Here is a 72,089-nt window from a genome sequence, read left to right as displayed (position 1 = left end):
AAAAAGTAATCCAATGTCATAAAATTCATGCAAATAGATTCTTTTTATTGCAAAGACCATCTCTTTTTAAGTCCATAATTCTATAGTGTCCTATATGCACAGACGTATAATTGACAGCAAGAGAATAGTTCTCAGTGTGTGTTTTTGTGCTATGACCTATTGAAAAGGAATGCTTAAAACACAGTTCCATTGACCAGTCTGCATGCCATTTACAGTATGGCATTATGTCCCTCTGATAGCACTAAAAACTATTAGCAATGAATGGGGAAACACTCCACCACAGCTAGGGAACCAATATTATTAGTTCATCCTCTGACAGCTCAGTAATGATCAGCCTATGACTGCTTCCTAGTTGTCTGTGGGTGCCATCTTTAAATGCAATTCATGGGGGTTAAGCTGCATTTAGAAATGAATAAATAATGTGTTTTTATTATTGTGATTGAATTTAAACTCTATATATTAGGGCAGTGCTTTGCATAGTTTTCCATGCTGTGGGACAGTTATCCACTGTTTTACATGTTTGAGGGACGGATTACTATTACACAGGGATATCGTATACAGATGGCTAGGAGTAACCTAATCATGCTTGATGCTATAAAAATATTTCCATATCTACCCCACGGGTCTCCAGTCTGACATTTACTAAATCATGTGAAGAGCACTGCCTCAATGCACAAACTAGGAAGTGCTCCCCACTTTCTGATGGTAATATGGTGCAACAAGTTGGAAAGACAGCAGCCATGAAATGGGAGAGGACTGGTCTTTATATTAGTGTTTTTTTTAATATTTAATCTTTGGTTTAAGGTTTTATTTGGGTCCCCATTACCTAGCAACCAGACAGTGATTTGAAGAGCAGGATGAAACATGAATAGGAAAGGAACAGTATAGAAGTAAGTGAGGCAGTCAACCAAATTGCCTTCAATTTATTTTTATTTTTTTTAAAAAGTCAAAAAAATTTGTATCATATAGGGTTATACAGTATATCTATAAAGCACTGAGAGAAAATAGCTCAGCGTGAAGCACAATGACACAAAATGTCAACATTTATCCAGAAAAATTTGTGCATTCAAAACATTTCCTTTCAATAAAAACGATCATATAAAAGGGGACTACAGATCAAGCAGCATGGTCATTTTCTATACTTTGTACTCCACCTGAATTGGCTTTTTAAGCAAAACTAAATCCCTTAAATAACGTATACACATTTTTTTTTCTGTTGTTTCATTGTACAGCTGTCATATTTGGTATCCTAAAACCCAGAACAAACGTCAAGGATCCGGTATTGGCTCACGCTTTTACCCTCATAAATAAAAGTTGTCTCCATCTGGCCAATTGTCATCACAAAATGTGAGGGTGCTGGGAGTTGCATCACACACAAAACACAGTCTTTAAACAGTGAAACATCAATATCCATAGTTTATAATAGGTACTTTATCATCCAAACTGGTTGAATTGTACACTTTACAAATTACAGTTAGTCCCAAATATTTACTCACTTCTTCCTTTTTTCTGTTCCTTAAACAGAAGAACAGAGCTTAACCCATTGGTACCAGCTTTTCCCAAATGCTTTCTCCTGGGTCCCTTCCTCTTGGGCATTAGGCTTTAAGCACAACCGGCTCCTTTCTAAAACTTGAACTTTCTGTTTTTTCTGTTTTGATACCCACAGGGGTCCTTACCCCTTTTCACTACTGGGTGGGGCACAGGCTGCCCTTACTAGTTGTTCCCTAGAATGCGCTATGACACAAGCTGTACCTGTCCTGGCTAAAATTGACAGCTGACCAACCTTGTGTGTTCCTTTTGGTGATTCCTTCCTTAGTTGTTCCCATTAGCCAAAGAGGACCGCAATTGCGATTTTTTTTTATACTCCTCCTCTTCCCCAGAATTTTTATAGGGAAGCCCCTCAATCCAGTAGCGTTCCTAGAGGGGGACGGGCCCTGGTGCGTGACGCGCAGCCGGGCCCCGCCCCCTCCGTACTGCCTAATTTTAGTGGCGCGCTGCACTGCCAGGGGGATTTCAGAGGCGTGCCGCACTGCCGGGGGCCCTGGGGGGTGCGGGCCCTGGCCCGCTCGCACCGCCTGCTCCCCCGGTAGTTCCGCCACTGCCTCAATCAATATAACTGATTAGGGCTGTTTCATCGTGGAAGTTGCACAGCAACCATATCTACTTTTACTAAATGGGAAAAGGTTTTAATCCTCCTTTGAGGCAATTTCTGCAATTTAATTAAGACCTGTCAGAAACAGGGGATAAGAAAAGCAATGGGCATATAATACATACAGTTTAATTGTCCCTTTAACTTTTATTGATTTGTTTTTGTTTAAAGATGCACAGAGTAGATTGCAAAAAATACTTTAGGTAATGGGACTGCACTAGGAAAATTCATAATGGAGAAAGCACCTTAGGGTGGCCATAGATGTAGAGATCCGCTCGTTTGGCGATGTAGTCAAATGAGCGGATCTCTCCCCGATATGCCCACATTGAGGTGGGCGATAGGCTGATCCGATTGTGGGGCCTAGTGCCCCACAATCGGATCATAATGTATCCGATACGGGTGGACCACATAAACGCACAGATGCCAGATATCGATTGGGGAAGCCTGTTGGATGGCCCAACACATCGGCCCGTGTTTGGGGGCCTTAAGAGTCCTTGTAGATAATAGATAAGCCAGTCAGCAGCTGCAAGGGCAAGATTTTGAGCTGTATTAAAAGGAGCATAAATTTGCTGGAGGAGGTGGCTATTCTTCTGCTTTACATATCACTGGTAAGTCCCCATCTAGAATTTACCATGCAATTTTGGAGTCCAGTTCTCAATCGGGATATTAGTGGATTACAGAGGGTCCAGAGGAGGGCAACTAAGCCGGTAAAAGGTACGTAAAGTCTCTGTTATGAAAAGCTGGGGGTTCTTATGTTGGGAAAGAGGTGCTCTGTTTCTCTCTCTCTCTCTATAAAAAAAAATTATATATATATATATATAACAATCACTTTGATAGTTTATTTACCAGTAGGTCCTTCCAGCACACACAAGGGCACCCATTCAAATTAGAAGAAAGGAGGTTCCATATAAATATTCAGAATGGGTTTTTTACAGTGAGAGCTGTGAAGATGTGGAATTCTCTCCCTGAATCAGCAGTACAGGCTGATACATTAGATAGCTGTAATAAGGGATTGGATGTTTTTTTAGCAAGTGAGGGAATACAGGGCTATATAAGATAGTTCATAGTTCAAGTTGATCCAGGGACTTGTCCGATTGCCATCTTGGAGTCAAGAAGGAATTTTTCCCCCTCTGAGGCAAATTAGAGTTACTGTAGGTAGATGCTAGTTCATTAGTCAGCTATTATAACATTTCTATTTACTCCCCTATGGATAGATTCAGAAACAAACAGCAAATGCAGCCTCCAGAAAGTGCCACCACAAATAATGCTATTTCTAAACTTATTGCACAGCGTAACTTTAAAGGGGACATCCACCCACAAACGTTCTTTGCAAATTAAAAAAGAAAAAATCAACTTTCAAATATACAGTACTTTAAAAAATGTTATGGTTTCAAGAGTCAAAACCTGTAGTGGAAAGAATATAAAGAATATAAACAGCCAGCGATACCGCTTTCAGTAGCAGCTGCAATTAGCAAATAACTTTAAAACCAAATCAAATTTATATAATGTATAATGCAAAGTATTTTAGAATTACATTTTCTTTCAATATGTGTGAAAGAGTGGTAATTTTCTAGGCTTTTTTGCCACACGTCAGCTGTTATTAAATGACAAACCCTGTGATATCCCAAGAAACACAAAATGCTGGAGGATGGTGAAAGCTGAAGTTCAACAGGTGGACAAACCACACCTTTTCGATTTTGGCCATGCAAAATTTATCCTGACAATATATTTTATTTCTTTCTAAGAATTGGCAGTAAACGTATAGCCACTGTAGTCAGGAAAAAATAATCGTTTCAGAAACCTTGACATATAGTCCTTGCAAAAATGATAAGGAATCTATTCGTAACACTGGCAAATTGATCGACAAACACTAAAACTTTGAATGGACAGGTTAGAGTTATCAATACCATATTTGGAGACTGCATCAAAGCATACATTTAGAATGATCAGTAATAAATAATGTACTGCTTTAAATATACATTATAAATCTAATTTAATAGGAAAGGCGGGCACCCAAAATGGCGACTGTGTAACAAGTCAGTTGCTGCATCGCATGCACCTAATACGGATTTTTGCTGCTCCTAACCCTTCCTATGACAATTTATCAGCCACCGTCACGCCACCCTCAAGTGTTAACTAACTACGCACAGGCTACAACTTTACTGTGATTATTGAAATAAATGGGATGACATTATCTCATGCCCACATATCCACACCAATGAGAAATCATTTGCTTCGGACAGCAAGCTTACTAAGTATTATTGTGTTACTGGTGTTAGGGTTAAAGAAAATGAATGAATATAAACCTGCGTAGTGGTTGAAGACACCATATTGGTTTCATACTGCCGACACAAGCCCTAATATACTGCATTAGATATTACAGGTGAAATATTTAGCAGTTTCCAAGCTTTCTGTTGCTGGAGTAAAAATTCAGTGCGCAATGCAATAAAAATATTTCCCATAAGCCAACAGTATAACGCCACCCCTCCCAGATAAGGATTTATGTAGCATGCAGTTCTTTTGTTGAACACATGAAAAGGTAGCAAGAAATATGGTTGCTAGTAATCATATATTATAGCAATGCATGCTTTGCGACTCATGCTAAACATGCTTTAATAAAAAAACAGTGGCCCAATCCCACAGAAGAGGGGGTTATAGAGCAGCCTTCTTTGCTTTCTAGGAACATCTTACAGGCATCAATCCATGACAGCCAACAAATATAAGCAGTGTTCAGCTACCTCACTAGAGGCTCAACAGCTGTCTATAATGAATTTAAACAGGACTGACAGTTTACCTTAGCACATACGCAGTATTTTCCATGCTGACTCCTGTTCATTCCGCAGCTACGGCTGCAGTAAACAGCAGTGTTTCAGGAAAGTGAAAACACTACTAGACTTGTTCAAGCTGCTGTAGTTTGGGTGTCATGATGCCTTTGTTTGGAATCATTTAAGCCTTTACTTGCCTGCCATAAAAGCTGGTGAGACTGTTCTCCTCTGTTCAGTGTCGCAGTGTGTTTATTGGAGTCTCAGCTTCTACAGTGAAAGAAAAAAATCATTTATTGCATCTCTTCGAGAGACATTGTAGCACACCCCAGGACATATTTTGATGCCGATTTGTAAAAAAAACAAGTCTGCTTCAAAGTCACATACAGGAGATTTAGAAGGCTGATTTACTGAACGTGGAGCAAGCAGCATCTTCCTACCTCTCTTCACTGACTATCTACCACTCCCTCTATGTGACAAGGGAGCTGCTGCAGAGGATTGTCAGCAGTGGATTGGCTTGCTCAGAAACACCTCTGCCTTTTCATTGGCTCACTCTAGAGACACCATTCTCCTGTTCAAAACAAACCAGAAAAACAATGAAGCAAAATGAAGATAACATATATTAAGTATATACACATGCTATCCAGTAGGATGTTACCCTTTTGTATAACACACAGGGCATGACTATTTGCTGATAATGGAATGCTGACCTGAATTTCTACATGTTAAAATATAACACTGCATAGCAATAAACCTAAGTTACTCAGTATCCAAGCCTGCTTGCCATAAACAAGTACAGAGGTTTCAAGTCTTTCCAGTTACTAATTCAACTTTTATAATACAAAATAACTTGATATCACTACTTTTCTTTTTACTTGCGACTGGTCCAGCGCAAGTTTCTGCAGAAAAAAATAACGTTTGTTTTTGATCCCAGAGCACAAACACAAAACATAAAGTTTTATTTGGGGGTGTCCATATTAAAGGGGCGGTTTACCTTTAAGTTAACGTTTAGTATGTTATAGAATGGCCAGTTCTAAGCTTTCAAATGGGTGGATCATTGACCCTATCTAAAAACAAATGTTTACTCATCTTTCTATTCAAGCCCTCTGCTATTCATATTCCAGTGCCTTATTCCCTTACAGAACATTTGATTACTGATGTGATTGTAATAATCACATAATAATCACATAATATCCAAAACTATAGTGATAGTTCATCTAATATAGATATTGGTATGTATAGCTTCAGTGGTTGTCTGTAGGTATGTGTGCTGGGTTTCATTTTGAGGGATTGAACTTGATGGACTTTGGTCTTTTTTCAACCCACCATAACTACATAACTATGTACTGTATGTGGGGTTCAGTGATCCCCATTTGAAAACTGGAAAAAGTCAGAAGAATTAAAAAATTATAAAAAAAAAGAAATAATGAAGGTCAATTGAAAGGTAAATTCTATAACATACTAAAAGTTTATGTGAAGGTGCAAAGACATTAGCATGTGATTCTTTTGGTGCAAGTCTGCTTTGCTTATTGATGAAACCCAAAACTCTGAAACATGTTCAGGCAGGGGTGATAAAAGGCAGGGGTGCCCAAAAGGTAGATTGGGATCTACCAGTAGACCTTTAGCTGGTGACCAGTAGATCTCAAGACTGTCAAGAATCAGCTTGTCTAAATCATATTCAGATATTTATTATGTTAAGGTAACATAAGAAATAGTTGTTTGTTAAAAATTATATATTTTCTCATAAATCAATATTTAAGTAATATTTTCCATGGAACAGAATGCTAACTATGCTTTTATGGATTTAGATCATAATGGGACAACATCAGTGAAAAAACACCTTGCATTAGTAAAGTATGCTTTAAGGTACCTCAATGCCAATAGACGCATGGTTCAGCAGAAAAGGCAGGATAGACACAACAGCACAGAAGTGTAAGTGTCATACATATAAGAGCAACATTTGCTCCAATTTTAACTTGAGGCAACATTCATAAATGACTCTTCCTGGAGGGAAGCTGACTATTGCTACTTTGTTTCAAGAGTCAGAGCCAGAGAAAAGAAATGGATGAACAATTACCATAACATTTATAAAACTGGAAGTATCTAATTAATGCACACTGGAAAGTTGCTTAGAATTACATTCTCATTTATTACGCCAAAAAAAAAAAACATATCAATATACAACACATTAAACATTAATGGAAAGGTGTACTACCACTATCAATAAAGGACTGGGTTCAAGAAACAGGTATTAATTCCATTCAGTTGTCACTAAGGTTATTCTCCTTACGACATACATGACTTCAGCTCATAGCTTGTTTGACCACCACGGGTCTCTCACAGAGAACTTTTGGGATGAAAACAGTCTCAGCAATGTCCTACACATTTGAACAGTGTCGGACTGGGACACCAGGGGCCCACCCAAGAAACCTTAGACCAGGGGCCCACCGATTAATCTTAGACGCTTAGTACTATTATTCTTCCTCTCCTCATTCAACCTCTATTCTCCTAGACTCTTTTCTTTACATACTATACTCTATCTTTCCATCTATTTAGCCTCTTTGTTCTCATAGAAATAGGGAATGACCATGAAATAGGCCAAATGTTTAGAAGCAGGAGGGTCCACTGACACCTGGGCCCACCGGGACTTTTCCTGGTATCCCAGTGGGCCAGTCCGACACTGCATTTGAACGATTAGAACTACATACAGGGTTGGCCATGATGAGGGACTGGACACTGAGCAATAATTGCAGTCTGACAATTCCAGCTGCACAGCCAACACTGTAGGGGTTATTTACTAAAACTCAAATTCATCTCATATTTTTATTAAAACCAAGCTTGACCAGACTCCCATCCACAATTTTATATCATTTATCAATAAAATAACTCAAAAAAGTCGGGTCGGGAAAAAACTCGGTAAAAATAAGCGAAAACCCAAATTGTACAAATTTTTCAGATTTACCAACTGAATCGCTCATTTCTTTATAAGACGAAATCCAGTGCAAACCACAATATCGTCACACTTCTACATGACCTTGGCAGGTTTGAGATGGTAGATTTTCGGATTTAGACTATTTGCAGCTTCTGAGTATAATAAATCTTGAAAAATTTGAATTTTTGCCAAAAATCCCTGACCAGAAAAGAAATGTGGTTTAGTAAATAAACCCCTGTATGTAGAGACCCTAACTAATGGAGCAGGATATGCAAGAGCAGGACTACAATTTTTTTTTCGGTTCCAACACCTGTGCGGTAACCTCCACTCTGGGCCGTTTAAGGCATTGGTGGGCCCTGGGCAAAGAGCCAAATGGTGGCCAAAATGTTTTGAAACTACTATACTATAATGAGGATATTAACCTCAGATGTGCCACTATAATCCATGAGTAACCCTAGATGTGCCAGTATAATATCAGCAAAATTACGCCAAACGTGCTAATACAATTACTACAGAAAATAATCAATATATTAACCCCAGCTGTGCCAGTATACTGTCAGTATAGAAAAGGCCAATAAGCAATCGATCAATCCCAGACATACCAGTAAGATCACTGAAATGGCCAATGAACACTCCAATCACTCTATACATGCTAGTAAGATAAGTGGATAGATTGAAAGCATTATCTTACACTTGCACAAACAGAAAACCAGTAGCAAAGCTGCTTGCTGTGCTCTTTCTCTGTCTGCCTGCTCAATATCTTGCTAAAAAATCCAAGATGGCCATTCATTCCACAGTGAAACACACAGCCCTTCATGAAGAACAGAAGAGCAGCAGAGGTAAGGAGGGCAGCAGGAACAGTGTTGGTAAGGGGAGTAAGGGAAACAAATGATTACAGTGGGCCCCCAAACCAGTGGGCCCTGGATAGATGCCCTTGGTCCTATGATTAAAGTAGCCCTGCTTTCACTAGCTGCTTCATTATTTTGAGCACTTAGATTGTAAGCTTGACAGGGCAGGGGCCACTTCGCCCTTCTCTCAACTCTTACGATACTGTCACACTAGGACATTTGTCATTTGTGGCAAATCTGCTCTACCACGGGCAGCAGATCTTATGAAATGCCTTCCCTAAATGCCTAATATTTAGTTGCAACTATCTGAAGTTTAGGCAATGGGAATGCATTTTTAGATTTGCTGCCTATTCTTTTAATGTATTGTTACAGTACTGTACAGTGCTATGTAAATAAAAAAATGCATACATGAAGCTTTTCTTAAAACTATGTCATCCTGCTATAAATTGTTTTATAAAAACCCAAATCGTACCATCATCCAGCTCAGATTACAATGACAAGAAACATCTTCAGGGACATCTGTCATTGACTTATATAATTTAAATTTTTATAATTTTGTGTTTTTTTAATTATTTAGTTTTTTGTTTAGCAGCTGCTAGGGTCCTGTTTACAATAGCGACCAGGCAATGGTTTAAATGCGATACTGGAATATAAATAGGATAGGGACTGAATAGAAAGATAAGTAATAAAAAGTAACAATAATACAATTGTAAGCTCGCAGAGCAATACTTTTTGGCTGTCTGGGTCAGTGTGTCTCCCATTTAAAAGCTGGAAAAAGTGAAGGGCAAATAATTTGAAAACTATAAAAAATTAATAATGAAGACCAATTACAATGTTGCTAAGAACAGGGTATTCTATAACATACTTGAAGATAATATAAAGGTGAACCACTCATTTAACATTTTAATGAATTTGGAGCATGGAATTTCAGCAGACAAATCAGTACAATTTTAATTTGGTGTAAGTTTTTTGAAATTAAAGGGTGTCAAACATGAGCTTCCAAGACTTGCCCAAACTGAAATTCAGCTATTCTATATTGATTTCTAAAGGAATTTTAGAGGTGTATTTATCAAAGGGTGAACATTTACTAACTGATAATTATAAATAAGCAGAGACGAAAGGTGAAATTTCAGTGGTTGACCATGGCAAGCGCTAGTTTCACTCTTTGATAAATACAACCCATTGACTTCCCGAAAGCCGCCTCAGAGCAGCATAAGGGCAAGAATGGCCCCCTGCTTAGCACATGCACACATACTGGATTCTGGCATCATCCCAGAGAGAATCAAGCATAGGACTGGCAACACAGGGCAGGTGGTAAAACAAGTGAAAGCAGGTTCTTATATAAAGTATGACTGCAAAAGTAAATTATAGGCACTTTATTGATTGGGCTTTAAAGGATAGTGGCATTAATCTACTTCATTGATACAATTGTAGAACTGAGGGTAGGACTACATGGACATTTTCGGCGCAATCTGACGCGTTGTATTCCGACAGTCGTGTCGCGTCGGATCAACGCTGTGACTTCATCCGAAATTTCGATCGCTCAACTTATTTCTGCCAGCCGATTTGTCGCAGCGCGTTGGATCGCGCCAAAAACGTCCATGTACTCCTACCCTGATTTATAAAAAAACAAGATTTTTGTGTTTCTTTAAGTAATACTTAAGTAAGGACTGATAATGAACAATGCTAACAAAGTTGATGAATAAAGCCATGCTTTGAGCAGGGGCGATCCTGGCCCCTCCACCACCTGAGGCAGCTAGGGTGTTGCTGTCGCCCCTCCCCGGTGCGCTCACCTTTTTGGTCCGGGGGGGGTCCACGAGGGCGGCGGAGAGGGCCAGTACGCTAGCGCAGTGAGCATAATTGCGCTTTCTTTGCTAGAACAGCGAATTTTCAGTTTGAAAACCGGAAACTCTGCACTTAGGGTACCAGGAGCGGCATTTTTGCCGCCCCTGGTACCTAGTGGGGCTTTGCCGCCTGAGGCGAGTTACTGGCTTTGAGGTAGCAGAGTGAAACACAATGATAAGGTGCAATGCTCCACAGCAGGTTGTCACTCCATAGCACCAGACTGGATAAGAAAAAGTTGTGGGTTAAATGGAAAAAAAAATCAAGCAAATGCAGAGGTAATGAAGGCTTAGTGAGGCTTGAAAACATCAGGTAAGATCGTGCTATAGAAACTAAAAAAACGGCATAAGAGACAAAATAAATAAGTAAATATTTGTTGGAAAGAGGAGTTAAAAGTAAGCAAGAGGGTGGGGATTTATCTGAGTGACAGCTTCCCTGGCCACTCAGCACAAACACGAGCAGCACAGCCGCCAGGTGGAGGAGGAGGGCGGGGACTGCACGGGCAGCGTGTCCCTGCTGTCAGGAAGTAGTCTGTCAGAACAACCAAACCTGTCCGTGCATTAGTGACCCAAACATTCTACAAAGTAATATTCGAAAGCAGTCGTGCTGCGTGTCGCTAAACTGTATAACTATTCCAGGGACATAGACTACTGAAAATTGCATGCAGTCATTTCTACATTTTAAAGATGAATGCAGTAGAATATGTTGTTGCAGCTCGCTTCTGTGCTTCCAGTTTACAAATGGATGCTCGGGTTGTACGAGTGGCAGGTACTGTACGTCACATGACCAGTGCAGCGGGGACAGGAAGAGGAGAGAAACAGCGCAGGGGATGATGGCTATGTGAGTGTATCTAGTCAGTGAGCCTGGCTCTGAGTGGGGCTCAGGTCCGGACTGAGAATTAAAATAGGCCCTGCCATTTTAGGTACACAGAGGCCCAATCAGCCCACACAGAGGCCCAAACAGCCCCCACCAGCCCACTAAATACTGACTTTCTATTGGACCTTATAGCAGCCCCTCTGGCATTTGCCAGAACCCACAGATTACCAGTCCGGGCCTGGTGGGGCTCATTTATTAACGCAGCGCAGCGCTAAAAAGAGCGCAGTGGCCTGACATTTGCCCAGCGCATGCGAGTATTTAATAATGTAGCGCACGATACCTTAACAGTGCGATTTGTGCGCTAATGTAGACACAGACAGGTGCGACGTGTGAAACTGCGTATCAGCTGTCGCAATGCTTATAATAAATTGTGCGCACAGGAAGATACTGCAAAGGTAAGGATTAGTTGTGCTCATGTATGAATGCGCTGCTTTAATTAGTTGCGTCACATATTGCGCATATTGCGTTCACTTAGACGCATCTGCATTTGTTTCTGTGCTAATATTTGTTTGGTTGCAAAGGTGTTTAGCCTACCTGATACCCTTAAAGGAACCTTGGTCAATACAAACATGTTGGGTGGAAGGCGTGGTTAATATGCACTTTACAGGGGTTGTTCATCTTTGAGTTAACTTTGAGTTAACAAACATCCCCACCAACAGCAGCACCATTGTATTTGCCAGAACCCAGTTTAGCAGTGTGGCTCTGCACACATATATAAAATTCTCTTTTAAGCAACATGAAACGCAAAAATGTGAATATACTAGCGCAGCTGGGCAGGAATGCGCATTTTGAAGAGCGTTACTATTACGCCACGAAGAGGCAGTCGTAAAAATTGTGGTGCTGTTGCCCGGGTGCAGTTTTGCACATATACAGACGCAAATCTGCGACGGCCGCAGTGCAAGTGCATTGTAGCCACGCCCACAGCCACGCCCCTAACAACCACGGCATCGTTTGCGACATAAATGCCTAATCTTTTGCGCAATGCGCATAAACAAAACCATTGCAAAAGCTCTGTGTTATGCGCAGTATCACGCAAATATATTAGCGATCACGCTCATGATGGCGCAGACAATCTTTTGCGTCCACTTATGCGCTGCTTTAATAAATGAGCCCCAGTGTGTCTGACAGCTTCTCTGTGTCTGTACAGCGCCCCAGGCAACCAGGCTGGCCACATCGCACTCCGCCCCCTGCAGTGCGCAAAAGAAGAACGCGAGTGCGCATCTGTGCGCAAAAGAAGAACGCGAGTGCGCATCCGTTCGCAAAGGAGGACGCGCATGCGCATGATTTTTAAGTTTTGGACTGGGGTAGGCGCTCCCCCCAATCTTTGCGTCTTAGTCACGTGCCTCTTCTGCCCAGCCCTAGTTACTGGTTGTGTGTGTCTGTATTATTTGTGAGTGGGTTGTCTTAGACTGTGTTCCATTCTGTGTTTGTGGCTCTAGCATAGTCTGGAAATAACAGTCCACATAAAGGTGTCTGTGCATTCATGCCTTATACATATTGTTTTGTACATTTTCTTTCCTTGGACTAAATGCTTCCTGTACAGGAATATGATATTTTATCAGACGGTAAACATAGGGCTCGCGGATTCTCACCTGAGGGAAAATCCACAGCTCTATAGTGTATGATTTTATGGGAACATATTTAAAAATGATTCAATCTTATTCATAATTAACAGGTCCCTGAAATGCCTATAAAAGGGCTGTGAAATTTCCCCTTGCAGAGCTGTGGTGAGTGTTTTTTCGTAAATACGGCCCTACCTTTATGTTCTGAGGGATGTCACCCTGGTAAGTACTTTGAAGTAAAATCAGTGTTGCTTTGCATTCACCCTACCATGTATTTAGGGGTATAATACATAGAATGGGGGCAGCACTGTAAGTATGCTATCCTGTAATTCATTCACTTGATACTGTATCCTGATAACAAATCATGAATATTGCAAGTATTAAGCCCCCCCCCAAATCACTTTCCACCTATGAAAAAAAACAGTGCCTACTGATTCAAACAATGGAAAATTATGTTAGAATTTGAAAATGTAAAATGTCCTATCCCTCGCAACTTTACATTTGGTCTTCATTATATATTATTTATAATTTGACTTATTTGCTCTTCTACCTCTTCCAAGCTTTTAAATGGAGGTCACTGACCCCAGTAGGCAAAACAGTATTGCTCTCCGAGGCTACACTTTTATTGTTACTTTTTATTACTTATCTTTCTATTCAGTCTCCTTCTATACTTATTTTAATGTGTTATTCAAACCACTGGCTGGTAGCTGGATCCTAGCAACCAGTTAACCAAAAGCTAAATAAATAAAAAATAAAATTTCGCTAATGAACTTGCGCTATGGCGAAGGGACATAACTACACTAATTCACTAACTTGCGGATTTTACTGAAGGTTACCTCTTGCGCCAGACTTTCCTTCACCACCTCAGACCAGGCGAAGTGCAATAGAGTAGATAGGGCTTGCTTCAAAAAATGTTGACATTTTTTCTAAGACCCAAAAACGCTGACGTCTTTTACTTTTTTAAGGGTGATAGGCTCAAAAAGATTTTTTGGGGGTGCCCTCCTTCCCCCCTACATTTCCTAACATATGGCACATAAACTATACAGTGGGCACATGTATAGGGCAAAATAACAACTCTATTTTATTTTATAAAGCTTTCCCAGGCTTGTGTAGTGTAATGTATTTGCTGCTACATATAAGTCTACTATACTTTAACTTGGCGCTGTATGCAAATTAGGCATCGCTAGCGTAACTTCACTTTGCTAGACGAATTAACGCTAGCACAAATTCACTACCTTTCGCCTCCCTGAGCGCAACTTCGGATTTTAGTGAATTAGCGGCGCCCTGGCAAAGTGCGGTGAAGGTGTCGCTAGCGCATTTTCTGCGTTAGTGAATTTGCCCCATAAAGTCAAATGAATTCAAACAATTCACATTTGAAAGATGATTTCATTTTTCTCAATAATAAAAAGACTAACTTGTAATTGTACAGAAATAATTAATTATTATTGGAGGCAAAACAATTTAATGTTTAAATCATTTTAACTAATTTCAATTCACCTTTAGGTTAACTTTTAGTATATTATAGAATGGCTAATTCTAAGCAATTGGTCTTCATTATTTATTTTTAAAAATTTCTGAATTATTTGCCTTTTTATTCTGACTCTTTCCAACTTTCAAATGGGGAGTCACTGAACCCATCTAAAAAATAAATACTATTTACAAATGTATTGTTATCGCTACTTTTGATTACCGTACTTACCTTTCTGGTCAGGCCCTCTTCTATTCACATTCCAATCTCTTATTTAAATTAGTGCATGGTTACTAGGGCACTTTGGACCCTAGCAACCAGATTTCTATAACTACAACCGGAGAGCTGCTGAATAAAAAAGCTAAATAACTCAAAAATCACAAATAAAAAAATAAAAAGCAATTGCAAATTGTCTCAGATTATTTACCTCATACTAAAAGTTCATTTAAGGGTGAACACCCCTTTAAGGTTTGGTGATCTATATTAAGAAAATACAACTTATCTGGAAAACCCCAGGCCCCCGAGCATTCTGGATAACAGGTCTTGTACCTGTATTGCTTTAAAGCAATTCATGTTATTACAGGTCTGCAACTTCAGTTGATACTCATCCCTCTAAGACGAGCAACTGCTTCAGTTGCCGTAGCACAGTTACTCCTGCAGTGTTGCTGGAATTCTGGGAAAAACACTGTGTTGTTGGGAAAAAAATGCCGATTGCACAAATGAGCCTCAGTATGTATCATTGAAACAATGCTGCAGTAATAATCTGGCCAAGTCTTCATTTCCCACATATATGTCCTTATTTACAGGTAATTTCTGTTAACAGGAATTGTGGTTATTCGAGTCTTGGATGAAAGGGAAATTCTACATTGTTTTACTTGTACATGTAGTCAAACTCAGCAGTGCAGAGAATTAGCTTTCAGTAGCAATTACATTTCCAAATTACTTTAAAGTAGTTATATAGCATTTGTAATTAATATGCAAAGGTATTAAGAAAGTTAAGTTTAATTTGCTTTCATTATGCTAAATAGTTTGGTTTATACCCCATTTAATGGAATGCAAACTTTGTCCAAATGTTTCTCATCATCATCATGGCTCCAATTATTGTAACTATGAGTAACTTTCCTATTTCTTTTGTTTTTAATTTTCCACGTAATATTCCCATTAATGATCTCAGCTCCAAGCCCTTTCAGCCCATAATCCACCACTGGAGATATCTTTTCTGTTTTCTGCTTGTAGCCTATTGACAAGTAAGAAGTTAACTGCGTCATTTTCTTTGGGCCTCTCCCTGTATGCAGATTCAGTCAATAATAAACAGATTTTAATGCCAACTGCGTAAGAAATTATGAATGGAAATTTCCTAGCGTGCCAGGGAATAAATGGAGGGTAAGAGAGACCTCTCCTGGTGAAATGTTGCATTTCATGAGTACAATTCTAAGAGCAGATAAAATATATGTTTCACTGAGGCATAACATCATTGACTTGCACTCTCAGAAAACCAATGCGATTTCATTAAAAAAAATCTGAAGCAACTTCTGGGTGTGTGTGCTTTTGGATTTTATTTTCTAGTCAATGGTTCAGTTTGACTACTATCATAGAGGGAATAAGTTCTAACTCAATTCACAGTTCTAACACACTTCAGCATTAAACATAAGATACCATTTTACTGATCATGATACAATGGCTGCAGGTAATGTTATGCCATGTTCATGTTTATTTATAATAACCTAATAATAAATTAAGTATCATGACTTTTGTGGAAAGTACTCATCAGTTTATTATACTAGAATATCTTGGGAAAGGGATCTAAAATAAATCCTATGCTCTATTAATGGAAGATACTGTTTATCAATTACAGCAGTACGTGACATCAAACTCTTAATATTTTACCATGGTAGCATCAAATCATAACTAACCAGTACTCAAGATACTTAGCCAGTCTTCATAGCAGGTTATATGTTTTGTAGGGTAGAGCATTTATTCATTGCTGCTATTTATTTATTTGGTTGTAACGGATATTTTTTTTAAAAAATTTCTTTGTACAGGTATGGGGCCTGTTATCCAGAAACCCGTTATCCAGAAAGGTCAGAATTACGGAAAGGCCATCTCCCATAGACTCCATTTTATTCAGATTTTTAAAAATTATTTATTTTTACTGTATTTTTTCTGAAACAGTACAGGTATAGGAGCTGTTATACCTGGAAACCCATTTTCCAGAAAGCTCTGAATTACGGAAAGGCCGTCTCCCATAGACTCAATTTTATCCAAATAATCCAAATTTTTAAAAAACGTTTTCCTTTTTCTCTGTAATGATAAAACAGTAGTTTGTACTTGATCCAAACTAAGATATAATTAATCCTATTGGGTTTATTTAATGTTCACATGATTTCTAGTAGACCTAAGGTATGAAGATTCAAATTACAGAAAGATCCGTTATCCGGAAAACCCCAGTTTCCAAGCATTCTGGATAACAGGTGTCATACCTGTACCATATAATTGAAGCAAACTGGGAACCAGCCTATTGGGTTTATATGATGTTTACATGATTTTCTAGTTAATGTATGAAGATCCAAATTACTGAAAGATCCGTTATCCACAAAAACCCCAGGTCCCGAGCTGTAATAACAGTACCTTCAACTTATAGACAAAATGATACGATTGGTTTTATTTCATGTTTCAATGATTTTTCAGGAAATTTAAGGTATGTTAATCTAGATTACAGAAAGATCCTGTATCTGGAAAATCCCAGGTCTCAAGCATTCCAGAATATAGATCCTATACCTTATAGATAAATATGCTTTTGTTCCTTGAAACTGTGGATGTGCCCCCTGTGTTTTCTTGGGGCTTTGAGAAGCCATGTGTATGTTAAGACATTGCCTTATTCGTATTGTGTAACTTTATAATATGCATTATAATACACAAAAGCCATGAATATCTTGTAAATTATATCCTTATAAATGGTGAGTTCTGATGTCATCAGTTATAAACGGTGAGTTCTGATGTCATTTTAGTCACATGACTCATTGAAATTTGTGTATTATAATAAATAAAGTACCCCCAGTTGTAAAATATGAGGATATTATAAGTTACCTCGGAGTTCCATGACCTGTATAAAAACACTCGGCCTTCGGCCTCGTGTTTTTATATGGTCATGAAACTCCTCTGTAACTTATAATATCCTTATATTTTACAAGAGGGGGTACTTTATTCACTATATATTATATTGTTTATCCCTTTCTGTTCTCTGGGTGTGACTCTTAAAACAGGAATTGACTCTCCTCTTGTAGTGATGTGTGGACCTGCGGGTGAGAGGACAGCCAATAACTTTTCTAGCAGGATATGGACGGTAGGCAAGTCTTGAAAAAGGTCCCCAGATAAAACTGAAACTCAGATTAAGATGCTGTATCACTGTGTGAAAAAAAAAATATATATATATATGTACATCTTCCTTGAAAAAGATCCCAATAGGGATCGAAATGTTGGAATAAGATACCATGTAACAATAAAAATTACATTTTTTCACTAAAAGGGAGTGCTGGTTTGGAAACTATTTATATATGTATATATTTATATATAAACAAAAAAGAAACCACACCAAACAGGACTTCAGGCTCGAGCACTAGAGCCGAAACGTTGAAAATAAATTTTTGATTTTTTGACACTATGGGGCCCATTTACTTAGCTCGAGTAAAGGAATAGAGGAAAAAAACTTCGAATTTCTAATGTTTTTTTTGGCTACTTCTACCATCGAATGGGCTACTTCGACCTTCGACTTCGATTCGAACTAAAAATCGTTCGACCATTCGATAGTCGAAGTACTGTCTGTTTAAGAAAAAACTTCGACCCCCTAGTTCGCCACCTAAAAGCTACCGAAGTCAATGTTAGCCTATGAGGAAGGGCCCCATAGGCTTTGGTAGTTTTTTTGGGTCGAAGAAAAATCTTTCGATCGAACGATTAAAATCCTTCGAATCGAACAATGCGAAGGATTTAATCGTTCGATCGAACTATTTGCGCTAAATCCTTCGACTTCGATATTTGAAGTCGAAGGATTTAACTTAACTTTGATGGTCGAATATCGAGGGTTAATTAACCCTCGATATTCGACCCTATGTAAATCTGCCCCTTTATGAAGTCCTGTTTGGTGCGGTTTCTTTTTTTGTTAATATAATATTATTTCCCTCAAACCTGCACACGGGCATTGGAGATTAATTTGCAGAGTAATGGACATATCTTTTCACTAAACCAAAGGAAAAGAAGATGGGTATGTGTATATGTATATATATATATATATATATATATATATATATATATATATATATATATATATATATATATATATATATATATATATATACACATACATATATATATATATATATATATATATATATATATATATATATATATATATATATATATATATATATATATATATATATATATATACACATACCTATCTTCTTTTCCTTTGGTTTAGTGAAAAGATATGTCCATTACTGCCTAGTTGCTAGGGGTAATTGGTCCCTAGCCACCCGATGTTTGCTGAAATTCCAGAGTTGCTAAACAACAACAGAATATCACTGTCTACATCATACTACAATTTAATTTCATTGTAGTATTTAATTTAATTGTAGTAAGAAAGACAGAAGGCATATGTAACAAAAGTTTATTTATAAATGTTTAAGGTTGCTGCTTCAAAAACAAAAATTGTTCTTTTCATTGCATACACCTCGGTTTCTAGTTTTGTATTTTTTCAAAGAGATGCTATGAATTTTGTCCATGTTTTAACAGCCTCATTTAATATTTTGTGTACAAGTTCTGTGCAGTTTTCCATTGCTAATCTGATTTTGCTAATATTGCACTATATTATACTTTTGTTGCTGCAGGACTTTTTGTGAGTGGGACTGTGTGCTACCGGAGAGCATATGAACCCATATAAAAACAAAAGTGCTGCAAAGCCAGTACTGAAGATTCTATGATGCGTAACACTTAAAAGGTTAAATTTACAGTGGTGGGGTTTCCTCTTCCTTGGTTTAACTCATAAGCTTAGACTTGGGTTATAAAGGTTATATTGATTCACACAGACTGAGCGACCACTGTGGCAGGTTGCTATAAGATAGGATAACTGTTGCTTTTGCATAAGTAATAAAGAAATACTGCTACATAAGTAACAAAAAATAAGCCCACATAGTTAAACTCAAAACATACAAAGCAAAAGCTTTATTTAGACATTTGGATAATGTTTCCCCTAAAGAAAACTCTTTACCATTTGCAAATAAAGGGAGTTATTTATTGTAGCAGAAAAGATCCAACTTTAGTCAGATCTGCATATCAGCCCCCACTGTAGTCTTACAGTAAAAGTAAGTATGTTCATGCCTACAATGTAAGTCGTTATACATTAAGGGGGTTATTTATGAAAATCCAAATTTATCTCATTATTTTCTGAAATATACTCCGACCAAATCCGTTCCCATTATTTATCAATACATTTTTCTGAAAAATTCCAGTTCAGGAAAAATGAAAAAATCGTCAAAATCGCCCAAAAATACAAATCATATGATTGCTTAGAATTTTTGCCCGAAAAAAACCCGAAATCTTTGGATTTTTGCACGAAACCCAGAGCTCAGGATATCTTCGGGACTTCTCCCATTGATTTATATACATCGGCAAGTCTGAGATGCCGGATTTTTGGATTCTGAGGCGGTATTTCATTCTAGCGGACTGTGGTGATCTCTAACTTCACTTTTTGACAAATATACCCCATTGTGTTGAAAATACATAACTTAATTTTTATTTACTGGCTTTGTCCTAGTAGTTTTCATGGTAGCACTATCTGAATTCAGAATAGCATTGAAAACTAAACTGTAATTTGCAGCCAGATTATTACAATACCTTACTGCATTTCCATTGCATCCAGTTAAATACTTCTCTAAAATAATTAGGAATTTCAGTGAACTAGGACAATTGTGTTCAGCCTGAAAATGTAGGGCCTGATATATCAGCTAAATTGAACCAGTGCAGTTTCACATAGCAGCCAATGAAATCTATTTCATTTTCTTATTTGTAGTAAGAAAAAACAAATTACTGACCAGGTTTCACAGGTACCTGCACTGGTGGAATGTAGCACCTATGTTAATAAAAAAATTTTAAGGTCATGTTCAGTTTTATAATTATTTTGACTAAACTGATTTTTCCCATAAGCTCAGATATGTTTTCCTCTGTCTTTTTAAAATATCCAATTCCATAAGCATATGGAAAATGTTGAATTTCAAAAAATGCAGGTTCCTTTCCATGAATTACATATTCACAAAATTTCCAGATTTCAATTTGTTGTTCGTGTCTTTGGTACAGATTTCTTTCTTTTAACGAAAGCCAAAGACGTGATAGGAAGCAAACATTGAAGATTTTTTTTTTCATTTTCTCTACATGTACATGTTCCAAGTTTACTTATTTGCTTTTCTCCCTCAGTTCATTAGGTTTTCCCTTGTTATACTTTTGTGTCTGTCATAGCCTGCTTCTTCGTTGAGTGCCCATTGGTTGTGGTTGGTGTGCTTGTCTGACCTGTTCCATTCTCCTTTTCCTGACTGTGGGCAGACACTGACACTAGGGTGTTTCCTTGGCTATCCGTTTCAGTATAATATGGGTCCTCGCCCTTGAGGGATAGAAAAAGGAGAACAGATATAATATGGATGACCTCACAACCCAAAAGTAAAATTTGTAAATTGCCATGTTATCAATTGCACAAACTTACCAGTCTCTGTCTGCCAGGGGTCCAGCTTTCCCGGTTGGAGAGATAGTAGCCAATTAGAATAATAAAGGCTATCAAAACACCAACAGTAACCAGGGCAATCATTGTCTTCTTCGTTTTTGTTTGATGATCAGAAATCTGCTCCCACTTATACACAAAGTCTTTCTGCAAAAATAAAAGCCCATAATAAAATATCTCCCTGCAGGATCATCATAGTTAGAATACAGCCATTAGTACACCGATCTTAATACTTCAATACAGTAATTTAGTACTTTATCCCTTCACATCTTTTGGTATCCCACTTTCTGACATGTTTTGATGCACTGTGATATGTCTGATTAGTCTGTGTTTTCCCTATTTTATGATCACCTCCTCTGAAATAGAAAAACTGTGGGAAAATTGTATTAATAGGCTTCACAGGATGACTAATACGATGTGATGCAAGTTTAAATACATCGCTGAAAAAACCCCAACAGATTATTGATTCATTTAAAGGGGACCTGTCACCTTAAAAAATAATCCAAATCCTATTTTATCACGTTAGCCAAGCAAAATAAACTTTGATTACACTATATAAATTATTTGAATTTCTTCGGTCTGGGAATTCATAATAATAGCAAGCAGGCAGGAGCCATTTCATGGACACTGTTATTAAGGCAAGCCTGCATCATCATGTAGGGAGTACAGTGACATCTAGTAAGTGCTGGGGATGGGGGCATTTTTAGTTTTTTAAAACTCATTTTAAAAAAGGAGGTGTGCTGTTTAATTGCCTAATTCGATGCTCAAAAGGAGAGACAAAAAGCGGAGTACATGACGTCGCACAATCTCAAGGCAACCTTATATTAACAAATGTGTCTTCCAGCTTGATCAGCTCCATCAACTATTCGACTTAATTGAAAGTATTGTGATTTATGTGAACATCTCCTCTGTATTCATTGAATAAATGATTGATTAAAAGTGAAAATCTTGTCAATTCATGGTGATTGAAATCATTAAAGTGCATAGTGCTTATTTGTGAACATAGAAATGTGCTTAAACCCACACCTTGGACTCCAATAAAGAAACCTGATAAAATGTAACTTTTATTTGCTTACTAAAATTCATGGACTGAAAGAGGGAAATTGATAAGACCACTAAAAACAGTTAAAAGAAAGGGTGGAAATTCGATCTAGTATATGAGTGAATAGGGGTAGCAGTGTAATTAATTCATTAGTGTGTTGTCCTCAAGCGCAGTATGAGCCAGTAAAGTTGTATATATAGTATATAGTTAAAACGCTTGGACCTTCTGTTAGGAAGGTAGATTGATCAGCCACTGTCCAGTATGGTGTGCACGGAGAATTAACTAACACTGTGTCCTCTCAGAGGCACCTATAACATTTGCCCTATTAGACACTGCAAAGGCAACATCTTAAACTGACACGTCGGCTGAACAATGCACGTATAGGATCTGAACCTCCACGTAATAAATTGTACCCTCCGTTCTCCCCCTTCTAGTTCTCTATCTCACTGCGGGCTGTCGACAAGCGGCAAAGCTACAGTGCCTGACTGTTTAATTGTCCTTCTGAAATCTGGCATCATAATACATATTAAATTAATATTTTAGATATTTCCTGGGTAAGGGTCTGTAAAACAAAAAGAAACAATAGAACTCCTATACCCTCCTTTTGTTGAAAGGGTTTTTATGAATTACAAATGAATGTAATGCTACCCCACAGTGGAAAAAACTGTAACTTTAATATATAGTAGTTTATATAAATAAGCTGCATATGGCCTGCATTTGTTTGAGAGAAAACCATTATCCACAATGCAGAGTGTTTTTAAATTATTCTACCATTTCCACCTAATAAATTACAGTACATTATTACTTAACACTATCCACAAGTTGCACTGAATATGTATCCCTCATTTACTAACACAAACAATCTTGCTTTCACTAGTTTTAATACCAGTAGTTTAACTACCGGGGGAGCAGGGGTAAATAAAACCACGATAAAGTAACTGCACATCTAGAGGGGGGACCCGGTGCACATCCTGCACCCGGGCCCGGAAGAGAGTAGTTACGTTACTGTTTAGTACTTATGTGGAGATTGATGGAGGTAAAAATTAATTAATGGCTCACTCTACACTGCTGGTATGGAATATTTTCTCATATAAAACATGTTTGTTGCTGCCAAGAAAGATTTTATTTCCAGGTGCTAGACATTAACAAATGTAAGTTTTAAATGTAAATAAAATAATTATACAAATGTCTTTTTCTGCCAGTTGTTTGTGGCATATGCCTAATATTACTAGTTTGAGTTTTTGTAACGTTTTATAAAGTTCATAAAAAATGTTGTGGCCTTTCACCACGTTTATTTAAGTTTACATTTGGCCTGTGTTAGGGCCACATGGTGACCAGCAAGAATGTTCCATAAATGTCTTAGCTCTTTGCCCATTGATGTAAAAAAGATTCACACACACACATCATTGGGATATTGCTGGCTACTTTTTTCAATCACTTTTGTGCCCAAGGATGTACTCTGTAACACAAACCAAAAGCTGAATTGTTTAAGAAGTTAACAGATCTCACAGCTGCTAAACTGTAAAAATTGCAAATAGCTAACAGATTTTCCTGGGATGGCTACAACCAACAGATTTTTTTCTGTTTTTCTTGCGTAGCGCTGCTGTTTTTCTAGAAGATAGATCCATGGGGTTTTTGCATTTCAGCCAAAATGTTGGGTGTATTCACTATCAATACCAAAAAAAATGAATTGGGAAATGCAGTAAATATTTTGAAACTTATAGGGCAGACCAATGACTGCTTTAATTCAATATATTGAATTAAATAAACATTTCTACTTGGGGATAAAGGTTTAGATATTTGCAACTGTCTTCTGGGTGCGAGACCCACAATTCCATTGATTTTGTTTAGCTCTCTATCCTTTCATCCATTTTTACATTATTCCCCCTCATCCACCAATACATTTATCCATAAGGAGGAGCAAGACCTATGTAGAGATTTAAAAAATGGCGGAGATGTCTTTCCAGAAGGACAATAAAACCTTTAATTTGGGTGTAATTCTGGAAAGCATTTTAAAAATGAAAGAGGGAGAACTATATCACCAATGGTCCCAAGTTGGTGTAAGCCTGTCAGGGGGAGAGTTGTAGGGGGCCAGAGGGTAAGGGGGGCCTGGCCACGCCACACTTACTTGATTAGTCGGGCCCCCCATCTTTCTGAGAGCTGCTGATTTCGGGAAGGCATGGACGTTTAAGGCGCCCTGGCCACCAATTTTTTTTTCTCGTGTGGGGCCCTAGCCACCAATATTTTTTAATGGGGAGGCCCTGGCCACAAATGTTTTTAATATGGGGGGCCCTGACCACCAATATCTTTTTATTTTTTATTAACATGTGGGAACCCTAGCCACCAATATTTTTTTTTGTTGTGTTTTGTCGTATGGGGCCCTGCGATTTCTGATGGCGGTCCTGCCTGTTAGCATGGGTGCTTGGCTTGTTTGTTTTTTGTGCAAGGAATGACAGCCAAGTAAGCGGACCATCAAATGCATTCCTTGTGCTCATGATGAGAGTATACTTGAAGTATCATCTAGGAAGGTGGGGGGATAACAGACAAAATAAAAGTATATCAAAGAGAGTTTAGTGCCCATATATGTGCTAGTACCCCTTGTTGCAAAATATGAGGATATTAGGATATTATCTACTGTTTTTATTTTTCTGGCAGATTTAAATTCTCTGATTGAGGACTGTCTTTGATAACTAAAAAAAATGGTAATGTACAGATACAGATCAAAAACTAATTTACAAAATGTGTTTGTATCCTTGTGAATCACTTTTAAACATTAAAGATTTTTTAATAGAAGAATTAAGGTTGTGATTGGTTTAAGTGTTTCAGGATGCTGTTGGAAAGAAAAAAGGAAATCCCCATCAATCAATACTAAATTGGGTATAGTTATATTGTTAAAAGGCAGATTAAGGATTTAAAGATAATTATTCAAGCTGTTTGCTGAGAGCTTCTATAATAGTTATGATACTATAAATTATAATAATTAACAACTAAACGAAACTTATCACAAAATAACTTCAGCTTGTTCCTTGGCTATGTAAAGAATGGATATTGCATCGGAATTTTAAGCAAAATAGATTTGCCTCTATGTTTAAAACCTTATGTTCTAGCATTGTTTTTTCCCATATGAGCAGTAGCACTTACTGTGCTCCACAAGTGACATTATTTATTTGGTTTCTACTTAAAACACATTACAGAATAAAAAGTAAACAGACATTTTCTGGACTCCCTTGTCTTTGGGTGGCTTGTGAAAATGTCATGTTGTTTATGAAAAGAATGTTATGCTTTTTAAGCTTATACTACGTGCCAAATTTGGCCTCTTGTGTTGTTCATCTAAGTGTTCACATTCACACAGTAGGAAGGAAGTTATTCTTAGGATAAAATCCAGGAGGTAGCTAGGAGACCCATAATGGAAAACATTCTACAACAATGAAACATATTTTTTTATTTGGGGGAGAGGTTTTTTTTATTTCCTCTGACCTCTTTGCTGTTTTTGGTCAGAAATGTTGGCAACTTTTTCTGGATCAGATTCAAAATAATTTATAGATGTTTTTATTCAAGAAACAGAAGGAAAGGTTGCAGTGGCCTTCAAAACATATACACAACAACAGCTGTATACACAAGACAAAAGGTGTTTATTAAATGGTTCCTCATTGTTTTGAAGTGCTATCCCCATAATCCCAAAGTTACATCTATTGAAATTAACTTCATCCACCAGATGGTGATTCTGAATGCTGTATTGCTATGAAGCCTGTTTGTTCACTGTAAGACATAGTATTCCAGCATCTCAGGATAATATTAAGCAAAAAGTACCTTGAAGTGCCCCATAACTGGCATTCAATTTACCCATCCTTATGGTAGCACATGGCAATTCAGTTGAGGATTGCACTGTTCCTGATGTGAGTGCTATATACAGTACATACAGGGGGTAAAACAATTGTATGTATAAAAAAGGGATTCATATTTAGGAAGTAACCATATCTCTGCATAAACATGGGAAAGGCCACACTTTAATTATGGGCTGTAGGATTTGGGCCCCTTCTATAGTTCCATAGACGTCAATCAAAATAATTAGAGAATAGATGATTTTTAATGGTTTTTTTTATGTATAGAAAAAACTTTCGGTGCAACTGAGACGCAGTAAGGGGACATCTATTTAAAGTAATGGAATGGGGGTTGGGGATGTGTTTACCATGAGCAGAAAAAGTTTCTTTGTGTGGCTAAAATCACAAACAGATCTAATCAAGACCAAAAACAAAAGACTTCCAGTCTATGCCCAGCTTAATTGTTACCATCTGTTAAACTTTACAGGATGACAAGGAATAACTCCCGTTGTAAGATTTTCACATTACACACTACCAACATTTTTAACTAAAACTTTGTTGGACCTTGCACAGTACAAGACTCTATTCTGGCTACCAAAGAGCTTACACATTTATGAGCAATATACGACTCCTCCAGCTGCACTCTTTAGTTATACAAGAGGAGCATCAGAATTCATAATAAAGGCTGTCTATCTGTCATTTAACCACATATATCAATGCATTCAATTATTTTATATATGCAGGTTAACATGCCTCGTATATATTAAAGCAAAGAGAACAATACATCTAAAAAATGCCACAAAAAATTTGAATACATGAACTGCAAAGTCTCTATGGCTTGAAATTGGACAGAAATGGTTTACAGGCTAGGACCTTTTGACCTAGAGTATATAAAGTAAACAGTACACTAGATGATTCAAATGGTTATGGTACAGAGAAAAAAATAAAGCAAAAATGAGGCATGCTTATACTCAGCAGGCATGGCACGTCAGATGGAAATGGAAATTTTAGGCACAATTCACTTTTTTTTAAAATCAAGGTATAGAATGTAATAATAATCCATGTGATACTAACATTAATATCTATCATTGTCTATATCATTCCCAAAACCAACACAGTATGATATTGCATATGAGGACAATAAGTTCTCTTTTAATAATGATGCTATTGGAAAAACGATTTAAAAATGCTATTAATCCCATGCATACATGCATGGAACACATTGGGCATGTTTACTAACATTGGAGATAAATATCTGGAGAGATTTCTGGAGATGTTGCCCATAGCAACCAATCAGATCTTTGCTTTTGTTTTCTAACTTGGCTGTGGCTCTTTAAATCTAATTGCTGATTGGTTGCCATGGGCAACATCTCCAGAAATTTCTCCAGATATTTATCTCCAATGTTAGTAAACATGCCCCTAAGGGTCTGGCCATGGGCAGATTCGGGAAGATTAGTCGCAAAGTGTTTTGCGGCAACTAATCTCCCAGATCTGCCTTCCCCTGCCTTCCTCCAGCTAAAATATAAATCACCTGGGGGCAGGCACATAGAATGCTTTGTTTTCCGATGTCGCCCGTAATTGCCTCACAAGGAAACTTCGGCCAACTTCGTAAAATGAAGCGCTCCTTGTGCCTGCCTCCAGGCGATTTACATTTTAGTTGGCGGAAGGCAGATCGGGGAGATTAGCCACCCCAAAGAAGAGATTTTTCGTCTGGCAACTAATCTCCCCAAATCTGCCCGTGTGGCCAGACCCTTAGCATGCTTGATAAGCTTTCTAAACTTCCTGTATCATTGCTTAAACAACTTCTATCTTTACTTTCACATTGACGAATCACGTTTAGTGCCCAACCGCCCCCCCAGTATGATATATGCTAAAATCACAATTTACCTTTTGAAGTGCTGAATAATGACTCTCTAGAGCTTCCTTTGCATCTGCGGGGCAAAAAATAATTATGTAAAAAATTAAGTAACAGTCTTAATGGAAAATATACTCCCTTTCTGACTTATGCTCACTCATCTGGTCTTATGTAAAAAAGATCCATAAACACTATCTAAACTTCTAGAAGTAAATACAATTTTCCAAATTCTACATATTAAAAGGAAACCATTATGCTCATAAGAACCATTTCCAAGCCCCCTTTTGGCTCACAATTTCATGCAACCCATTCTTGGGCTGGTGGGCAGATTTATCAAAATGTGAGATTTACCACATAAAAATTTACCCACTTTCTATTCATCCCTATGGGGATTTTAGAAGCGTATTTATCAGTGGTTGAAAGTTCACTATTTGATAAATACGATTCTAAAAATCACATAGGAATGAATAGAAAGTGAGTGAGTTTTCTGTGATGAGCTCTAATTTTGCGTCTTGATAGTCCCGCTGCTTTTCAGAAAATTCTGAAATCCCAGAATCCATCGCTTCACAATGAAACAAGGTGAGAGTGGTAATATAAGTGTAGCATTAGACTGTGCACCTAAGGTGCAGTGGGAATATGATTATCTTGGTGTCCTTTCAATCTGTGGAATCAGAAAAATATATATTTATATTTGAAAATTCAGATGGTGTTTATACATCTTTTCTACACAAGCCCAATAAAATGAGCTCATGCCAAGAAAGGGGATATATTTTCCCTTTAACATTATGAAATTATGAAAACCACTCAACTTCCTTGAAGATGTGGTTAAATGGTTTTGCAAGATGGTCAGCTTATTTTACACCATATATAGGTATTGACTGTTTCCCCTATGTGAATGAGAAAGCTAGATCAGAGTTTGGTCTCTTCCCAGACTCAAACTGAGATTAGACTTCTGAGTAATGACATGTGGGATCTACGGGTACCTGGGAATTTGGCTGCAAATTTACTTACATTATGATATGATAAGGCTAATTTAAAATGTATTTTATATTCACTTGTAAGGAGGTGTCATCCACATCACACAATGAGGTAAGTAGTACTTTGAGTATTTTTGTAACCCACCTACCCAGAATGAATATGGAACATCAAACAATTACTACCTCTCCCCCCATAGCTCCCCCACAGAGAGGCACTTGTACAGAGAAGACACATTTCAGTTAATATGATGGCAAATGACCAATATTTCCTTTATAAGTTCCTAAGGCTTTATTAGGTGAACATAATCACATCACAGGATATTTATTAAAAAGTGACATTCTCCAGTCACCAGAGACCTTTTATGAAGTGCTGAGTGAAACTAACTACTCAGTCAGGTTTTCAGACTTGCTAATCAGCACTAATAACTGCTTTTTTTTATTAAAAATAAACAGTGCCCATTTAGCAATAGACCTATGACAAATGTTTTATGTGGGAAAACACAACTGAAGTTCCAACAATCCTCACTATTAATGGATGACCTTGCTGTGACTGCTCTGGCAAATTCTTCTGGGATTTCCTTGTTGTCATGAAGGTGACTATTTTTAAAATAATAATTTTCTGTCTATTTCCAAACAATTCTTTGTTCTATGAAGCTGCTGTGTTAGTGGTAATTTGGAATGTATAAGCACAAATAAAGCTCCTTCTTTGCTAAAAAAAACCCTAATATAAATGGAAAGCACAGATCACAGATATAAGCAATACAAAGGCAGCCTGTTGCCTTCAGATGAACCGGCAACCATATAGCTGTGCTTTTAAGCTCATTGTCCAATTTTAGTTCACATACATTTTATTACAATGCAAAAAAAACTCAGTCATTTGTGGGGCTCATTTACTAAGACTAAACTTTAACTTGGGCAGTAAACAACGACAACCGATCAAATGTTTGCTTTCATTATTTTACTTGCAGCTGACTAGACAAAGCTTACAACTGATTGGGGTTAATTTTAGCAGTTTTGGTAAATGGTACACTTTCATTGAAATTTCCTTGAGAGGACACTAATTTCAGCCTATCACATTTCAGCTGTATGATGAAATCCAGTGCCATAGCTATGCATGCGCTATATTGTGCATAAACCAATTTGGAAACAGACAGGGGGCTTGTCAAGCGCAGAGCCATATATTTAAATAGTGCTGAAAATAGGATACATACCGTTGCTGGCAATTCCTTTCAAGACCCAAAGGATGCATTTCTGATTGGTTTCTGAAGTGTAGAGGGTCAGGTGGCATTGGCTAGTGTAAGAATTGGTGACATTGCACAAAACAGACCTTAGTGTATTTCCCTTGTCTGGTTTCAGGAGGTCTTCCTGTCAAAACAATAAAACTATTAATCATATGTATATATTTTAATTTGAAACTTGGAAATAAAGTTGTGGATATTTTACCAAGTTAGCTCCATATGTAGGCTTTCTACAAAGTGAGGTAACTGTATTTCTTTCCATCATGGCAAAACTTGATGTTCTGTGGCCCTTTGCCCATACAAGTATTTGTGTCATGAGTTACAGAAGGGGCTGGTCTCATAGTTACGATAAGCAAAATTATTTCTGAGCAAAAAAAGGCTTGCTTTGATTATTGATGTAAATATTTTGCAACTTTATGTCAATACATCTAGAGATATGGAAACCCATATAGTGCTTTGAACAAATGAATATAAACCCGAGAAATCACAATAGAATACACATATTCATTAATTGGGTCAGAATTTTCTGTAGAACTTTACAATATCTTTACAATATTGATACTGATTCTGAATGCAAATTTAGAATTCCATAATATACCATGTGGTACACAATCATCTGTGCTTGCTTGGTCTTCACTTGAAAATAAGTTCATCAGTAATGGGTTGGCAGCTGCTTTTTCTTATAGGAAAGCTCTACACTGCGTTACAGTAGCCCAGTTCTGTATAACTTCTTAAGGATGGAGGGCAATTTATAGATGAACTACTAGAAGATTTTTGCAAGACATCACACCTCGTTTTGCAAAAAACTTTATCTGACCCACAAACCCTTCTCACGCAAAGCACACAACAGCATGAATCCTGGGCCAGATTTTATTCAGTGAGAAAAAGCTATCTCATGGTTTATCGCATGAAAACTCATTTATTTTTCACATCAGATTTTTCTATCAGCCCCATTATTTATTGAACCATGCAACTGCATCCAACTTGTAGGATGTTTTCTGTGGACCCAACACCATCCTATAAAATCTCTCGTAGTTTAGCTCCAAATGATTTGAATTATGAATACATATTACATTGACTGTGAGAATTACTACACTACTACATCACCACGTATGTATGTAGACCATTTAAATGTCAAGTGCTGATATAGGCCCTGTACATTTAATCCTTTCCCTTCTGTTTTTCTCTTTGCCAGTATTCTTTGCATGTCCCTATACCTTTTCACTCTCTCTTTTTGTCTCTCCATTTCAACTTTTGTTTTTTCCACAATATCCACCAGTCCACCATATCCAGAAATTCTCTAACCATTCTTGCTATACTGAATTCTCATCTTTTTTTTCACATGTTACAGTCATATTCTTCCTTCTGAGCTTTTCTTTTTGACCCCCCCCCCCATGTGCAAAGGATTGTGGCTTGCACACTGAATCAACATTTGAGAAGGAACAAAAATAAAATAAATATTTCGTAACTAGGATTAAAAATGCTTTTAATACCACTCTGATTGCTGCACATATTTTAGTGGGGAAGGCTGAAAAAATTACCTGCGATCATTTGTGGCCAAAGGCTTCCAGTTGGACAGCCCTATACAAGAAAATAAACAAGCTAATAAATCCTGATGAAGATGAGGACTGCACAGTTCTGGATGGAATCTGGCTCTATTACCTAAAACATTATAGTCACTGTAGCTTAAATAATGATGGTATATTTTGGTACTCATTTGAAGTGAACATGTGAGTTGTCTTTTCTTCTTTATTTAGTCTATGTACATTTCCATGCCAATTAATAATGACTGAGGATTCATTTGCCCACCTTCTTCCTGGAAATGTATATGTATTGTTTTTCCTTTCTTTGTAGGCAAGAGCTTGGGTCTGCTTTAAATAAAGTAACAGGTTGTGGTTTAAAATTTTACAATTCTTGACCTTAGAAAGATTGGGCACACTAACAGCCAAATTAAAGTAAAGGCTGACTCGTTGAAGGAGGGCTTATTTTTCATTGGCTCTCTTTTTCCCTGTCTTCTCACCAATACTCCCTCCTCTTCTGCACCAGATCACAGCCATGCCCCCTTTATATCATAGTTCTGCCCCTACATGGCATAGATCCATCCTATCTCTGTCCCACCACTGCCCCAACATCACTGTCCAGTAAGGGTCCAACCAAAAGATGGCAACCCTATATTATATGTAGAGGGCCAATTATATGTTGTACAGCATGTTGGAGAGCCGGATTACATCAAAATAATGATGTTATATAGTGTAGTCCATGGAGCCTCTGAGTAGACTGGGGGGTACATCCAGCCCACGGACATTCAGTTGAACGGCCCCGATTCAGACAGCTGCATTAATGCAAATGTGCCACAAAATGCCTATTTCATGATATTGTGCTACTATGGTTTGTGTTCATATTAGTCTGCCTAAAGTTTAGGGAACAGCCAAAATCAGTACACAGTGCTAACATAAAATTGTTATTGTTAAGAGAATGTGTCCTGTTTTCTAATATATATATATATATATATATATATATATATATATATATATATATATATATATATATATATATATATATATATATATATATATATGTTATGCATACATAGTGATACTTGTTTATGTAAGACCACTAACATATGCAAAGGCTGCTGTTTTTTTCTACAAGGCACAATAGAAGAATAAGAATGTTGTTATGCCTCCTAATGAGTCTTTAGACTTTCTGACACATCCTTGTGTCATTTAAAGAACAATTATAGGAAATAGCATAGACTGGCCATCAGGGGACATTAATTTGAAGTGTGTGCTTTGACTAGCTGTGGTACATTCCCTTAAAGCTGCCATTTGAAACTCATTATGTTTGTTTGTGCTTTATAACCAACATATGTGTTCTGTTCAAGGAAACTGTTTCTATATACAATGAATCATTTACTTAAAGGGACACAGTCATATAAATAAAGTATTATAATGTGCCTGGAAACAGGAAAGGATGATGAGCAAAGTTCTTATTTTATTATTATATCTTTATATAGCAATAATAATAGCTATAGCGACATATTGGACCACACTTCTGTACAATAAGGGGCAGATTCATTAAGGGTCGAATTTCGAAGTTAAAAATACTTCGAAATTCGACTCTCGAATTGAAATCCTTCGACTTCGAATATCGAAGTCGAAGGATTTAGCGCTAAATGTTCATTCGAACGATTCGAAGGATTTTAATCCAACGATCGAAGGAAAATCCTTCGATCAAAAAAAGGTTAGCAAACCTATGGGGACCTTCCCCATAGGCTAACATTGACTTCGGTAGGTTTTATTTGCCGAAGTAGGGGGTCGAAGTTTTTTTTAAAGGGAAAGTACTTCGACTATCGAATGGTCGAATAGTCGAACGATTTTTCGTTCGAAACGTTCGAATCGAAGTCGAAGGTCGTAGTCGAAGGTCGAAGTAGCCCATTCGATGGTCGAAGTACCCAAAAAATACTTCGAAATTCGAAGTATTTTTCATTCGAATCCTTCACTCGAGCTTAGTGAATTGGCCCCTAAGTGTGGGCTAAAAACTTGGAGATTAGCGAGACTACTGAAAAATTTGTGAAACACAGTGAAGTCAATATGTGACAAATTTTTTCACAACATTTTTTTCTTACTCCAAATGCATTAAAGTCAATGGACTTTTTTTCTTGTGCTGATTTTTTTTGTCTTGGAAACTTTTTGTCAAAATGTATTAAAGTCAATGGGCGGTTTTTTTTGCAGTTACTTTTTTGTCTCTATGAATTTTCACGAAAAAAATTGCAGATGGCAAAAACTGGAATATTGCCTTGAATCCATGCCTGGTGAAAAAAATCGCTCATCACTAGTGAAGTTCATGTATAGTTGTGAACCAGGTATCTTGTGTGTTTAATGAAACAACCCAGAGAAGTAAAACCGTGTTGCAAAAAGATATTCTGTTTACATTGTAATGTGTTAACCACTTTATCTGAATAGATTAGACATTTTTTATATAACTGCACCTGTTTGCTTCATGTCATAATTTGTGGCTCTTATTTACTCCGCATCTTGGACACCACCATCCCATATAAACATTCAAATCTGTCTGTCTGAAGGTTGTAGTATATGATTCATATTGTATCGCTTTATCTGTAGTAATTATACAATCTCAGAAACTGCTAAAAGTGCTCAGAGAAGCACCCTGAGTAAATTAACATGAATTCATATTTTGGGTTTTGATTCATTTTAAGGCAATGAAAACACAAAAAGGCAATGACCAAGAGGAACCCAAGGTCTGATATGTAGTGAATTAAGGAAAGGAGGCCGAGAGTCCCTAGAGTGACTTCAGTATTGAACAGTAAGGCCTTTCCCTCCTCTGTGCTGCAACACTACCAGAGACTAGATTGTGAAAACAGGTGTGTGACAATCAAATGTGTGAACATAAGTCAGCATCCCATTGTCATAATGTGAAGTGATCCCTGCAGAACAAGGAAACCTCAAGGAATGGGAGTTGCAGGCAGAGATAAGCCATGTGTTTGTATCTACAAGCATCCAATCATTTCCATCTGCCCAATTTCAGAAAGCTTCTTGCCTGACAACTAGGGGCACATTTACTAAGGGTCAAATAGCGAGGGTTAATTAGCCCTTGATATTCGACCCTCGAAGTAAAATTGTTCGACTTCGAATATTGAAGTCAAAGGATTTACTGCATCGATCGAACGATACGAAGGATTTTAATCCATCGATCGAAGGATTTTCCTTCGATCAAAAAAAGCTTAGAAACCTTATGGGGAAGGTCCCCATAGGCTAACATTAAAGCTTGGTAGGTTTAAAATGGCGAAGTCGGTAGTCAAAGTTTTTTTTAAAGAGACAGTACTTCGACTATCGAATGGTCGAATAGTTGAACGATTTTAAGTTCGAATCGTTCGAATCAAAGTCGTAGTCGAAGGTCGTAATAGCCTATTCGATGGTCGAAGTAGCCAAAAAAAAACTTCGAAATTCAAAGTTTTTATTTACTTCGAATCCTTCACTCGAGCTTAGTAAATGTGCCCTCTACTGTCCCCATTGCTAATTGAACAACCAATCAAATGAAAGTGTTTATCCCCCATTAATATCAGTAAAGTTCCAGTGGCTTGTTTGCCATCTCATTCATCCCAGCACCTTGAAATTCTGAATGCCAGTTCACGCCTCAAAATTTTGAGTGGGTGCTGTGGTGCCGCTGCTATGAAATGCGGCACATTAAAAAAAATTATGAAATTATGCACATTTTACTTTAAAAGTGGGTGGTCTAGTGTGGGGTGTGGCTCACCTTTTTCAGACACTTTGACAAAAAGTGAGGGTTAATTAAATCTCAAGCTTTGAAGGGGCACTTGAGACAAAAATGTTTGAAAACCTCATTGGGCCCATGCTGCCACTGCATTCATATTGAAAACCGCTTGTCACTGTATTGGGGTGTATTCAGCCTAAAAATAGACACTTGTTTGAATCGTTTCTTGTGTGTGCACTGAAATGTGGGTGCAGTCTACACAACCAATATCAGACATATAAAGTATTTCTTCCCTGTCACAAATCCAACAGCAAATAAACTGCTGTGTGTGACATTAGCTTATGTGAATCAATGTAATTATCAGGCATGCTATCGTATATACTGTATGAATTAAACATTCTAATGATGGATAAAGAGACAATTACTTTTAGTTATTTGTTATACTCACACAATTGACTTTCTCCTGATATTCAAAGCACACCACCTCTGCATTCGTTTTATGGTTTCTGAGGTTGCTGCATGTCTGTAATTCAAACAAGAGAATAACAATTAACAACAATAATCACATTCCAACTAGTTACTATGTACTATTGATAACGGTCAGTTTTTCGTTTGAACAGGTTTGGAAATTTCATCTGCCAATACAGCATGTGAACCATGTTGGTCCCATCAAGTGAGACAATAGAAATGAGGCCATAGCACGTTAGGCCCCTTGTAGGGTATCATCACATTAAAGATTATCGAGGAAGATTTACAAAATGGTGAAGTTGCCGTCGCTAGCGAAAATTTGCCAGAAATCCCATCCATAGGCACATCGGCAATTTACTAACAGGCATAGAAGATAAGCGGAAGCGAAAGAGATCATCGCTAGCGTAGTTTTGCGCCATATCATCAGGTGAATTTTACTCTGCAAATTCATTCAAGTGCGAATTTTACAGAAAATTACCTCTTTCGACATATTTTCCTTCACCATCTTAGACCTGGAAAACTGATAAAATGAAGCTACATCCTCCTCAATCTTAAAACAGTGACATCATATCCTGTATGCCGTAAAGTCAAAAACGCTGGAATTTTTTCATATTTTACAGCAGGATTGCCTTCAAAAGTTGGTTGACTCTTACTTACAAGCTTTGGTCCAGGGCATTGGGACTTTTTTAAAGGATACTAACGATTTGTTGAATAGAGTAGCTTTACTACCATTATTAAATATGGATTATACTCTATGCAGTATTGATATTGTTAGTCTGTACACCTCTATACCACAGGATGAAGGACTTAAATGTGTGGAAGAGGCCTTACTTGAGACTAATTTACCTAACAACTTAATATATTTTCTGCTTGATGGCAGAATTTGGAAGGGGGATGTGTTAAAATTCCACGAGATGGTCACTGAGGCAAACACTAGACACCCTTCTATTAAATTTACAACAGAAACCTCCAAGAAAACCATAAATTTCCTGGACGTGGTCGATTGACCACAGACTTGTGTAGAAAGCCCACAGACAGAAATAACCTGTTGAAAGCATCTAGCTTCCATAACCCACGCTGCATAGAAGGGATCCCAAAAGGGCAATTCTTGAGAGCTAGGAGGATAGCCTCAGATGATCAGGGTTATTGAAGAGCAGCCTCCACATTGATAGATAGATTTAAAGAAAAAGGTTTTAAAGAAAAAACCCTTACTACTACAGCTAGCCTAGTTGGAGAGGTCCCAAGAACTGCACTTCTAAAAAAAAAGAAGAAAAATGGGTAGAAAACCAAAAGAGAATCCCTTTTGTTAGAAAATTTGCGAAGCAAAGTAAATCAATTGAAAAAACTATCAGGAGGTATTGGCCAATACTGCAGAATGTCAAATCCTTAGGGAAAATTTGTTCACAATTACCGTTGTTTAGCTATAAAAGAGGCTCCACATTACAAGATTTACTCTGTCCTGCGGAAGCCAAGGCTCCAAATAGAATGGAAACAATATTCAAAAGCAAACCTAATATAGGAACCTTTCCGTGTCTGAGTTGTGTCTGTTGCTCATCGATTATTAAAGGCGAGGCTGTACAACACCCTACAAAAGGTAATAGCATTCGACTCAGACACTATGCTACTTGTAACACGGTTGGTGTTGTTTACATGTTAAAATGCCCTTCTGGAAAGGTATGTGTAGGCCAAACAATAAGACAAATAAAGGCCAGGATAAAAGAACATAGAGGCGATATTAAGAATTTCAAGCCTAACACCTACACTGATACCCCTGTTTCTCGCCACTTCAACCACACTAGACATAATATGTCACAACTAAAATGGTTGGTCCTGGAGGTAGTCCAAGAACCCCAAAGAGGAGGTGATAAAAAGAAGCTACTCCTACAAAAAGAAGCCATCTGGATAAAAAAAACTAAATGCTTTAGAACCATTAGGCTTGAACGACCAATGGAATATGGTGTGTTTCCTGTAGAAACAAATACTAACCTTGTTCCCTTTCCCCTAACAGATAAAGCTGCCCTTGAATTTGAATTGATTCTCCGGTGTGGTAAGATACCTTAGTAACTTATTATAGCTACATTTAATTGCTTGGCAGCATTTTCACAACTTTGACAACATTGTGGAAGTATTTGATACATTTTCAAACTTGTATATTATGTTTCGTTTAACATTGTCTCCAGCAGGCTTTAAATAGCAGTGCTGGTGTCCACTTATAAATAGTTCTTAAATAGTTCTTATTGATTTTACAGCTTTCACAAAGAAAATACACAGTGACCAGACTCTTTTTGATTTTTTGTTATTTGTTTGGACCCTGCTTGCACCTGGGGGTTGAGCATTTCTTCACTTGGAGTAAAAAAACATGGACTATGATGTCATCACTTGGGATTCCTAAGGACTGATTCACTTAAACCCGCTCAGCAAAGGCTGAAGTGACCAATCAGATGGATGGTGGGTGGGACTTATTGTATTTATTGTTGTACACTGGTTTGGCTTACATACACTTGATAAAGAGCCTTGGTGCTCGAAACATGTCATGTTAAATAAAGGCACTTTTGCAGCAGGAAAAAAAAAAGTGTTAAATAAAGGCACTTTTGCAGCAGAACTTCTGCGCGGTTTTATATCGACACCTACATTTTGGAACCTTTTTGTTCAAATGTTCACCAGTCATCTTCAAGGATTGATATGCTGTTAGCCCCTAGATACCTAGGTCCCTCAATAGATAAGGCAAAAATTTTGACCTGTTCTTAGTCTAACCATTGTCCAGTGTTAACTTCCTTTGTTAATGTTAATTTAACAGCTGGGCAGGGGAAATTTAAATGGCAGATTAATGATACCCTCTTGTGGGATAAAGAGGTGGTTAAACAAATTGAAAGTGAGCTTACAAACTTTTTCTCAAACAGTCAATCTGACTACTTTGTGGGAGTGCCATAAAGCAGTTATAAGAGGGGTCCTCATGCAAATAGGGGCTAGAAGAAGAAAAAAATTTAATGAGGGAGCTGGCTACTCAGGAAAGGAAACTGGTAGAAGGTCCTACAAGGGAGCAACAAACTAAGGTACAAAAAATGAGAACTGAACTTAATTTTCTTTTAACATTCCAGGCAGACAAATCTCTACGATGGGCTAAACAAAGATTTTATGCAAAAGGGAATAAGGCAGATTACCCATTTGCCAGGAAATTTAATAATTATTATAATTCTAGACCCTTTACCACCTTAAGAATTAAAGGACACGGGTTATCAGATAATCCAGAGAGAATGATGGAGGAATCAGACAAAAGAATTTCTAGGCAGGGAATATAAATCTACATTATATGCAGATGATGTAATATTGTCCATCACTAGGTCATTAACTACCCTTCCAAATGTATGACCCTTGAGGACTTTGGTATTTTCGACCTGAAACAGGTTTGGTCATCAATTCCTCAAAAATCGAGGGCATTAAATATTAATATTCCCCACCTGAAAGTTAAATTAATTAAGTTGAATTTTGATTTTACTTGGGAGGATAGATTTTTAAAATACCTAGGCATAAATCGAACAAATTCCCTACAATCTTTAAATAAAGCAAATTATCCTGGTCTACTTCACCAAATACGACAAACCCTCATAAAATGGAATGACCCCTTGATTTCATGGACGGGCAGGATACAGATGATCAAGATGATAATATTGCCCAGAGTTCTTTATTACCTGTCCGCACTTTAGACAAAAATTGTTATGAATATATATGGAACAGGACCAAACCCAGAATACCTAGGAAATATATGTCCCGCCATAACACCAGAGGCAGATTGGGAGTCCCAGATTTTAAGAAATATTTCTTAGCTGCACAGATAAGCCATAGGGCTAAGTGGAACATTGCACTTACACCTCCTCTGTGGGTCCCACTGGAAGGAGTTAAACTGAGAGATTGTTTGCTCGCTAACTTGCTATGGATTCCCAAAACATTAAGACCTAAAATAATTAACCAGGCTTTGAAACAAGCTTTAGGTTTATGGGATCAGACTAATAAATTTTATAAACTCAAATCTTTTCATTCCCCTTTTCAACCCCGCCTTCCCTCCTGGGAAAGCAGATAAGTTTGAGTGGTGGTACCGAGCGGGTTTACTCAGGATATGGGACTTGACCAAATCAGGAACTTTGCCCTCGTCTACAGCATTAAGGGAAAAATGTAATATTCCTCCTGAGGAATTGCTTCGTCTAGCACAAATTCATCATTATGTGTCTGCTTTATTGAAGGGAAAAGATAAGGAGGCTTCCCCGGTGACATTATTTGAGCATATCTGTGTTTCTAAACCCCTGGGCCCCAAAAATGTTTCATCAATATATAAGGACTTGATCTCAACCGCTCCGATCTTGCAATCGAGATATATTAATGACTGGCACCAGGAATTGGGTAACCCACAATCTGAGGAGGTTTGGAATGAGATTCTGCAACAGCCTACTAAGTGCTCAATCAATGCACTTATTCAGGAAACTTCCTTAAAATTTTTATTAAGATGGTTCCTGTAAAGCTAGCCAAATGGTTCCCAGGTCAATCACCAAATTGTTTTAGAGGATGTATACAATCAGCTGGGCACGATGGGCCATATATGGTGGGGATGTCCCATAGTGAAACGGATGTGGACCCGTACTTATACCATGATTGATAATGTTTTTAACATCCCATTGAGAAAGAATCCGTATGAGGCGCTGTTTAATAAACCAAGAAAGAATTTTACTAACGCTCAAATGAAGCTAATCATGACGATATTTAGTGCCACCAAGCAAGTTATAGCAAGGTCTTGGCATACCTCCTCATTAGAATTTAATATGGTAAAACATAGAGTAGTCAATATTATGGTAATGGAGAAGTTAACTTATAGGATTAATGTTAGGCAAACACTGTTTCTGAAAATTTGGTCAGATACAGAGAGATACAGAGATATTAGGGATAGTTCAGGTTGTGGACACAATCAAGGAAGGTCATAGAGGTAAATAAAGACCCAGAGCATAAGCATATTGTCCCTATGCTTATTAGTGAATGTACTATGCAATGAACAAGAAAATAAATACAACGGAAATATAATAGAAACACATTGTATTTTTATTTTACATATGTCTTTCTCTTCACCGGCGTTACTATGTTACAGATATCTTTTTGAATGTTTACATAAATATGTATCTATGTTTGCAAGTCAACTTGTAATTGTTGAAACTTCAATAAAGATTATTGAAAAAAAAAAAGAAACGCTTGCGCTGACGAACTAACGCCAGCGTTCAACTGCGAGATAAAACTTCGCATTTTAGTGAATTAGTGTAGTGGTAATGAATTTGCACCTGCCGAAGTAGTGCAGTGTGGCAGATCGTTCGCTGGCAAAAATTTGCCCTTTATTTGTAAAAAACCCTTGCCAGAAGGGTTTGACATAAGAGGTTCCATGCCTATAACTATAACGCAAACGGCAGGATCTGTGTAATATTACAAATGCTTTCCTGATGGGGACATTTTTATTAATATAAACACAATCCCCTTACATTAGATTAGAAAAAGTGCCTCCCATTATCCTTCCCCATCATAAAGAGTTCCTCCAGCTCATTTGTCTTACTTATGGTACAGTAATATAAGCAATGTTATGCTTATATCAGTTATTTTTAATGAACAGGGACTTCATCAAACATAACATTGCGTAACAACATTGAATCTGAAATCAGTTATAGTGGTCCAAGAGTACTAATGGGTGCAATGGAAACCCCCAGGGCATAGCTGCTTTCTGGCACCACATGTTTAAAGACCTGTGTCCACAGACACTTGTGGAAGGGACAGGGTGGGACATTCACTAAGATTCGTTATTGCACCAGTGTCCGCTTCGCCAGGCGTATTTTCGCCAGCGCTACGCAAATTCACTAAAATCCGAAGTTGCGCTCAGGGGAAGCGTAAGGTTGCGAAGTTGCGCTAGCGTTAATTCACCAAGCAAAGCGAAGTTGCGCTAGCGATGCTTAATTTGCATACGGCGCCAAATTGAAGTTACAATGGAGGTATATGTAGCAGCACTACACAAGCCTGGGAAACCTTCAAAACAGCAAATAAAATTTTTATTTTGCCCTACACATGTGCCCACTGTATAGTTAAGTTGCCATGAGTTAGGAAATGTAGGGGGGAAGGAGGGTAGCCAAAAAAAAGCCAAAAAAAATTTCGATCTTTTTCAGCCTATCACCCATAAATAATGAAAAAACGCCCGCGTTTTTTGGGACTTAGAAAATTTTTTAACTTTTTTTGAAGCAATCACTATCTACTCTATTGCACTTTGCCTGGTCTGAGGTGGCGAAGGAAGTCTGGCGTAAAGGTAGCGTTCAGAATAATTTGCGCGTTAGTGAATTTGCGTAGTTACGTCCGTTGTTGTGCAAATTCGCCAGGCGTAAGGGTGCAAAGTAACACTAGCGAATTTACGCCAGCGTCCGTTGGTGAATCGGCGAATTAACGAAAATGCGCTACGCTGGCACATTCACGCTAGCGTTAGGCGCTTCATCCTTTAGTGAATTTGCCCCAGGGTGTATGCAGACTTGCACCTGTTTATTGCACTTTGCATCGTGTATATTTAATATAGACTGTAAATCTAATACAATTAAAAAACAAAGTAATGTGTAAAAAATTTGTGTATTGCTCCTTTAAAGCTATTATGCCAGTGTGCAAAAAACATGCACTTCTATGCAAAATCAATTGAACAATTTAGTATAATAGAAAAGAAAATACTACAGTAGAGGGCAGAATTTTTAATTTCCTAATTTTTTTGTTTCCTCGTGTATTAGCATAACTATTCTAAACCACAAAAAATGGAACAAAACACAAAGAACTTCTTTATCTAAAAGCTGGCAAGATTATGTAGAAGTCAATGGGAGCTGTCCTCTAATTGTAAAATCTTTCTTTTCTTAGAGCTTTTGCAGGTTTTCGGGGTTCATTTGTAATTGCACAATAATTCTTATTTGGATTCAGAAGTTTTTATTTGCTCATGCTATATTTGGATCTTTTAATAAATAAGTAGACATTCCTTTTTTTTTTAATGTGAGTTTAGGTGAGGTTGAAAAAAAAACCCTCTTAAAACACACAAATTAGAATTTTGATATACAGGTCTCTATGGGGCCTATTTAAGATTGCTTGAGCTTTTCGACTTCTTTAAGGAAACCTTGCGTCAGTTTCCTAACTCACACTGAGTTCATTCCAAAATTGCCAAGGCTCTTTGACCTGAAAATGAGGGATATGGGGAGCACTACTTACACTCGTCAAGTGTTGTTGGATACGGTGGTGCTATTCTTTAGACGTACAGCCACGTCAACACTTTCCAAAATATTTGAAGGAAAGGCAAGCACTTGATGAAGGGGGTGCAAACCCCCCCAAAATGTTGTTCTGCACTTGAAATGGCAAAACTGGCTTAAATTGATTTATTGCACAGCAAGAAGTGGTGAAGTGCTTGCCTTTTTTCGACCTGAAACCCTGTGTGATTTAAGAAACTCACATGAGGTTTCCTCAAAGATTGCTAGAGCTGAAAAGCTTGAGCAATCTTATGAAGGCCCCTTAATTAAAGGTTTGTTCAACTTTAAATTAACTTTTAGTATGATATAGAGAGTGATATTCTGATGCAATTTGATTTCATTTTTTATTATTTGTGTTTTGTAGGGCCCTATAGGGATACAGGCCCTATAATGTTAATCTTTTCACCATTTCCTTGGGTTATTGGGTAGAATCCCTGTTACAAAGTAACCTTTACAGAGATTTGATGACGCTGCTCTGACTCACTCCTATATAGTGTGTGCAGGGAGTGGCCACTTTCTCTTTTGCCTCTGGATGTGATTCCAGCTGGATGTGCTCAGGGGGACTGAGTGCAATAGGCCCAGAAGAAGGCATGTGTCCAAGTCGGGGACCAGGTAACCCGTGAATGAGGAACAGATATACTAGGACAGACTTGTCATAGTCTCTCTAGGAGAGAAAGGCAGATAGGATAGAGAGAAAGAGCAGCTGAAGCTCCAACAAGGATTTGCAGTAAGGGAGTAGCTTCCCAGAGGCTGTGTGTTGCCTCCAGTCAGGGACCTCAGTGAAGAGGGACTGTAGGGTAGAAGCTGCTTTCCTGACAACTTCCAGGAGGGAAAGGTTGTACTGCATTTGCCTGTGTATTCTCTGTGTGAGCCTGCCTTGATCTGTGTGAACTCTCAATATGCTGTTTTCCTCAACTCCTGCGTGAGTACTGAAACCTGTGGTCATTTGCCCTTTTTGGCATAATAAACCGTTCCTGATTGTTAAGAATCTCCTGGTGCCCAAGTTGTTTTTGTGTGCACAGTAGCCTGGGGGGGATGTAGTTGCACAACACCATAGGCATAGAGGGAACACTTCCACTTAGCGAAGGCCCTGCCCTGGGTGTAAGTCGCGTGTAACCCATGCTCTAGTGTTCTAGCTGGTGGTTTAACCCCATATGGCCCAAATAGGTGTTACAGTTTGTTTGTGGTTTATTTCTTTTTCCGCAAGAAAGGACTTTGCTTGTTTTGCTCCAAGTTCTCAAAATCAATGGGATTATGTCTTGATTTTCTGGTGTAGTTTTTATTTATAAATTACACTGTTTACAGATGGAACTGCTTTCTGGCAGGCTGTTGTTTCTCCTACTCAATGTAACTGAATGTGTCGCAGTGGGACCTGGATTTTACTATTGATTGCTGTTCTTATATCTTATATCTGCCAGGGAGCTGTTATCTTTTGTTTGGGAGCTGCTATCTGGTTACCTTCCCATTGTTCTGTTGTTAAGATGCTGGGGGGGGGGGTGTTGATATCACTCCAACTTGCAGTACAGCAGTAAAGAGTGACTGAAGTTTATCAGAGCATAAGTCACATGACTGGGGGCAGCTGGGAAACTGACAATATGTCTAGCTCCATGTCAGAAATCAATCACAATTTAATATATAAAAAAAATCTGTTTGCTCTTTTGAGAAACGGATTTCAGTGCAGAATTCTGCTGGAGCAGAACTATTAACTGATGCATTTTGAAAAAAAAAACAGCTTTTCCCATAGCAGAATACCTTAAAGTCTATTTTGAACCTTCCGTGTGTTTTCTCCAGTCAAGATGCAATTAAGGTTTCATGTATGGTCATGTTACCACAGAAACAGCTCTGTGAATAGTGATGGTTATAAAGGGAAAAGTGAAGGGATGTTTGGATTAATGAGCTGGTGCCGACAAACACTGCCTAATAAATATGCAGTGTTAAGCAAATCTTTTTGTTGCAATAATTTCTTACAGTACAAACAAATCTGCCTGTTTTGCCTTTCCTGTTCTCCTTAACTAAGCTTTATTTATTATAATTGCCATGTATAACTATGTGAAGTTACACACACCCAGGGCTTATTTCAGAGCAAATGGAACCATTGTGATTAGAATACAAAAAAAAAAAAAAGATTGAACACTGGGCCATACTTACAAATGCGACTGGTTCCGTGGAGTTCTGCTGATCTTCTATTTCCACTTCTGGGGGAATGTCGTCACGAGTTGAGGAATAGGTGGTGTCTTGAACGGCGGTGCTGCCTGGATGGGGCACAGTTGTGGTGCAACAGGCTGTGGCTGTAGATGATTCCACAGAGTCTGTACTCATATTCAAGTTTGTGGGAACAATAATATTTGTGGCATTGGGAACAGATGATGTGAAAGCTTCAGAAATCGTTGTTGTAGGTATATCTGTTAGAGATGCTGAAATGAAACATAGAATTTGTAAACACGATGATACACACATATAAAAGGCAAACGTTGTCTAGGAGCCACACCTAAATTAAATGGGAGCTAAACTCTCAGAATTAATGTAAAAATCTTTCAATTTCTCATCTGAGCACTTTTGCAATTTACATAAATTTTCTGTATGATTTTACATTGTCATGCGTTATTCACAGATGCTCTGAGCTGCTCAGCTGGCTTGCCAAGGGATTAAATTACTGGTGCATGCTCCTCTGGGCAGTTACGTAAACAAGCTGACAAGATAGGAGATAACTGTGCAAGTAGAAGATAGGGGCACTCATCACATATTGGTCCGTGGATTAAAGAGATACTGACACCATTTAACTCTTTTTAAACTCTTTTTTACATCCATCATAATATTGCCTTTGAAAGCTACTTATAACTTTGCCATAAAGTATTTGCACAATGCTTTTACATTACCTGTCTGATGCCTCATGTTCCTGGATGAGGGGACTACCATATTTGTGCAGCAAGAGTCCGTTAGCATTAGAATCTCTAACTAACCGGCTGAGATGGGACAGTCAGGTTGGCAAAACAGTTTCAGGAACTTCAACTAACAGTTTTTTACAAAAACAAACCTCTTAGCAAAAAAACAATCAACATGACCCATACATAACTTTTAATATACTTGAATATTTTAAAAAGTAGTTTTTTAGTGTCAGTATCACTTTAATGCAATAACATTTTCTCCAGGTCTTCTATCTCATAACAGCAAATCAACAGCTTGTGCTTACAGCTCCTCTGTTTCAAAGCATTTGTTCAATCATGCTTTTCAGGTCACAAATGGCTCCCATGTTGATTTAATTTTTTTTTTTATTTGGGTGACATTTTATACCTTCTATCCATACTGGACCCCAGAACTGTTACTAAGCAGGGCAACATTACAAATAAAATTGCAGAATGTTCCCCCACACTGCCAAATTAAGAGTATGAATGCATCAATCCTTGTCCGGGTTACCGCTATCCCAATGTAAATCCTATAAGCCATACAATGTAAGGCTTGAAACATGTAATGTAATTAAGTAATCTTGAATAAAAAGACACGACCACAGGAGTTTATTGCTCCTTGAGTGCTCTCCTCATTTATCCTCCTGCCTTCTACCAACCCACACACACAGTTTTTTGGGGGGTGGTAAGCCAAATCTTTTCAGCTACCAGGTGGCTACAGTCTTATCCTGGGTTATGTTGCAAAGTTAGTTATTCAGGGATGCTAAATGGCTAGTTTGCATGTGCTACAGGAGCTGTCACCTTAATTATCACCCATGTCCTTTCTAAGGATATTCTGGGGCACCAGGCCATTATTTCTTAGGGCAAAAAAATTACATTTCTTTTTGTAAATGCACTTGGCATATTATCATATTAGGACATTGGTAGTAAGGTTTACTGAACTTTGGAATATGGGTCTTGCCTACAGTAGTTATAGAAGTCATTAGTTTGTTCTTATTCTGCCCTGCTTCATCGTGGCTAATGAGTGGGTAGGGGTTTGTGGTTAGGGATAAAGACCTATGATCTTCTAGTTACCACTCTACTTTGGTCTTCTATCAGAGGGGTGACAAACTGTACTAGTTTCCTCCCCAAGGCCATCATTAATAAAATAGGCAAATATTTTTTGAATTAACGATGTCCACTTCATTATTCTGTTCTATTTTTCCTAGAATGTAATTTTTAAATGCAAAACTAGGTGGGTGAAATCCATAACCACAACAAGCTCATCATAAAAGCACCGTTACACATCATCGACTGCAAAACTTCTTACTTGAGTTTGTTGAATTTTGTGACACTGTCATTACAGGCTCGGTGAGGTTCCCCAATACCATGTTATTCTCTGCGGTTGTGGAATCCCTTTCTGCATTTTGCACTGTGCTCGAAATGGTCACGGTGGCAGCTATAGGGATAGCTGGAGTAGAAGTGACACCTGAAAAAGAGCATATACAACATGCAGCATGTGTGAATATGCAAAGCTATTTTATATTTATCTGCTTAAAAATATTTATCACGAAAATATAAACAAAAAACTGAACTTGATTTTGATTTAAATACAATGGAACATAAAATGGGCATGCTTTATTTCATGATATTCGCCTTTATTACTGTAGCATAGTAACTTACTTTTTCATTAGCAACTTACAGAATACAGTGTATTATCCAGAATGCTCGGAAACCTGGAGTTAAGGGATAAGGGTTTCCATAATTTGGATCTCCATACCTTAAGTCTACTAAAGAATCATTTAAACTTCAATTAAACCTAATAGAATAGTTTTGCCTCAAGTAAGGATTAATTATATCGTAATTAGGATCAAGTACAAGCTACTGTTTTATTAATTACACAGATTTTTTTTGTTTTTAAAAAGTAGAATTATGTGATCAAAATGTAGTTTATGGGAGATGATCTTCCTGTAATTTCTGAATACTTGATCCCATACCTGTACAACTTTATTGAACTGTGATGTTCTTCTCTGATGAACTAAGGCAAAATGTCTGATTTTCACAAATGTATGATTTTTTGCCCTTTCATAAATATGTTCAATAGATCAATAAAAAAGATTTGCAAAATATTTTTTCTTGGATGAAACTTGGTAAGCTCCATCACAGAAGTAGATGTTATTTTTTTGTGAGGGGGGGGGGGGTACTGGGCAGCCAGGGTCTGGGAATGCTGGGCCCTGCTCCCTCACACAGCAGAAAGGTCAAGATTGTACATTTGCCATATGATTGCAATCTTTTTCAATGAATGAGTAAACCAAAGTGGAAAAATCTGGTGATATTGAGCTGCTTAGTTCAAAGTTTATCAGATCACCATCTATTATTCTGCAACATTTCTCTCACACCTTTCTCTGTGTGTGTCAATTTAATGGGGTGACCCTGTTGTCTGTCTAACTTAGAAATCAGACAGAGCAACTGACCGGATCATCCCATGCCTGTTTATGAGGCAAGTAGAATGAAGGTTTTATGGTAACGTGTCTACACAGTCAACACAGATAATTAGAAAATACTGTAAACTTATGGGGGTTATTTATTGAAATTCGATTTTATCTCATTTTAATAAAAAAGGTCGACCAAACTCCCATCCCCGATTTTGTCTTATTTATTAATAAAATAAGTTGCATAAACTGGATTGGCTAAACCTCAAAATCTTTAAATTGGGATAGTGGCATCTCCCATTAACTTATACGTGACCTCGACAGATCTGAGATGGCGAATTTTCAGATTCAGGCTTCAAGTTTATGTCCCAAAAAGCTCAACCAAAAAAATTTGAGGTTTAGTAAATAACCCTGTATGTCTACAACTTTCTAGTGGGTGGAAAGTCATATTGCAAGTGTCAGCATTCCAAGCAACTGAGCCAACAAGAAATAGAAGGAATAGAAGTCTGAGAACACGCCGCGTCAAGTCTTGAAATCCGTTCAGCTTATCGATTTATCGGAAGGGGAAAGATCATTCGTCAAAGTCCAAATACGAAAACTGAGATCAGAGCCAAAGATTTGTGGTGCAATGCTTTGGGGAATCCTAAGTATAACTGCACAACACCCTGTGCTTTTGCATCCCCTTAAAATGCCAGGAGGGCAGACTGAGTAGCAGTGCCTAACAGTTATTTATCAAATTTTAGAGTTTTTTTATATCTTGAATGAACTCACAACTCAAGTGGTTTCTTAGTTAAGACATAACTCGAATGGACAAAGCTTGAATCATCGAGTTCGGGGTTAACAACCTGAAAACTCGAATTGATCCTGAAGGCTATTAACATCTTCAAATGGTTCAAGGGACCTTCTTCATGACCTCAACAGGTTTTAGTATGTCATCAAAACAATCCAGGTGCAATCTAAGCCTGTTCAGTGACCAGACCGCTGGAGCAAGAAATGCTGTAAGCCAAAGCTTATGATTGGATCAATTCTTATAGCATTTTATGAGCATCAGAGCCCAAAAAATAATATGGCTAGAAATGCTGTATTTTATATACTGAACGTACTGTGCCAGCTTAGAGGTTTAGCAGCTCTATACCAGAAATGATCAAGGCCGTCAAATTTGTCCACATGAGCTGACCATCTTGGATCTTAGTAGGACATTTTTGTTAGTGGCAATTCACATGCTCACTGTGTTCTGATGTAAAATACACCGGTTTCTGAGCTTCCATGTATTCTGAATGTGACTTAATAACTAATCAGCCTTGCTTTGTGAATTTTATCTTGTTTTATCAGAAATACATACTGTAGATGCTATACAGCTACTGAAACCATGTTTTTAAACAAAATACATCATGTGGGTGCATTTATGGAATGGTTCCATACCTTCCTTTACCTCTTCTTCCATCCACTGTGCAATCAGATATCAGCACAGTACTAGTAATTTTATACAGAACGTATAGGTATGGGGAACCCCATCTTTCTATTTCCCATGTGCAATGGGCTGATATAAAGAAATACGTTACTAGAGCTGGACTAATAGAGATTTGTGAGTAGAGAATCTATACTATATCAACTGCTTCACTCGGCTTTTATATCTATTTATGCTTCCAATTTTCCCATTTCCCATTTTCAGCTGGCTGGTATTCCTTACAAAACAACCAGTTATCTAGCCATCAATCTGATGAGATTATTGCCATTAATCATTACAATCTTGTACATTAGAATCTGTGTTTATAAGGAGAATAGTTGTGGTGATGGTGGTGATCATTAGCCTCAGTCTAAATGCAAAATATTAGGCATTTCCTCAGTCAGATGTAAGATTGAGTTCTGTTGGATCTAGACCTCAATGACTGGGCACAGTGCGTAATCTTATAGTTGTGTGTTTAGCTTGCATATGTTTTCTTAGCAGGGAGATTACAATGTTTCCAAAACAAAGCTCATGGGGAAGGCATGATGGTGACGTGATGGAAGGAATGGCCAGCCAGGTCTGGGAGAGCTGCATATTCAGTGGTCCCACACTGTGTGAGAGTTACAGTAAAGGTGGGGCAAATAGTGTACATTGTACTGTTAGCTTTGTTCTCTGTCAAAGGAAGAAGTCTGACTTTGCTTGAAGTAGAGAACTTGGTAGCTGGCATCACTTGTTTCTTATTTCTTCTTAAAGCACAAGGAAAGCCTTAATAGCTGGGGGTTACCAATAAATTGATCCAATGTTTTTTTTCATCGGGAAGAATAAGTAAAGTAGTGCTGTGCCGACATGTTTCTTACCTTTCAAATTCTTGTGTGGCAGACACATTCACAGTACAGTAAAATGTTCACATGTTACTCTATTATGTGTGAGTGTGAAATTCTAACTCACTACAGTAAAACTCACCCACTTTCTATTCATTCCTATGGGATTTTTAGGAGTGTATGTATATATGAAATGGTGAACTCACCCGTTAATAAATATGCTTCTAAAAATCCCATAGGAATGGATAGAAAGTGGGTGAGTTTTACTGCGGTGAGCTTTAATTTCATACTTTAATAAATCTGTCCCTAAGTCTGCAATAGGGACACCTAGGAAAGCTAGTAAGATGAACTGAATTTGGCTTTACTTGTCCTTTAAAAACATGATGTGCAAATTATGCAAAAATTAATCTATATGCCTTTTTCTTTGGCAGTGGAATTTCTGTTAATGCCTGTGATGCCTTTCTTTAAAATGAATGGCAACTGCCTGTCAAGATGCATGTTGTAAAAATGTTCTTTTACATACAGTATATTCAGCCAGATTTAAACAGTCATCATTTAAGTCAGTAGTAGCAAAGACGTTAGTTAGTTGCAGCAAATAAAGTTAGAATTTCAGCTAGAAAGCATGACAGACTTGTGAGAAATGAAGCACGCATATTATTATTTATTATTAGGGATGGGCGAATTTGACCCGTTTTTTTTTATTTTGACGCACGCCGACATACAAGTCTATGGGCGTCATTTTTTCGGCGAAACGAGGCGAAAAAAATTTGCCCATCCCTATTTATTATAGGTCGAGTTGCGTTTCTCGAAAAAATTCAAGTTTTCGAGGATAGTTTCACTAAATAACTAAAATTTTTCAGTTAAAAAAACTCAATTTATTTTCAAGATTCATTTTGCCCCAAAGCTGCTAAAAGCTTGAATCTGAAAACACTCCAGCTAAAACCTGTTGAATTCATGTAAAAGTCAATGGTAAAGGTCCCTTTAACCATTTGAAGATGTTTTTGGCCTTCATGATTTTCAGGGTGGGTTACGCTGGCTTATGCCTGAAAACTCAATAGATTTGAGTTTTTTTAATCTTATAAACTCAATATATTTGAGGTATTTAAGGTGTTGTAGCTTATAAACTCAATAAATTTTAGGTAATCAAGGTTTTTTTAGCCTATAAACTCAATAAATTTGAGCCATTTGATTTTTTTTAACCTATAAACTCAATAAATTTGAGGTATTTAAGTTTTTTTAGCCTATAAACTCAATAAATTTGAGGTATTCACATTTTTTCCCCGATATCATTCGGGTTTTTTCATAAATAAGCAAACATTCAAGTTGTGAGTTTATTCAAGGTAGAAAAAAAACTCACAAACTCGACTCTTAATAAATAACCACCTTAACCATAGGTTCACCTTCCAAACACTTTTTTGAATTCAACGAATATTGGAGCAGGCACTCAAAATGGCAAGACTTCCACCATGCAAATGTTCAAGTGAAGAATTTATTGTGTCAAACAGCCTGATGCGTTTCGTGTTCCAAACTCTTAATCATAGGCTAAACTCATAGCAGAAGCTTCTTTACTTTTTTGAATTCAGTTGTTTTTAGATTGTTCCCCAGAAATAAAGACTTTTTTCAATTACTTTCCATTATTTATTTTTTACTGTTTTTCCAAAATCTAAGTTTAAAGTTGAATGTTCGTGTCTCTGGTGTTTGAGTCTGGCAGCTCAGTAATTTGGGTGCAGACTCTAAACTGTTACAATTTTGCAACATTTAGTTGATACATTTCTCAGCAGCATCTCTGGAGTATTAGCAACTATTGTATCAATTCTAGCAGCTGCCTGTAATGAAACCCAGAGATTCTGCTCAGCAGGGACAAAGATAAGAAATTCATCAACTAAATGTATCCATTTAGAACAGTTTACAGGGTCGGCGACCCCCCCGCCCCGGGCTGCTTCAGAAGGTGAAAAAAGACACTTGACAATTCAATATTAGAAAAACGGTCACACATAGAAAAGAGAAAGTCATTGGAAATAATCATTATTTCTGGTGATCTATCTGAAAACAACTAGTTGTTTGAAGGTCAACCACCCCTTTAATTAAATATTTGTGCAAGATTCATCTACTTTACATTAATCATTGTTTTCAAGCAGAAATACAATACCTATGATGAAAGTATCACTTTAAAAATATACTGTACACAGGGTCTGCTCAAGCAGCCAAAATGATACTGAAGAACTATAGTAATGTCAGTGCAAATATAATAGGGAAGCTTTGAACTCATACATTTTTTAATTAAATGCTTTACACTTCATATAATAGGTAACCACATACTTTATAGCTTTATAGCAGTTGACAGGGCTTTCTAGATTTTAATATGAACTAATGGTGAACTTGACACAGTGCACTTAATTCTAGGAGCCTGTGAGGCACATTGACATGAAACAGAGTGAGATATGCAGAAGGGGTGAGGGGTAGTGAAAACAAACACACAAATTATTTGTCGGTGTGCAGAAAAAAAATCCATGGAACTACACAAAGGAAGCATGGTAAAGTAAGTGAATAACCTGCAGCCGATCACACAGGTCATACCTAGAGGGGGGCGAACTCAAGCTTAGCTGTTAATACAAACAAGGAGTATTGTTTCAAGAGCCAGTATAACTTAAATTTAAATGCTGAATTGGCCTCAAAGGGGGGCTTGAAGACCACTGTATTGGGATATAGGAAATAAAAAAGGGCACTGTGTTTGTGTGGGTTTTCTACAGACCACCTTTATAAGAAGAGGTGCAACTTCCAATTCCTGCACAAATGCAATGCCTGGGTGAAAATGAAAAAGCTCCAAATAGTAGTCATTTTGAACCAAGTAATGTTCTGAAATAGTTGCCATTCTACTCTAACCTCTAGTATGACATGTAGAAAAGCTCATTTGGCTAATGGGGTCACTGACCCAGGCAAACACAACATACATGCACACTCTTTGTGCTATAGCTCCAAGCAGTTATATGGAAATGTGCCCATAATAATCATAATATGTAATAATTACATAATACCTGTAATGTAGGAAACTTACCATACACATTTATAAAAAATCAACTCTGAAACTAAAAAGTAAAAGTAGTTAGATAAGCCTACAATATTCTCACCTTTTTGATTTAGAAACAGACGGTGAATGATTTCTCGAGCAACTATGGTTTCAATAGCTTTGTGCATGAAATAAGTTTAGGTGAGTTAAAACTTTGACACAGAAATGTGAATTGTTGTCTTAAACTGCTTTATAGCTTTAACCTGTATCATATACAGGTATGGGATTTGTTATCCGGAAACTTGTTATCCAGAAAGCTTGGAATTACAGGAAGGCCATTTTCCATATACTCCATTCTAATGTAATAATTCAAATGTTTAAAAATGAATAATAAATAATAATAAAACAGTACCCTGTATTTGATCCCAACTAAAATATAAATGATGCTTATTAGAGACACAGCTATCCTACTGGGTTTAATTAATGTTTTAATGATTTTTTTAGTTGACTTAAGTGATGGAGATCCAAAATAAGGAAAGATCCTTTATCTAAAAACTCCCAGGTCCCGAGCATTCTGGCTAACAGGTTCCATACCTGTACATATAAACTGGGTAAGGTGTATGCATAGTGTTTGCCTGCAATTCATCCCGTCTATAATAAACATGGCAACTATACTTATCATTAAATTCTATAACTGAGGAAAAACATTCAGAACTATCACAAAAAACATTGGGATGCAATCTAGACAGAGCAGACTTTATGGTACAGGTATGGGATCCATTACCCGGAAACCCGTTATCCAGAAAGCTACAAATTACGGAAAGGCAGTTTCCCATAGACTCCATTATAATCAAATAATCCAGATTTTTTAAATTGATTTCCTTTTTCTCTGTAATAATAAAACAGCACATTTGCACTTAATCCAAACTAAAATATAATGAATCATCATTGGACGCAAAACCAGCCTATTGGATTTATTTCATGTTTACATGATTTTCTAGTAGACTTAAGGTATGAAGAGCCAAATTACAGAAAGATCCGCTATCCAGAAAACCTTAGGTCCCAAGCATTCTGGATAACAGTTCCCTTACCTGTAATCCCTTTGGCACATTGGCACCGGTATAGTCTCCCATTTCAGGCAATCATTAGAAAACTGGTCAGTTGTATTAAGGATGGAGATAACTTACCTTGAGTTACAATTGTTTTCCCAGTTGTATGAGCTGTTGTAGAATTTTCAGAACCAACAACAAAATAGGTGTTTTCTAAAATGAAACAAAACACATTTGGTATGTAACAGTAAAGCAGCAAATACCTCATGTGCTAGGGACCAACAGTTATTTCATGGCCTATACAGCGACCTAACACAAAACCATGCAACAATAACTATTCATCTGACTAGGAACCAATGAGCAACAACCAGCAAGTAGAATTTCTTGAGCCATTGTTTAGAAACCATGTTTGTTGCATTGGGTTCCTCAAGCAAATGTTACACCTGCCAGACGTACAAAATACTGTATATCAGGCATTCATCGTTTTTTTTAGGTGCTTTCAAATGCAAAATGCCTTTTGCCCATGCTACGTATCACAGTGTGTTCTTGTCTTGTTCCTTGTCTTCAGTGCAAGAATTAGCAAAACCACATAATAACTTCAGTTTATAGATGACTATTTATGCACTAGTATTTGAGGCTAGCAACATCTGAACATAATTGAAATTTCTTTCTGAATCTGGAGTAGATCAATATTTGAAACATTTTAATATTTTAAATTTACAAAGTATGGTTATATAATGAACTTTTTTCAGTCCTTCTATAGATGCTATATTATCTCTTATGTTCTCTTGTTCTATATTGCCTGTGCAACAATATGAAGGAATCTTCTCTCCACCTATAAATCTCTAGGGGAAAGTCTGATCATCTAATTAGTGCTTTCTTAAATCTCTCTTGTTAGTTTCAATACATATTGAATTAATGCCAGATCACATATGTGATCTAAGTGTTGGAGTTCACAAAAATTCATTTAATTTTTGGCAACACTTGGTTAAAAATTAAAGCTTATGCTTTAATGCTGTAAGTTGCATTTCTCATCATAATAAGACCCCACATTAAACGAAAGCTTAAACCTGACTTTCACTTGTTCTGGGACCAAGACTTCTGACCCTTCTGGACAACAGTTCAGTAATCCAAAATGCTTTACTGATAATATATATGTAAAAAATGCAGGCTTCAGGATGTTTACGAGCATCTTATAACACCATATAAGATAACCTTGGGGTTAGGTTACGTAAAGCTACATTCAACTGCGTAAAGGAAAAGATACAGGAAAATGTTCAAGATTAGTAAGAGTCAATCAGTGCTGTATTTAGGTCTGGTGCATCGCTAGGCACACCCACCCCTATGTGTAAGGTTGTACATGAAGTCACTTCTGGTTGCACATGACATCACTTCCATCCGTGATGCACAGTGATGGCCCATGGTACGACTCACCCCCCCCCCCCCCCCCGCTCCATCTCTGGATTTAGACAGCATGTTTTGAGTGGCGGCTTGAAAGAATTTTATTTAAAAATGTTATCATACATTTCTTTTAAAAATGTTATCATATAAGCTGGAGACCCCTGAAACTACTGCCACCCTGAACCTAGCAGTAGCTCCAGGATTCCCACAGTAGGATGTATCAATAGGCGCAACATACTTGTTCCCAACAATTAGATAAAACCCATGCAATATTAGAAAGGGGTATTAAAAAAAACAAAAAACTTTTTTCTCAGTTTTTGTTTAAAAGCATGGATCAGACATCATTAGAAACACATTCCACATTACAGCCACCTGACGCCTTTCATGCCACCATTTTGAAAATGAATTCCAGAAATGACACAGTGCCAACTTTAATAATCCTAGATGCAAATACATCTAGTGGGTGGTAATTCAGTCTGAAAATGAAAAACCTGAAAAAAGACTTCTGAACATCCATGTGATCTTGCTGCTGGCATTGGGGAAGCATGAACCACAACAGGATGATCAAAAATAGACTGTAACACATTTTACCATGTCCAATAATAGCAGCAACCCTTCCATCCTTTTCTAAATTAGGAACTGACTAGGTCTGTTACATGGAAATGGAACAAAAAGGGTGTAACCTCATACCTTCTGGAAACATCAGATAAAATATATCCCCTTCTTAGTAAGTGTCAGACAGGATGTTGATGAAGTTTGTTCAAAGGCACAGAGAGAAAACAGAGAGGAAACCAATCTGCACCAGGACATTACTTGGGCTTGAACTCATTCCCATCAAATAATCCCAATGCCTGAATCCTTGCTGATAAAACACAGGAATGTGCACCTGATTACGCTAAGAGCTCATGCTTTTTTACAAAACCACCAATAAAGCTGGGAAACACCCAACCTGGGTTTATGATAGCTTTATTTTCATATCTGCCCTCCTTAGGAAATAGAATATGACTATGGATTTGACCAAGACATTTGTCATCGAATTCAATTCTTCAGGACGGTCTTAATGTCACATATGGACTTTTGCCTAAGGGCTATGGTCAGGCATGTCCAAAGTGCGGCCCAGGGGCCAATTGCGGCCCGTTTTCAAATTTACACCGGCCCTCAGCCTCCATCATGACATTAATAATAATGAGGCCCCCAGCAGTGTGATCAGGAATCCCATAGCAGTAATATTTGGGCACATGATTAGTGAAATGATCTGCCACTTGGTCTATACTGCTGCCTGTGTGCTGAAGGTGTTAGCAAAAGACACGTACTGGCACATAGAGACGCGCTGTTTTCGCATATTTCTTTAGGGCTGAAGGTGTCAATAGACGTATTGATGTGCGAGTACAGTAAACTAAAGAAGTATGGTGTCACTACGTGCCAGTATGTGTCTATTGCTAACACCTTCAGCACACAGACTGCAGTATAGACCAAGTGGCAGATCATTTTACTAATGTGGCCAAATATTACTGCTTACGATTACTCGATTCCTGTAATTTAATGTTAATGGTTCAAAGAATGTTGGGCTGAATTGTCGGCCCCCACATATTTTCAACTCACCAAATATGGCCCTCATTGCAAAAAGTTTGGGCACCCCTGGCTATGGTGCTACAAATACAGGTGATCAGTATGCCAGGCGATTGACAGGGATGGATCCCATTAACTTAGGTTCCACAATTTTACTAGAAGACACATTGATTATTGTTGTCAGCGGCAAGTGTTTCCTGGAAATTGACAGTTCTGATTGCTTCTGAGATTAAAAGGCCAGATGCGCCATAGCCCAAAGTCGAATTGTTCTGTCTTAGCACTGGAGAAGTCATGGTAATTCAGACAAATAATGTAGTTCATATATTTCTTTGTGGATGGGACTAAATGATCCAGATTTTCTCATATGCATAATTTCCATCATATTCTACTGGACATGTTCAATATCTATTGCCTGTTGTATTAATAAAGAATGTTCAGACCACAGATGTTTTTTCTTTGCATATAGGCTCTCTCTAACCCACTTTATATCCTCCCCCATTGAACTCCTCCTGTAACATGGGCACAAATAACAAAAGGAGTGATGAGGGGTATCTGCAGGAATTCCACCTAGCTCATTAAAAAAACAAACCCTAGGAAATAGTCTTAGGTTTCCCCCTACTAATTTTATAGACCAAAGAGTGCGATTAGTCTTTCCCATGTTTGTAGAATGATGTAATAAATGAAATCTAATCCCCACTAACCACCCTGATCCATAACGTTACCTGAACCTACTACATTTGGTTTGAATTTACTTTTGAATTTACTTGGTCACAAGTGGTTATTGTCTGGCTCTTTTGTCATTTTCTAAAAAAAAATGCTTTAACTGTGCTATAATTTAGTAATTTATAACAATTTAGAGGAGGAGCACACTGTGACCATACTAGTCTGGGTCTTGGCTATACTTCACAGGCGTATTTAATACAAGTTTTTGGATATCCGACAGATTGTCTTGCACGGTCATTAGACAGATCTTAGTGCAATTAGACCACACACATGCACGGGTAAAATACACTGATCACTCAGCAGAAACATATAGCGTTCAGGTCCTGTGTTGTTTCAAGTTGACCAATGACATTACATACATACATTGTGCTGCAGCCAAGTTTGATAAGGCAAATCTATCATTGTCAAAGGAACTTACTGTATAGGCAATTAATAATACAGTTTCAGTTTACCACTCTTGTATTATGTTTACAATGTGTTCTTTAGGTTTTCTTTTTTTTCCTTTTTTGTGATATAAGCGGTTTACCAGTGTGTTTTCTCAACCTAACATGGTCTCCCTAGAACAGACAACCCAGTCACTAGTTCCCTTGTAAGTGGAAACTCACAGCGACTCACAGCATCTGTATGCAAAGAATATGTTAGGTTGCCAAACTCACACATTTATTATTAAATATATACAAAATGAAGAAATGCATAAAGCTATCAGTGAAACACATTTATTAAAGCTCCAGTGCCATGTAGTGTATTATAACAGTGACAGTTCCCCTTTAATCACTTTGACTTTGTTATTGCTCAATGCTCATTGTATATGAAAAGACAAAGGGAGGAATGTAATAAAAGTCGGTATAGGAAAAATATTCACAATGCGAATAATTATGCTTCTGTGTGAATTTATCTTTGTGCGAATTTAATATAGCTTTTGCGAACCCGGAAACTGTTTAGCGACCACTTCCAACAGTGGAAGAAGGTTTGCAAATTTTATAGTTAGCACCAGTGCACAGTGAATGTAATAAAACTTCTTACTGAAAAAGTTGTCATGTTTGCTCCAAAAGGTTACCGGGGGAATGTAATAAAAGTCGGTAACGGAAAAACTATTCGCAATGCGAATAGTTATGCCTTTGCGCAAACAAATTTTGCTTTGCGTGAATTTAATATAGCTTTTGCGAACCCGGAAACTGTTTAGCGACAGTTAAAAAAATTCGTTATGTTTGCTCCAAAAGATTACGACACCTTCAAGCACTTAAAATTTGCGATGTAATAACAGTTTAAGGAAGAGTATTAAATTGCAAAATCAGACTTTTTATTCTTATTTGTGCTAATTGTTTTGCTCTTTGCGACTTTTATTACACTCCCCCAAAAAAGTTCTAGTTGGTATAAACACACACTCACATGTATAGTGTGTTCTGTATGTACAGATTTCATATGCTATATAACATATGTTTTTTTAAATACATTTGTGGCAGCACAAAAATATCCTCTATAAAACTGGGAAATAGAAATTCACTGTCCCATTGCCAAGTCAACCACTGCATTAGCACATAGTAAGTTGCAGAGAGGTCCTGTACAGGAACAGCACATGAGTCCACCAATAATGTGTATTTCGGAATGCTTATGGGAGAATGCATAGAAAAAACACAGAATATTTGTGCATGTTGGTTAAATATACAGTATTCATGCCGAATATACTGGGATCCACTGAAAGGGGCATAGAGAAATAATAGGTATCATAGTAATTACACTCATTTATCTCTAATAACTCTTGGCAAAAGCAAAAAAGAAATTTACAGGGGTCAGTTGGCACTTACACTTATCCTCTAAAAAGTCATGTTATGCTCATGTCATATAAACTTGTACAAGACCTGTCCGCAGGACAAAAGAAGCACAAAGGGTCTGGACATACAATGTGCTGTGAACACAATGAATTGCTACTCACCAAGTAGTATCAGCATGCTTAACAGACTCCCCAAAAGATGCATCTTATTTAGCTTTCTGAGGCAGCACAGTAGCATCATTCTTGCAGCTGTATTCAGTCAGACACAGAGATGCACAGATGGACCAGGTTCTCGGTTGTTGTGTAATGTTATTTGTGGAAGTTAGTGCATCCCCTAAGGTCAGAGCCGCAGAGAGAGAGAGACTTTGTGTGTGTGTGTCTGTGAGTTCAGACCCAGGCAGCTATGAGGTGGAGTTTCAAATGTCCCATGTTTCAAATGATATGTTTTTGTACTCCCCCCCTAGAATGTAATTACGTAGGGCTGAGAAGATTAACCCTTTACTGAGTTGACTAATTCTCCTGAAAAGAAACCACGTGAACCTGCTATTTAAAAAGAAACATTATTCATTTATTTTTTATTGTGATATAAATATATATATATATATACAAGAAATGGAAAGTTTGAGAACAACACTGCTGGCATATAGAAAATATACGAGTAGATCTTAAACGTGAAGAAAAGGAAATGTATTCAAACACAGCAGCCAACACAGTACATAATCTGCGCAGTTATTCCTATTATATTCAGGGTGATACCATTCATTTTTATCATCCTTTATTTATACAGCACCAGCATATTCAGTCATTTATCACACCATCATTCACTTGCCCACAGAGCTGCCCATCTCATTTCCCCATGAAAGCAACAGAAATGCTAGGGACAGTTTTAGCAACAGCCCCACTGAACTGCCTGTATGGCTTTTAATGTTTTGAATAGAACCCTGGACCGCACTGCTGTTGTGAATAAGTTCACAGGAACTTATTTACCGGGAGTACAGAAGAGTGCTAAGGGCTCATACATGGTCCACTTGTACTGGAACCATTGGCTGGTGCAAGTTGTGCTAAGTATCTTGCAAATGATTACAATTTTGGCACAATGTGAAGAACACAGCTGACATAAATACAAGGAATCTGTAGCACCTTATGTCCCACATCGCTCCCCAGCATGTTTTTTCTGAATGATAACAAGCTAAGGGTAATCCAGGGGACACCCACGTGCTGACATCCTTTTGCCTCTCATCAGGGTGGAACATTGAAGACACTGTATACAGAATAAGCTGCAACTCCTTGCACTCAACATGCAAAACTATTTTGGGGCAAGGTTAAAAATGCACTTTGTTTTGCATTATGCACCTTGCCCTGTGTAGCTGGGCCTGGTATTCTGCAAAACACATCTTGGGATATCTGAATTGTCTTGATTATACTACAATTGTTGCTATAAAATTTGAACAAATCTATATACATGACTTTGTTAGTATATTATTATACATTATGCAGTGTCTTGTCTTTCATGCATAAAGAGTATGCTTTAGTTGTAGATGAAAACAAGAGAGAGAACACAGTAAAGTAGGAATACAAAGGGGCATATTTAGTAAAAAGTGAATTTTATCCTTGTCTTATTCTGCCAAAGTTTGCCAGCAGGCATATTTTCACAATTCATTGAATATCTACTATAAAATAGTAAATACGCTCTTGTGAGAGAAATGTGGCATATTTTCTTGAAGGTGTAAAGTCTCTGTTAAAAGTCATCACTGTATTTTCCCAATAAAATTGTAGTGGGAAAAATGCTTTAGAGAAATGGTGTATGTGGGATATTAGCATGACGGATGAGATGAAGCGATGCAAAAGTGGCTGCTTTATTGTGATAGGGGCAGTTGGCCGGCCTGAACCTGGAGAAATGTGTCTCAGTGGTAATTCATTATTGTGCTCTTGGTAAATTGGATGATAGTCTCAGATTCACACTGGAGAAATTTCACCTGGCAAAAAGATATGAATTCTCACCATTGCTAAGATTGTATTAACCAATGTGAAGTTCATTCATACAAAAAAGGAAAATGGAAGGTTTTAGACAGGTTGACTGAAAGGAATGTTCAAAACAGGATAACAGAATAGAATGAAATTGAACAGGAGAGAGGGAAAAGGAAAGAAAAATTGTTAGACATCAAATGAATTAGGGAAGTCCCATGGGGTAACTGGGAAAATATGTTAAGGATTGGGGGTTACAGATTTACAGAATCAAAAATAAAAGAAAGAGGTCGAGAGTAAAGGGAGAAAAGCAGAAAGAGCAGAAAAAAGGTAAAAGTAAAATGAAGCAAGAGGAGAGGGAAGAAAAGGCAAACTGAGAATAAAAAATAGAGGATGGAATGATGATTAATAAAGGGTCAGGGAAAGACATGGAAAGGAAATCATAGCTTGGCATGCCGACTGGTAGAGAAGTTATTTGTTTAAAAGGGGAGACATCACAATTTGGCAAGTTTAAATTTATCGACATGGCAAAATTAAGTTACTGACATCAAGTTACATTGGTTATTGACTTCAATTCATGAATTGATTGTAACTAAATACGTACAGGTATATTTGTAAAAACCCTCACAGATGTAGCAGATCAAATGGGACATCCGGGAAGCTATCTGTTATAGTGCTCTGTGTTTTAGAGCAAGGTATCACAACATATTCCCATATTCTTCATGGTAATGTAGATAACAGCTGGCCAAATAGTGCAAAAATTCCTTCTATGTTAACATATGTCTAAATGGCATAACAAAAGCATACAGAAATGGTCTCTTACCTACATAATGGCATAATAAGCTTTTATAATGGCATCATCGTCTTGTAACAGTGGCTTATTGTACTGTGTTGCCTCATTCACAGGATCAAGAACTTTGATTTTGCAGGGGGTTGAGCAAGAGATCCTATGCATAAAATAAATCCCAGCATACTATCCAGATGTTCATGATAATGACATCTACTTGCTGAAATCAAAGACCTTAATTAAATAAACAAGTGAGAAGAAGAGACTTTCAGCGACTAGAGAAGATTGGTCTAATGTAAAAAATGATACTTATTAATTCTGGTATCCGATCAAAAGGATTTCACCAGTTTCTATGCAATATTTTTTGCTTTCATCATATTTGCTCCCTCTTAACATATAGGAGCAAATTCACTGTAAGGCGAATTTTCACCAATGGGCGATCCGTCACACTTGGCACCACTTTGTCAGGCGCAAATTCGTTACCGCTAATTCTCTAAACTGTGAAGTTGCGTCTCTGTATCCAAACGCTGGCGAAGTGTTGCTAGCATTAATTCGTCAGCACGAGCATTTCATAGCGAACTTTCATTAGCATTAATTTCTGCCTAGCGAAACTTTGTTAGTACTCTTTTGTTTAGGTCAATTTGAATAGTCTTTATTATAGATGTTGTTGCAAATGTTTGAAGTGGCCACTTATTATGACAAATGTTCAAGGAAGCAAAATAAAGACAGAAGGGATCCACTGATGCCCAACACATGACCCCACCCTAAAACAAATGTGGCATGCCCCTTAAATTGGTTAAAAAAATTGTTAACGCAAAAACCTTTAATAGTTCTTTTGAAAACAATCCCACTTTAAAATATGAAAAAACACCAGCGTTTTTTAGAACTTTTATGACTTTCCAGCATACAGGATATGATGTCACTGACATAAGATCAGTTTGCCAGGTCTAAGCTGGCGAAGGAAACTCTGGTGAAAGGGGTATTCTAGAATTGTCATCTACGACATTATTCAGAGTCTTGGAAAACAGTATACATTTTCAGTTAACAAATATACACAACTGCTACACACAGCCCTTTGCTTCTCAAACTCCCATATAAAATATATACAGAATGTGTTTTTTTTATTGTGTGAGACAAGCCTTTTCTCTCTTTCTGCCTGTACATCAACATGGGTGAAGTATGGAATCCTTTCATTCAAATGCACAATGAACAGTTAATGTTACGAATAAACTCTCCCAGATCAGCCTCAACTGGCAAACTCCAGCCTAGGCTGAGAATCTAATTCCTCCACCCGTAACAAAGTGTATTAATGAGAGAACTGTAGCTTTTTCATTCCTAATAGCTGCCAAATTGCATCACAGACTAAATGAATCCATATGCAGAATATGTGGGATTCTAGTTCTACTAAACAGCATCAACATCTCATCTCCTGAGCCACACTTAACTGTAACAATATGGGCTGTATTTATAAAGCTGTGTAAAATATGTTATGCCTAAAAATTGTGTAAAAGTGTGACTTTTTATTAATATTTGTAGACTTTTATAAACATGCCGCTCTGACTTGTTCAAATACTTTGGATGTCCTCCTTAGATTTTTTCATGTATAATATTGTGCATGGCTTTGTTTGTCTACTACAATTTTTATAGGCCTTCTCTAGTGCCTGCAACCATGATTTGAAGCTAGACCATGAGTGTACTGTGATTAAAGGCAACAGAAACATTTTAGAAGAGTGCTAGTCATAAAAGAAAGGAAGTCTACACAACTAACCCTTCTCTTGTTGGCCCTATAAATAGTAATAGTAAATCAACTAAAATAGAACCTAGGAAGAATCTGCATCACTTGCCACACTGTAACTTTAGTGTCAACATCATAGAGTTTATTGGGGTAATGTTTGCTTTTGGTCTAGAAACACATAGCAGCAAATCAGTAGGCACCATTTAATGGTACGCTGCTTAAAAACACACATCTGATTGGTTGCTATGAGCCTGTAACTAGGTGCTTCATTTAGGTATGAAACGCATCAGGCTGAATGTATACTATTTTAAAGGGTGTTGGAACCTTTTAATAAAATAATGGACAGCAACTATTGACTAAGGTCTTGTTTGTGCCAGCTCAGTTATGCAGGATAAAGGAACAAAACAATGCTATCGACCCTAATATTGCCCCTTTTTAGGTGGCATTTCACTAATTGTATTTTTAGAATGATGCAGTCAATCCAGCCTGAAATTTAAAAGGCATTCATATTTAGAAGAAGAAATTGTGCAAGATAAATGCGGCAAATTTTCAGCAAACAGCTAGCTTAAGGAAAGCTTTACAGTTTGATCACTTGGAGTAGAAATAAATATTTACCCATGTGGGATGTGTCAGTATGTATACTTTGGAAAAAAAATATCGACTCGAAATTGGAATAAAAAAAGACCAATCAAAATGTATTAAAAAAAAATCGAACTTCGGTGAATTTGCTGTGTTCGAATCATTCAATAGATTTCGAATAGAAGGATTTGCCCCAAAAAACTTTTCTAAGATTTTTCAAAGTCCACCAAATGACTCCAAATAGGGTGCCATTGTCAAAGATGACAATGGCAGTAGAAGAATGCCGGAAAACTTGGTTAAAAAAAAAATAATAATACTTTCTCAAAAACAGACAAAAATTCAATGTTGCCGCAAGGGGATAAAAGACCCGACTTCTGAAAAGTTTCTTAATCGAGGTAGTTTTAATTATTAATAAAATTAAAGGGTATAGTTTTTGATGCATGAATTTGTTTGGAATACTGCTTCTTTTCCACTTTGATAGTAAAGGTGAATATCCTCTTTAACAAACATGATGTTAAAGGTTCTAAATCATGCAGAATTGTTAATAATGGGTTTCAGATTATTGACCACTTTACTCAAATATGCTGTAAGGCAGGGGTTTCCAAACCTGCTGTAATCGACTATTTTGTATCCCCTATGTGAACTGGCAGACTACAGGTGGATCTGTTTGGCACGACATATGGTCTTTATGCCTCCAAACTCACCTCCAAGTCAGAAATCCAAAACTGAGCACCTGCTTTGAGGCCGTTGGGAGCAACATCAAATGGCTTGTGAGCAATATGTTGCTTTGGGGATCATTGCTGTAAGGCATAGCCATTCTTGCCTAGTAGTACTGACTAGGATCACTAAAAGGGGATGCTTTGTGAAAACACCCACTACCCACTGTTGGTCAATAACCAAATATTGTCAATTAGAAGCACCAATTGAGATTACTATGGGGCAAATTCACTAACCTGCGGAGTTGCGCTAGCGCAGGCTTTGCCACACTTCGCCGCACTTCGCCAGGCGGAGGTTCGCCAGGGCGCCACTAATTCACTAAAATCCGAAATTGTGCTCAGGGAGGCGAAAGGTAGCGAAGTTGCTCTAGCGTTAATTTGTCAAGGAAAGCGCAGTTACGCTAGCGATGCCTAATTTGCATACGGCACCAAGTTAAAGTACAATGGACGTATATGTAGCAGCAAATACATTACACTACACAAGCCTGGGAAAGCTTCATTAAATAAAATAGAGTTGTTATATTGCCCTACACATGTGCCCACTGTATAGTTTAGGTGCCATATGTTAGGAAATGTAGGGGGGAAGGAGGGTACCCCCAAAAAAATTTACGATCTTTTTCAGCCTATCACCCTTAAAAAAGGAAAAGACGCCAGCGTTTTTTGTGACTTAGAAAGAATTTCAACTTTTTTTGAAGCAATCCCTATCTATTCTATTGCACTTCGCCTGGTCTGAGGTGGTGAAGGCAAGTCTGGCGCAAGAGGTAGCATTCAGTAAAATGCGCAAGTTAGTGAATTAGCGTAGTTACGTCCCATCGCCATAGCGCAACTTCGCCTGGCGTAAGGGTGCGAAGTAGCGCTAGAGTAGGTCCACTTCCAAGCGAATTTACGCCAGCACCCGTTAGTAAATCGGCGAAGTAATGAAATGACGTCACGCTGGCGAATTTGCGCTAGCGTTAGCCGCTTCGCTCTTTAGTGAATTTGCCCCTATATCTTTGGGACATCAGATGCAATTCTAATTCATATCAATGGGAAGTGATTTACTACAGATAGTAGGCATTTAGACAGCTGCTGCAAACAGACATAATCAAAACACCCCATGTAACATAAAACTAACCTCAGACTGGGGGCATATAGCAATTTTTCAAAGATCCGTACAGATAAAAATTCCCCTCCCTGCAGAACGCTGCTTCCAATTAGCCTATTACAGAGATCTATGTTTCACTCTGGCTCACTCTGAGCTTTATTTCTTTTACTCTAGTTTCAAAGTTCTATGGCACGGGCTGGGCAGCTGTAGGTAGTATGTAGTCACTTCCTGCAGGTGCTGTATGCATTGTGATAATAGGAATGTGTTTTCTGATGCAAGGAAACATTTACATTCCTAAGCAATAAATCTGTAAGAGACACTTGGTTATAATGAAGTTGAAAGCATAGTTTTGTATAACATTTATAAATAGTTTTTGTTCAGTTTGAGATTCATTTAGAATTTGCATGATTTCCTTAAGCCAAACTCCCTGTATCCTCCCAATACCCATCACTCCTCCTGCCTCTGTGTTTTCTCATAGACGTCTTCCTACTATTATTTGAGATTTTAATGGATGTGTATTGAGTTCACAGCCAAAGGAAATCCTGATTCTGTGAGGATAAAAATAGCCATTTACTGCCTGTTGTGAGTAATTGCATTCACTGCAGAGAATTCAGCCACACCTGAACACAAATCTCTCAGACTGTCATAGACTCTTACTCGCTATTGCACTTCCAGAGCCATCTTCTCATACTCTCAATGCATCACATTTGTCACTTTTACAGCAGTCTCAACTGAGTCTCACTGCATCACCTTTCCATAATAATCAGTATTGGCATCTTTTTCATCTCGTATGTTGGATTTTTAGACTGCAATGTCTTTGAGACCATTTGAACATTGGTGGCCAACATATTACAGAATTATTTATTAGTGCTTAATGCAACATATTGTTGCTGTAATAATTTGAGTCTATATCTATTAATGAAAATGTTTTATAAGCTTTATCCATTTTGGACAGTTTCGGAAATAATCAAGTTAATTTTCACTAGCCCCGATTTACCAATTTGTCTCTCTACAAGCTGAAGCTGAGGTCAGATTTAGATTGACAGGTAGCTCTTATACAGGGATGTAACTACAGAGGGAGCAGACCCTGCAGTTGCAGGGGGGGCAGGAGGTATGGGGGCCCACAAGGCGCAAATACTGAGCAATTTCAATCTATTGCTAGAATAGGACAACCTCTGGATATGTAACTTACTGTCTTTGGCAACCAAAGAGCAAATTTATGCTCATATGAGCTAAAACAGATAACAGATAAGATTTGATATTTACAGCAGTTTTTTAACATTAGTGGATAATTCTGTATTAAGCCATATCTTCAATAATATTTTCAATCAATTCCTAATTTTACCCTGTACCTGAATTCCACCATGAAAGTGATACACTGTATGGTTTCCTTGTTATTACAAAAATCTTATGGAAATTTTTTCAGAAGAAGCTGATGACCACTGTGACCTCATCCAGACATGGAAGTTCCTCCTACGAATGTCTGTAGAGTGAAGGGTTGGTTTCACATTCACCTTTTCCTGCTGGAATGGGTGTAACAAGGGAGAGGGTCTCAAAGTCAATAGAAGGAAACAGGAAGCTGGTAAACAGGAATGTTGCAATATTAGCAGTAGGACAAATGCCAAAAAAATGTCAGGCTATTTTTTTGTGTTTTTTATAGGCTTACTGTATATCAGCCTTATTTAAAAAGTAGTTGCATAAGAAGCTGATATATATTTGCTATTGTAAATGTTATATTATTTGCTGTGATGTTTTGAAGGGCTGGGACCTGATATCTCATCTAAATGCTTCGACCCTGTGTACATACTGCAATGTACTATAGAATAAACCCTAAAGAGATAATGTCAAGTCAAGAGTAGTTTATTGTCATTTCATCCATATACGTTTGAACAGTACACAGTGAAATGAAACAACGTTCCTCTAGGACCATGGTGCTACACACAACATAGATGTACCGGACAACAGACAAAAAGTGCAATTGCAAAAATATGCAACTCCTGCAAGACAGGACAGCATAGTGCATGGACAGGACAAGATAGTACACACTCAGCAGATGTAATATGTTAAGAAAATAATGCTAAACGTCAGACATGATGGGTGTATCATTGTGATATGATAGTAGTGAGAACATGATAAAGAAAACGATAAAGTGCATATATGCTCATAGAGAACAATGTAGTTCACACTTGTAAATTTGAAGTTCATACTTGCTAATTCACTGCTTTGCTGACCTTCCAATGTGTTATTGAACCATCCTAGAAGCACTGAAAACCAAAACCTATATTTTCTCTACTTTCCACTTTTTTAGTTTCCCTTTCTATTTGTCTTATAAAAGTGGAATTCTCACTAGCAGGAAAAACCTTCTTCATTTAAATTCAAGGCGATATTTAAAACTGGCCATCACACTGTGGTGTTGAATATAATACTTCCTGGTAGTTATATCCACCCTTTATTAAAAGACACATCTGGTCTTATTCTACAGAGAATTATATGACATTATATGACATCTGCTATTCTGTAACGGGTCCATCCATTCAATTGTTATTTTCTCACATCACAAATTATATGAAAAATGTTGGCGCTACTAGAGAATAAAAGAGAAAAACGAATGCTTTCAATAATCATGGGCTATTTATTATTTACTTTACAGCATAAGGGTGCTATCCAGGTTTGTGTAGCCAGCAGCCTATCACTTAAGTTAGGGTGAATCCTGGATTTTCCACAGGAGACCAGCAGCCACTGCTTATATTATATGTACAATGTAAATCATAAATAAAATTTTGCAGAGATAGCCTGTCATGAATTACAGGCACTGCCTCTGTGGAATGGGTTACAGTCTAAGGTCCCTATCAGATTCACACACACACACACACTAGACTCAATTTTATCTGCACTGGAAGGCAGCAGGGCCAACCTCAGAGATGCCTAAAGTTTGCTGGGACTGGATTAGATTCTCTCTTACTGGTTTTTAAAACTGAACAGAATAATTTCAGTTATGTAATAGGAAGAGGTCAGTACTGTTTCCTCCTGAAATAAGCATTGTGCTCTTGAGTATCTTTCTATGACAGAGCATTGAATGGGCTGCGTTTTGCATCATTATACATATCCTGAGACCCTTCCCTGCCAGGAACAATGTAACCACCCAAATATTAAGGAAGTGAATGATTGACCTTTAGTCATACTGTGTATATATCTCTGCTTGAATCCAGTACACAAAGGGTTGACATCTAGCTGGTAAAAACACTGTTTAATGCCAAGGTTATTAATAGGATAGAAAGCTAAAAAAAACATAGGAAAAAGTGGCATCATATGGCTGCATCTGCCTGTCTATATATATATATGGTGGGCATTCTGGGCTAGCAGAGCAGGTACATAATTATTATAAAATATTACATATTCTCAGTAAGCTGAGATTTGACAGTGAAAGGAAATTGGCACAGTTTGTAAAGAACAGTCTAAATGAAACATTAAACGTTAATTTAGAGTTCATATTATGCAGTAATGATTGGGATGTCATGCTGTATTCTTTACATTGTATTTTGCAAGTCAACATTTAAAAGAGCATGATAACAAGGTTCATGTTTGCTCAGGTTGTGCCAGGCAATGACGTTTCCAAGATATCACTTTATTTTAGCTAAGAGCCAAGGGCTGTCTAACCCACATTTATACTAATAATACTAATAATGTTCTCCAAATCTAAAACATTCCATCTTTATTTTGCTCTCAGTGCCTGTCTGGATCAACCTTCTCTAAAGATGCATTTTAGGGTCTATATACCTCACTACAGTACATTAAAGCCCAAACCATAATACTGCCACCTCCATATTTTGCAGAGAGTATATGGTTCTTATGCTGAAATGCAGTGACACTTGGCTTCATTCAAGCCAATGAATTATTTTTTTATCTTATCTGTCCACAGAAAGTTCTTCCAATACCATTCTGACTTGTCCACACGGTGTTCAAAAAACTATAGATGGGCAGCAATGTTCTTTTTGGATATCAGTGGATTTCTCCTTCCATCCCAGTCATGAACACCTTTGTTGTTAAGTTTTCTCATGATGGTGGACTCATGAACACTGACATTGGCCAATGCAAATGCAAATGCTTTTAGTTCCTGAAACATTAGCCTGGGATTCTCCTGGATATCATGGCTTTCAATGTGTACACAATCTATCTGATAGTGGACTGCTGGAGTCCATAGTCCAGTTTTGCAACCTTTTCCAGCCCCGTGACCATCAATAACTGTTATTTGGAAGTTCTCTGAAATCTCTTTTTTTTAAGCCTTGATACACTTCCATATACCTGAGTTGTTAAGATCAGACTTCAATTGAACACCCAGATTTCTGTTCTTTAAATAATGCAGGGTCCCCCAACACTCACATCTGATTATCATCCCATTGTATGAAACACCCTACTCTAATTTCCCCTTCAAATGAGCATCCTAGAAGTTCATATACTTTTTCCTCACACAAATACTTTGAATCATTCCTCAATAAATAAGTATATTTTGACATGTTTAATTAATTGGCTTCTCATTATCTAGTTTTAGGTCTTGTGTGAAAAACAGATCATGTTTTGATCATATTTACTGTATGTAGCAATAGTAGAAATGCAAAAGGATTCTCAAACTTTCAAGCATCACTATATATTGTATGAAGAAATTCAGTTTTTGGAAGAAAGCAATTAACTTCTGGCAAACGACCTTTGTGCTTGTATGCATTGTTTAGTTCTCAGTAAACATGTGACTCGCAAATCTATTTCCTTTATGGCAAAGAGCAGTAGCTTTGTCTTGCTTTATGGCAGGGTTTTTTTTCTGACCACTATAGCGTGTCACAGCTTTAACTGAGGATGTCCTAATGTCTCCACCGAATGGATTTAGTGTTTCCATTCCGCCTTTCACCATATACCATCACCTGATGTGATGAAGTAGAGGAGAATTGTCAGGGAGGAAGTGTGCGATGTTACAAAAAGTGAGTTCTGAGATGTTTCCTTATCTG

The 72,089-nt window shown here is 37.6% G+C and overlaps 1 protein-coding gene and 1 long non-coding RNA gene across 3 annotated transcripts in view; both read right to left on the bottom strand.

Annotated features, from left to right (window-relative positions):
* LOC121399913 overlaps window positions 1-5,448 on the bottom strand; it is an 8,247-nt gene extending 2,799 nt beyond the window's left edge. For both annotated transcript variants that reach the window (XR_005965339.1, XR_005965340.1), the window contains exon 1: window positions 4,944-5,448. This is a non-coding gene — a long non-coding RNA (uncharacterized LOC121399913). The remainder of the gene's footprint in view (window positions 1-4,943) is intronic.
* Window positions 5,449-19,088: 13,640 nt separating this feature from the next.
* LOC108708054 (hematopoietic progenitor cell antigen CD34) lies at window positions 19,089-60,638 on the bottom strand. Its single transcript, XM_018246338.2, has 9 exons — window positions 60,389-60,638; window positions 54,901-54,975; window positions 47,337-47,495; window positions 45,273-45,538; window positions 35,819-35,893; window positions 30,109-30,262; window positions 27,953-27,996; window positions 21,188-21,349; window positions 19,089-21,088 (listed from the first exon to the last, which is right to left on the bottom strand). The coding sequence occupies exons 1-9, from the start codon at window positions 60,465-60,467 to the stop codon at window positions 20,924-20,926; spliced, it is 1,179 nt and encodes a 392-aa protein (XP_018101827.1). The 5' UTR covers window positions 60,468-60,638; the 3' UTR covers window positions 19,089-20,923.
* Between the last annotated feature and the right edge of the window lie 11,451 nt (window positions 60,639-72,089).

This window comes from Xenopus laevis, chromosome 2L, assembly GCF_017654675.1.
Source record: "Xenopus laevis strain J_2021 chromosome 2L, Xenopus_laevis_v10.1, whole genome shotgun sequence".
Lineage (NCBI taxonomy): Eukaryota > Metazoa > Chordata > Amphibia > Anura > Pipidae > Xenopus > Xenopus laevis.
This window is presented reverse-complemented; position numbering and strand designations above follow the sequence as displayed.

Excerpts from the sequence above, each read along its gene's own strand:
- LOC108708054 (XM_018246338.2), bottom strand. The coding sequence starts at position 60,467 with ATGATGCTACTGTGCTGCCTCAGAAAGCTAAATAAGATGCATCTTTTG. Across the intron at positions 21,350-27,952 it reads ATTATTCAGCACTTCAAAAG|AAAGACTTTGTGTATAAGTG; the intron begins GTAAATTGTGAT and ends TTATTTTTGCAG. Across the intron at positions 21,089-21,187 it reads CCCCTGGCAGACAGAGACTG|GGCGAGGACCCATATTATAC; the intron begins GTAAGTTTGTGC and ends CTATCCCTCAAG.